At 31.3% G+C, this 72,089-nt stretch overlaps 2 protein-coding genes across 4 annotated transcripts in view; both read left to right on the forward strand.

The window, feature by feature from the left end:
- The first annotated feature begins 9,740 nt into the window (after window positions 1-9,740).
- On the forward strand, window positions 9,741-45,051 carry LOC107451023 (mediator of RNA polymerase II transcription subunit 26). Of its 2 annotated transcripts, XM_071187651.1 has the most exons (5): window positions 9,741-10,358; window positions 11,068-11,105; window positions 20,807-20,881; window positions 34,394-35,965; window positions 44,827-45,051. In XM_071187651.1, exons 3-5 carry the CDS (start codon window positions 20,816-20,818, stop codon window positions 45,007-45,009), a joined length of 1,821 nt encoding a protein of 606 aa, XP_071043752.1. In that variant the 5' UTR covers window positions 9,741-10,358; window positions 11,068-11,105; window positions 20,807-20,815; the 3' UTR covers window positions 45,010-45,051. The 2 variants fall into 2 exon arrangements, with proteins under 2 accessions (XP_071043752.1, XP_015922475.2); XM_016066989.3 differs by lacking the exon at window positions 11,068-11,105 and having other exon boundaries at window positions 9,988-10,358.
- A 12,290-nt stretch (window positions 45,052-57,341) lies between these two features.
- LOC107451020 (AP-3 complex subunit delta-1) overlaps window positions 57,342-72,089 on the forward strand; it is a 72,466-nt gene continuing 57,718 nt past the window's right edge. Inside the window, exons 1-7 of one of the 2 annotated variants that reach the window (XM_016066984.4) lie at window positions 57,342-57,606; window positions 60,837-60,932; window positions 62,130-62,210; window positions 62,940-63,020; window positions 65,104-65,211; window positions 68,643-68,772; window positions 71,447-71,586. In XM_016066984.4, the coding sequence (XP_015922470.1) occupies window positions 57,511-57,606; window positions 60,837-60,932; window positions 62,130-62,210; window positions 62,940-63,020; window positions 65,104-65,211; window positions 68,643-68,772; window positions 71,447-71,586 (732 nt within the window). In that variant the 5' untranslated portion in view covers window positions 57,342-57,510. The remainder of the gene's footprint in view (window positions 57,607-60,836; window positions 60,933-62,129; window positions 62,211-62,939; window positions 63,021-65,103; window positions 65,212-68,642; window positions 68,773-71,446; window positions 71,587-72,089) is intronic. The other variant, XM_071187639.1, reaches the window with a different exon arrangement.

The raw sequence follows: 72,089 nt of genomic DNA on the forward strand, positions 1-72,089 counted from the left end.
GCTTCATCTGCGCTTAGCTTTACACGGTCAATCATCAATATGGGTGATATCATGAATATTAATTCAATTTAAAAATAAATATTATGTTAAATATATAAGAACATAATCTATTAAACAAAAATTACCTTGCAATGAGAGAGCTATCTTCCAACTTTAACAATTCGCACACAATTATTACAAAGAACATTCAATAGCTAAACAACAGATAAGAGATCAGAATTAGCTAGCTATGCTATTTACGTAATTACACAACAATCCAGAAATAAAGATATAACAAAATCAAAGTTGCAAAATTAACAATTTCTTTTTTCTTTGAATATTAGGTAACCCTGACTTTTTTAAAAAAATCCAAATCCAAATTATTCGAAATGATATTGTCTTAATATTTACCGGGATCCACACGCACAATGATGGACCAGATAAATAGTGAATCGTTAAAAATTTTCAATTCATTATCTTATTTACTCTATGTTTCGGTTAAAAAGTAATAATAATTATAATAATAACAAATTTTTAATAATAAGTTACATGTTTTATTTTAATTAAATTCTAAAATTAGAACTTTAGGTAACTGCTGTGAAAGTTAAAGAAAGCAAAAACAAGGAAAGGGTTGCAACTATCTATAGTTAGAATGGGAATAAGGATTTGTGATTTGCTTATTTTTGCTGACAAGGAGGGCGGTGGAGTCCGAAATTGCAAAAAACTTTCGTACGTAATACTTGAATGGCCCCGTAATATTAGCAATTGATTGTTAATAATCAATTATAAGCCTGTTTGAGTGAATTTTGTGCTTTTATAAAGTAATTGAATATTTGAGGGACGAAAAATATATTTTTCTTTCAACTCAGGTATGTAGCAGACTTGGCCAAGTATGTTCGCCAAGGTAGCAGACTACCCCTCAAATTTTCATCAACTCAGTATCATCGTTATATGTAAAGTAAGTTGGTGCAAAACGGTGTACCTAATTTGAAATACGTTTTCAAAATGCTAAATAATTAATTAAATAAACTGCAAATATTTCTGTGATCACATTATACTTTCATATTTTTGAAAATGCAATAATACTTTAAGAAAACAAAAGATCAATATATTTTTCGATTCAAAAAAATAAACAGTATATAATTTTTGCATATTTTTTGTCCAAAAAAAAATAACAATCCACATTACACCGACCTTCCTCAGGTATGTGGCAAAACGGCGTGATAAAGAAAATTAATTATCCTTTCGCTTACGGCTGGTACAACATGTGGACCCCATGTATGGGTATAGCATAGTACACCGAAAGCAGAGGGTTAAATAGAACATATAAACCTAGTGGAAATGCATAAAAGTATGTTTGACTCATATTCATGTAGCGCTTTTAGAGTTTTAACCCCATAGGAGCAAGCTTAAAAAAGTCGTATGTTTGAAATTTGATTTCTCAAGAACTATTCAACCGATTTCACTCAAATTTTGTATTTTGCCATGAAAAATTACATACTTTAAAATGACCTAAAAAAATTAATTTCTTACTATTCAAAATTTTTTCGACTGTTGTTAAATAAAATAATAAAAATAGTAGATATTTATTAAAATTTATTTTTTTCATGAATAAACGAATTTTTAAAATTGTGTACAAAATTTCTTGTGTTCCCTTAAAACGTTCTCGAGATATGGCAAAATACACAAAAAATAAAATTTACATGAAAAGATCCAAACTTTGGCCAAACTATGGGAACCATATGTCTCAGATTGCTTACTACCCCCATATTTTTGTGTCAGAAATTCAAATCCGTTGAAAAAAGGTGTATTTATTCTGAGAAAGTGCGCTTTAGTGTCTGATTTCGTAACTTAAAATATTACCTGCACTAACTAGCATATTTGAGATCACCCCTTCGAACTATTAAGTTTAAGTTCTGGAACGTAAAAATCCGATCATTAGATCAAAAGTTATTTAGGGAGGTCTGTTTTTTCTTCTTTTTTTGCGCACTGTACATACACCGTATCTTGGTAACAAAATCTTTAAAAGTTACAAACCAGGAGTAAATTGTGCATCGAAAAGCACGCGCACCAGCTCACAAGAAATCCTAACTTACATGGCTTCCATGGTCTAGTTCATCTCATTTCAGCTTTCAGCTCCAAAGCAACACCTTGACCCAAAAAAACAAGAAACTTCATTCCACCCTTCAACCCTGATGGTCCCCGCATCCCCCAACAAATAACTATTTTTTTACACTCGTTGAGTCGACAGAAAAAGACAAAAACGAAAAGGGTAAAAACGAATCAATTTTATACTCGGAATTGTTTTGTTTTGTTACTCGGAATTGAATTCTGTAAAGTGCTATGGCAATATTTCAAAGAAATGTCTTAAATTCTTTATAAGAGTTAATGGTAATCATGAGGAATATACTTCATTTGACACCAAAAGAGCACTTTTTCAGAAGAAACATACCTTTTATAAGCAAAATAGAATTTTTCACCACCTTCCAGTGGAAAATATGAAAATTTGGCTTGTAGTTTAACCACTATACCGATTCAATTTTTTTTTCTTTTTTTTTTACTCTAGTGCTAGTTTAAAATGTCTCATTTTTTCCCGTACCTTTTGAAAAAATCGATAAATTGAAATAAATCTTTCGGTGAAAGTTATAAACTCACAGCCCAAAGACAAATTTGTAATAAATTGAAGAATTTAGAATAATTAAGTAATTTTTATTAATTAATTTGTGAATGATGAAAGAATTTTTGAATTGTAAGATATTCAGAATTTTTAAAACTTAAATCTAATTTTTCATGCTTTTTAATTTATAAAAAAATACTTAATTTGAAAAACTAATAATTGGATGGAAATGGATTGGTACTCCATTTTGAGACTCATTATATTGCGAAAGAGAAAATAAGAAACATCTTTGTTTTAGAGAATTTTAAAGCATAGAAATTAGTTGGTATATCCTTTTCTGTATTTGGAATATTTTAGTTTTAAAATATTTTTCCAATCGTCTTTGTTGTTAATATAATCGTAGATTCATTAAATAATTTCTTGTTTTATTTACCCACAATAGTGCTACTGCTCTTAAATTTCACACGATTCCATTTTCCGAACCTAGATTAAGTAAAGCTATTAAAAGGTGGAGCAATTGTATTTTTTACCGTAAAATTCGCAATCGGCAATTTTTTAGTGTTTTGAATTATATGATAGTAAAGTATTGAAGAAAACAATGCAAATTTTATTTATTTATTTACTGGTACAACATACATTTGCAGGCTTTTGTTGTTTAAAAATTAAGGTTAAAAAAGCTATGTTATTTTTTTATATTTAGCTGTACAGACTACAGTCACTCTTTTAACAAAAAAAAAGAAGGAAAAAGAAAATGTGTACTCATAGTAAAAAAAAAAAAAATCATGAATGTTTATGAATGTTTTGTTTATGAATGCTGATTCAAGAGGATTTTAAACTCCAGGATTAAAAAAAATTGAACAAACACTCATATCATACCTGCCACCTTTAGGTTTTTCCAAAAGTGATTTTTCCGAAATGGTAGAATATGTAAATTGAAAAATCAATTATAGACATTTATAAATCTTTTTATATTTCATTATAGCTTAATCACACCAACTTGCGATCATCATGCACTCGTTAATTTATTTATTATGGTAGTTAAAATTCTTAGTTAATTTATAAATCCTCGAAATATAAAAGCAAAAATTTTAATATCAATTTAATTACAAAATTAAAATCTTCAAGAAAATACAAAAGAATTGGAAGCTATAATATAAAAATAATCTAATAATCATGTAGTGATGTTAACAAAAATAAACGAAATTTTCCGATATTAACGAAATTTAGCTGTGCAACTATCCTGAAAAATATCTTCCGCGAGAGCGCAAATGTAGGTATCTATGCATTCTAGATATAAAAAAATACAACCGGATCAAATATGTATAATATTCTTATTTTTATAAATAAATTTAATAATTTAAAACAAATACATTTAATAATTTTATTTCTATGCAAAGTTTTTTTTAAAATTTCAAGGAAAGATAAAATGATTTCTATTGATGAAAAAAAAAAAAAACTCATAGAAAGTACAATATCGTGTGTACTCATGACAAAGTCTTTTTAGCTTTCACATTAGTCATTAGAAATTCATTCATTTTAGGAGTTAGGATGTCTATTAGCCGTCAATCTTTACATCCACCATGTTTCATGTGCTTGTCATATGGACATCCGTTAAACAGCCATGCAAAATCCAGGGATGTTCCACTGGAAATCCAATAGACGATTGAAGGACGACTACCTAATTCTAACCGTAGACAGCTTGTAAACGAAAAAAAATCGCATGCGCATTTTGAATCATCTATGATGTTTGGCTTAAACGAAATTAAATTTAAAAATAAGTTTTTCATTTATTTATTACAAATATCTAAATATCTAAGCCTGCGCTAAGTGTTGGCCTGGAAGCATTTTGAAATAAAAGACCGATATCTAACAATATAGTCAAACAAGTTAAAAAAATTTACGATTCGTAATCAAAGCTCAACCTTTAAAAGAATGAAAAATAATTATGTTTAGACTTTAAAACAACATTAAACAAATACTTAAAACTTAAAAATATTATTTAAACAATACAATGGAAAAACATAACAATCCAATGCAGAATATATAAATATACAGTACCGCTCAAAAGTATCAGTACACCTAGAAACTTATAAAAAAAATGGCAAAATTCAAAGTGTCATAACTTCTTTAAAAATGATCAAAAATGCTTCTGCTTTAGCTCATTTTGAAGCTTAAAATCTCTACTTTTATGTACTTTAATTGTTTTTGATTAATATATTTTGCAACTATGTACAATTACACTCTAAACAATCCTAGAAAATTGTATTAATTTTTTGTGAAGTTTGACGCGATGTACGGGCACAAAGGGGTTAGATATTGTTAATTTTTATTATACCATTGAAAAATTTGGACTTTTAGCTTTCATTTAAAAAAAAANTCTCTCTCTCTCTCTCTCTCTCTCTCTCTCTCTCTCTCTCTCTCTCTCTCTCTCTCTCTCTCTCTCTCTCTCTCTCTCTCTCTCTCTCTCTCTCTCTCTCTCTCTCTCTCTCTCTCTCTCTCTCTCTCTCTCTCTCTCTCTCTCTCTCTCTCTCTCTCTCTCTCTCTCTCTCTCTCTCTCTCTCTCTCTCTCTCTCTCTCTCTCTCTCTCTCTCTCTCTCTCTCTCTCTCTCTCTCTCTCTCTCTCTCTCTCTCTCTCTCTCTCTCTCTCTCTCTCTCTCTCTCTCTCTCTCTCTCTCTCTCTCTCTCTCTCTCTCTCTCTCTCTCTCTCTCTCTCTCTCTCTCTCTCTCTCTCTCTCTCTCTCTCTCTCTCTCTCTCTCTCTCTCTCTCTCTCTCTCTCTCTCTCTCTCTCTCTCTCTCTCTCTCTCTCTCTCTCTCTCTCTCTCTCTCTCTCTCTCTCTCTCTCTCTCTCTCTCTCTCTCTCTCTCTCTCTCTCTCTCTCTCTCTCTCTCTCTCTCTCTCTCTCTCTCTCTCTCTCTCTCTCTCTCTCTCTCTCTCTCTCTCTCTCTCTCTCTCTCTCTCTCTCTCTCTCTCTCTCTCTCTCTCTCTCTCTCTCTCTCTCTCTCTCTCTCTCTCTCTCTCTCTCTCTCTCTCTCTCTCTCTCTCTCTCTCTCTCTCTCTCTCTCTCTCTCTCTCTCTCTCTCTCTCTCTCTCTCTCTCTCTCTCTCTCTCTCTCTCTCTCTCTCTCTCTCTCTCTCTCTCTCTCTCTCTCTCTCTCTCTCTCTCTCTCTCTCTCTCTCTCTCTCTCTCTCTCTCTCTCTCTCTCTCTCTCTCTCTCTCTCTCTCTCTCTCTCTCTCTCTCTCTCTCTCTCTCTCTCTCTCTCTCTCTCTCTCTCTCTCTCTCTCTCTCTCTCTCTCTCTCTCTCTCTCTCTCTCTCTCTCTCTCTCTCTCTCTCTCTCTCTCTCTCTCTCTCTCTCTCTCTCTCTCTCTCTCTCTCTCTCTCTCTCTCTCTCTCTCTCTCTCTCTCTCTCTCTCTCTCTCTCTCTCTCTCTCTCTCTCTCTCTCTCTCTCTCTCTCTCTCTCTCTCTCTCTCTCTCTCTCTCTCTCTCTCTCTCTCTCTCTCTCTCTCTCTCTCTCTCTCTCTCTCTCTCTCTCTCTCTCTCTCTCTCTCTCTCTCTCTCTCTCTCTCTCTCTCTCTCTCTCTCTCTCTCTCTCTCTCTCTCTCTCTCTCTCTCTCTCTCTCTCTCTCTCTCTCTCTCTCTCTCTCTCTCTCTCTCTCTCTCTCTCTCTCTCTCTCTCTCTCTCTCTCTCTCTCTCTCTCTCTCTCTCTCTCTCTCTCTCTCTCTCTCTCTCTCTCTCTCTCTCTCTCTCTCTCTCTCTCTCTCTCTCTCTCTCTCTCTCTCTCTCTCTCTCTCTCTCTCTCTCTCTCTCTCTCTCTCTCTCTCTCTCTCTCTCTCTCTCTCTCTCTCTCTCTCTCTCTCTCTCTCTCTCTCTCTCTCTCTCTCTCTCTCTCTCTCTCTCTCTCTCTCTCTCTCTCTCTCTCTCTCTCTCTCTCTCTCTCTCTCTCTCTCTCTCTCTCTCTCTCTCTCTCTCTCTCTCTCTCTCTCTCTCTCTCTCTCTCTCTCTCTCTCTCTCTCTCTCTCTCTCTCTCTCTCTCTCTCTCTCTCTCTCTCTCTCTCTCTCTCTCTCTCTCTCTCTCTCTCTCTCTCTCTCTCTCTCTCTCTCTCTCTCTCTCTCTCTCTCTCTCTCTCTCTCTCTCTCTCTCTCTCTCTCTCTCTCTCTCTCTCTCTCTCTCTCTCTCTCTCTCTCTCTCTCTCTCTCTCTCTCTCTCTCTCTCTCTCTCTCTCTCTCTCTCTCTCTATCTATCTCTCTCTATATATATATATATATATTGGGACTGATATTTTCACTAGCCACCATTTTCACTAAAAATGAAAACAATTTTAAAAATGTAGACAGGTGTAGCATGAATAACTTTTTGGATACAAAAACCATTAATACTATTAACTTAAAATAAAGTTGCCATGAAGTTTTAATGGTTCTATTATGATTTACATATCATTAATAAAAATCATTAAAAAAAGGAAAACATGAGAAATTTAGAAAAAGCCGAAATTTTTCCATACTTTTAACATTTTGTTTGCTAACTGCTATTTTTCAGTACTGAAACCTCATTTGTCAAATATAGCCCTAAATCCAAATTCGGCTATGGAGGGGATCCATTTATAGAGACTCTGAACAAATCATCTATTGTCTTCGAAATTGAAACGTTTCTGCGTTCTATCGTCATTCTATTGTTACGTATCAAACTACAGCAGTCAAAAGCAAATTCTCTATATTCCGGGGAAAATATGGTTGCTTATGTAAAACACAACATTTTATGTGACAAAACTTATTCGCTAATGGTTAGCTGGCGAGTGGAAATTTTGAACGCTGTGTACAGATATTCGCTATCGCAAGAATCGAATACGCCATCTGGGAGAGAAGACTGGTTCCATGTCTTGACCCTCCTTCTTCCCATTCTTCCTCTGTTCAGTTGCATGGGAATATGGATAGTGTTTTCTACACTAGAAAGCGTTGCAAGCTCTTTACAGCCTATTCTTCCGAGTTACTTTTCCGATATATTTTGAAACCGTATGGCTCACAACGTGATCATTGTGTTTTGATACTCTCTTAAATAGTTTTTTTTTTTCATACTCTTGTATACGTCATTTCAACACGTAGGAATCGTCATTCGATTTTTAAAAATAAAAAAAAAAGGAATCGTTATGGATGGTGTTTTCTACACTAGGGAACGCTGCAAGCTCGGGACTGCCTAAATTTCCGGGTTACTGTTTCAGTTGTATTTTAAAGCCATTTGGTTATTCAAAATCTAGCAGCCATGTCACCTTTTTTAATAATAAATAACAAAATAACTAAAACAAATTTTCACTCCAAACTCCCCAGAATTACATAATAACATTAATATCTTATGAAATACAGCAGATTTGAGATCAGAAATTATCTAATTTATTTCTTTTATTGAAAACAAAATTATCCGTTTGAAAACATCGCCTATCAGAATAACATGTAGTAAGCAGCTGCGAACTTTTTAACCGGAATTAGAGTAGGTCCCGAGCTCGAGATTGTTTACTTTTCTACTGAAAACACCATCCATAAAACACTTCTTTACCCTGTCAACAATATACGAAGTTCTAAATTTAAACCTAAAGGGTAATTTGTAAAATGAACTTAATCTCGCTGCTCGAATAATGCGCAAACACTGACGTATGGTGGTGCACGGCTTGCTACAAAAATGGCAATAAACAAGTAAAAAGAGGCCAAATCAGGACTGCCAAAAAAGAGAGTTCTTTCTTAATCTAGCAACCATGTCACCTTTTTTAACTATACATTTATAAATACCTGAAACAAATTTAATTATTAATATCTTATGAAATACAACAGATTTGATCTTAGAAATTATATTATTTACTTCTTTTACAAAAAACAAAATTATCTGTTTGAAAATCTCGTCTCTCAGAATAAGCTGTAGTAAGCAGCTGTCTACTGTATACTCGGAAGAGCAGGTCAAGAGCTTGAGATTGTTGTTGTTCTTTACATTGATATTGAAAACTGCAATATTTTCCGATTCCATCCATACTGCGATATTTTCTCCTTCCATAATATTTTCCGCATTTAATTGTCAGAAATATTTTTGAAAATTTCCATGACGCTTTTTTAAGAGCTATGTTTAATACCGTTTTGAATTCCATATAGTTTCTTAATTTAAAAATCTTTAATATGTTTGAAAATCAAGACAGAAACTAACTTACTTCCTTCACCTATGACTATCCTCAAGCTAATGGTGAAAGCATGCGAAGTGTCGTCATAAGTAAAGAGTTCTACTCTGCGCCATCACCTTACAAACCATCTTATTAGAAAAAAAAAGCCTTGCCCCCCCCCTCCACATAAATTCCTCTCAGGTTATGCTGATGATTGTAGAAAATTTTATTATTTATATTTAAATTTGCGCTTAATTTTACTATTCATAAGATTTTTTGTATTTTATTAGTTTTAAAAGCTTATGAGCCATAAATTGATTTAAAGAAATTATTATAACAACATAAAAAGGATTATCATATTTTGAATGTCATCTTCTGCTTTTTATGTCTTTGACTAAATGAATTTACATATTGAATAGTAAATAGCACAAATTTTCTTGTGAACAGTAAAAGCACAGTAGCACTATAACTATAGCGTGTTCTTTTTTTTCTTTTCCTTTTTTTTTTTTTTTTTTTTTATTTTTTTTTTTTTTTTTTTNATTAGGTGTAAAAATAAATTGGGAGTAGTGACCCGGCAATCTTATTATAAATTTTACTTACTAGCGCCATCTGTGCTGGGTTTACGATATGATCATATGAAATGTTTAAAGGCCATTCTCGCTGCCTGCGACTTTTTCACATTGAAATGAGAAACAGATTGAGAAAAATTATTTATTACCCACGAAAAACTCGTTAGGTTCTCTTTTGCAAATAATTATTTTCTTTTTGCATAAAATCGCAGAGAGTGAGAATGAACCATTCGCGCATGCACGATCAGTTCATACATTTTTTGCAAGTTTACGCGGTTAGATGTTTTTTTCTCATGAGGCACTTTTCTTGTAATTCAACAAAATTTCTCCCAATTTTGAGAATTTCTTTAACGTTTTTGTGGCTAGTAGCTCTTTACAAAAAAATTAACAGTTTTAGTAACTGTTACTTTCGGTAACAACATTGCTAGTTTTGGACATGAGCTGATCTTTTTTCAAGCCATTAAACTAAATCTAGGATCATTGCTTTCGCTTTGGTTGGAGCTTTGGGTTAATGAAATTTCCCGTTTGTATCAAACCGACATGACCATTAATTTTGAACTCAAACTTATTTTCTGATAGTTAATATCAATTTCATGTTTCAGCGGCAATCACGTGACCAGCCGTTAGCAAAAATCCAGCAAGATTTGGTATTTTAAATAATTTCCTTTTTACTTGCAAACATAAAACACAAAATAAGCTCATTTAATATTGTTACAAGTTTATTTTTATGTGTATTTTATTAAAAGCGATGAAAAAAATCTTTAAATCCTGGAACGTTTTGTGCCACGTGCTGTTGCAACCGTATTCTCATATCGGTTTGTTTCCCTTAACCGCGATTTTTTTGTCGCAGGCATTTACTATATTATATTTCCCGACAGACCATTACCACTCGTGTCCGCCGCCATGTCGTTAGGAGGTTTCGGAGCTCATAGAGAGAAATAGCACAGAGTGGTGTGCATCCAGCTATTGGGGGATTCCGAAAAGCGGGCCCATGCAGCAAACGCCACACGAGATAAAAGAAAAGTTATTACAAGCTCTGGACAACGAATACAATGTAAGTTAAAACTACAGAACACAGAAAGCCGACAATAAATATTAATGAGATTGAGAAGTGAGATATTAAATACTTCCTTGCATCGAAATAGTGTTAGGCATAACGTGTAAAAATTGCCTTGTTTGTGTGTGTGTCACGAATTCACAATCATAAAACGATAATACATATTTACAATGCTAAAATGGTTGTATAGAAACAAAGTTAACGAATTTACCTATGTGTAATATAAGAAATGACTATGCTAAAGGAAAATCACGTATACATTTTATTAAACGTCAAAGCACATGCGCATGTTATACAGGCTATATTTTAGCTAATTATTGTTAATCATGGTCCATGTAATGTAATTTATAAATATAAATATCTTATAAAGTGTTTATATTACATTACTGTAATATATCGCTCTTCCCTAATGCTATATGGTTGACGTTGTATGTTCATATCTTCGTTTGCTTATCTGTTATGGTACATTGCTATCTACAGTATCCTTAATATTTACAAAACCATGTTTAATGAAATTTTTTTTACTGAATTTAAGCACATAGTGTATCCTTCTTTAATGATTTGTGCTCAATATTTGCTTTTAAATGGTGGATTTCCTCCAAATTGTAATATTCCTCATTAGCATGCTTGTCTTTTAAAGGCATTTTATTAGTATCTTTTTATATATATTTGATGTAGTATTGTCCTTTTCATATAATTTTAACAGATAAATTCCCCCGAACTTGATACTTTTTCACACTACATGTAAGTATTTTTCTTCTGTAAACAGATAATAAATGCATTGATCTATTGTCATTTATGGAGAAGCTATATTCATTATTAAAACATCTAATAGATTTGATTTTAGGAGTGTCTCAGTTTTTTGATATAGATTATATTATGCTGATAAAAATAGCTTGAATATTTTGGTTTAAATTTCATTATGATAATATTCGAAAAGTGCTAAAATTAAGAGAATGCTTTAAAGACAAAACATTCTGTAAAATTCGCTATATATTTAAAGTTAAGTGCGAAATCTTAAAAAAAAAGAAATTAAGTTTAAGACATTTATTTTCAAAAGTTTGTTTTTTAGCTCAAAAATGAGATTAATTGCTTAGAAGCTATATATATTAGGGCTCTAAATAAATTATGGTTCTGGGCCACTAAAATTTTACTCAAGCCACCATTAAAAAAATTTGTGGGGCAATTCCATTTTGTTGGTTACAAAAATGGAACATAAATATCATAGAAAAATCCTCAATAATTAAAAATTTTTTTATCAAATACGTAATGCATCATGATTTATCCAAAATAAGATTTTATGTGTAAAACCCGAATTAATCTTAATATAAGTTAAATTGTTAGTGTCTGAACGTAGATCACATAAATGCAAACAAATATTCATTTACAAATTGTCTAAACTCTAAATTTGTAATTTAAATGTGAACTTAATGCAATTTAGAAGCTGACATTGGTATAAAATATTCTGAGCCGTTCTTGCTTAGTAAAATAAAATGCATAGTTAGTTTGTAATTTTTTACTATGGTGTCTGATGTAAGTTCTTCAGGTTGCATGTAAGTTTTAATTGATAACTATAATTATTGAAACCTATCTTAATGAATATGTACAATATATTTTCCATTAAATAGCTTATTTGAATTTATATTTTCTTCTATTTTCGGTTTCAACTTTTCAAGTAAAATCAAACTGGGAAACGAATACCACTGCTTACATTGGGAACTTGGCCTGTCTGAAAATACGTTTAATGACTTCCTCTTAAAATGTTTTGCTATAAGAAGGGGAAAATATAATTTATAAATAAGTGTTTTTGTGTGGTCCGCGAAATCTGATTCACTTTTACTTAACCACGCACAAGCTGTGAACAAAGTTGTTTGCGAATTATTTTAATGAGTCTATTGAATTCCATTTTGATGTAGTAGGATTGCATTTTGAGAGAAATCTAACTGAACTGAATAACTAAATTTTTTTCTGTTTAGTTGATTTTATTGATCAAAGACCCTTGATTGATTTCTATTAACAAATGTGTTAATCAGAAAACATTTTGGTTTCCCAAGTGGACTTCAAACACTTCTTTCACTGAGGATACTATTTGTATTTTGGCTTGTTGCTCAAATTTTTGCCATTGGATATAAGTTATTGATTAATTTTCCACATCACCGTTGGGTTGGAAGTTTAATATATACTTGTTGCAATTTTCATTGTAGAGACATGCAAATTTGTGATGTTAAATCACATACAATTTTATTGATAAAAGTTGAAAATTCATTGGAGAGTTTGGTGTTTTGTTTTAATGCTTAAATCGCATGTTCTCAGAGCAAACACAGAAATTTTGAAATATTTTTTCAAATACCTTAATGTGCTCTGGTATTAATTCAGCAAAATTTGATAAGCCAATTTTTATTTGAAAGTTAACTTCTTTAAACTAAGCAAAAACTTTTCTTATTGACTTCATCAACGTATAACATAGGAGTAATTGTACCACCCGAAAAAACTTTGAATAATTATCCTATTTTGCCAGGTGCCTGCCCAAGAAATGCCATCACTGTGCCAAATTCTTCTATGGTAAATTTGCTCTCTTCCTTTAAACATTGCTTGGATTCTTTTTATATATAATATTGGGTAATTCAAGACCATATTTAATTACTGATTATTTTACAGCTGCATTTCTTTTGTATAGTGACTTAAGAAGATTATTAGTCACTTTATTGACTGTTTTAAATAATTGTTTGGATTTGAATGCTATTTTAATTGAATTTCTTGGATCTAGCTTGTCTACAGAGGATTTACTTATTCGACTTTCTTTTTCTTCTATATATTGACAAAATACATACACTTTCTTTTGCTGTGAATTCCTTTATTTCATTTTCATTCATTAACTGCTTTTAATTTTTCTTTCTTTCCCTCCTCAGATTTGATACTTTTCTCTGCTTTGAGGATCTGCTGCAATCTTTGCACAATGATATGCCTTTTTATTTTTACTTGTTAGAGGCATTTCTAAAAGTACAAAAAACACAGTTCAGATCTTTAAATCCTTATTATCATTTATCGCTATTTGAATGTTAAAAAATATTAGTTATTTAGATAATAATATAAAGATTTAAGTTTTAAACAGAAAACTTGCCAAATAATTCCATTATTACATGATTTGAGACTTGAAAAAGAAATATTTTCTAGTTCTTAATTTTACAAGAAAATCTATGATGAAAAGAAGCGTTAGCTTAAATTTTAAATATTTATACATACCTTTAAACAGAATATTCTAAGCAAAATTATAATTTTGAAATGTTCTAAGTAGAGTTGAATAGCTTCACAAAAAATTTTAATTAAGTAGCTTATCTCAAGAAATCTAAAAATAATTAAATATTTATTTTATGAGTTTAAAGTTGATAATAAAAATAAAATTTTAGTACAGCGTAGTTAAGCATATTTTATTAGGATACTGTGGTTAAATAAATTATTCTGGATTAACAAGTAAAAGCAAAATATAAGATGAAAATAGATGAAAACTGAAGTAATGGAAAGAAAAGCAATGGTGTCAGATGTAAAATATAAAAAAATCATTAATTTACAATAAAAATGTTCATTATTTTCAAAATCAGAATAGATTATACAGATAAGATATAGAATCTTGCTTTAAACAGAAAAAATATATTTAGTGGCACTGTTCAGTTATTAATTTTGGTGTATGTAAAATATCAAAAGTGCATCTAGGGAATTTTTTTATTATATCAGGCTGTGTAATGTTTCTGCATATATATGCAAGATAATCTGTCTTGATAAAGTTTACTTTTAATTATTATTCCATTTTTTATTATTAGTGTGAATTTTTCAGAGAAACTGCATTTGTTAAAGATTCACTTACCATGGTTAAGATTTTGAAATGATGTAGACTTTTGTTTTACAGCCTATAGCTTATTAAAAACTTATATAATTAAGAGTTATTTCTAAATTTTCAGTTCTTTATTTCTAAGATGACACCTAAATTGTTTAAAAATGTTAATTTTAAAATTTTGATCATCTAGTTGACTGGTCTGTGGCTTTGCTCAGTGGTCTTCTGGACCAGCAATTGATAAAAGATAAAATGCTTTTATGGTCTGTGTTTTTATAACAAAATAGTAACATACTTATAATAAAAAAAAACAGGTAGTTTTCAAAGGTTTGGGTATTTGCTAATGAAGAATAGCAAAAACTTTTATATTTAAAATTATCTGTAAATATGCACAAATTGGTTGAAAGTTTTTGCTTTTCTGAACAATATCCAAAGCCTTTGAGAACTACCTGATACATGTAGCTTGAAAACAAATTTTCATGTCAAATTCTTCAGTTTTGATATGAACCCGAGTTGAAAAAATATTTTTTTCCAACTCCATTGAATAAAACTTGTTAAATAAGTCATTGTTATGAAGAAATTCCAAATTTTAAGTACTATAAATTATTGTACTTCTGTTATTAAGTTGTTATAAATAGGAAAAGATATTAGTGTTGGCCAAACATAGATATCAGAAGCTTCCCTTTTAGTGAATTTAAGATTTAGTCTTAAGTAACTAAGAAGGGTAGAAAATATTATTGAGGTTATTAATTTTTCTATCCATTGATTGGGGAAATTTCTAATTTTTATAAATTTAGTTACTAAAGAAATTTAATTTATAATTTTATAAAAATAGTATTTGATTGTAATCTAATTGTATCTACTAAACATTTTTAATCAAATTTTATTGCTGAGCATAAGTTGTGAAACTGCTTCTGGGTGTGCTATAACCTATTTGATTATAAACATAACACTACAATAAAGATAATAGGTTTCCCATTTTTTAAACACATTTACATAATGTACTGATAAAGGATTTTATATTGTATTTTGAAAAAATGCATAACTTGTTGCCCAGGGGCTGAATGTCTCATCTGGTTTATAAGTAATCCTTGCTTCTTAATTAAAATTAAGAAAGTTTTATAAAAGTTAACTTTGTTGACCAAACCTCTAAATTTATAACAAAGAAGTCATAATTTTATTAAAATATTGTAAACTTAAGGATCTTTCTTTGAACATTATATTTTTGAAACAGGTATGATTCTAGAATTTATCTTGGTAACAAAAGATAGTATTTATATTTACTCAAGTATATTAAAATTGTTTTCTAACTGATAAGTGTTTTATTTTATTGAAAGAATGTGTAAAAATTTTAAATATTTCTACCTTAGTGTTTTATAAATCGTGTAAATCAATCTGTCAACAGCATGATGGCATTATGCTCAGAAGAATATGTAATGTTCCTCGGGAAGACGTTATATAATTACAAAAGTTCTGCTGGCTTTTGTCAGAAATTAATATCACGGCATGCAATTTCAATCACTGCAACAATTGCAAGCATACCAAAATTTAAAAAACGTTTAAATGAAACAAGAAATAAGTGAAGTGCTATCACAGGATTCATATCGTGACACATCCGATTGTATTATCAAGGGATTTATTGTACATGAATAAAAAATTTTATGGATTGATTTTAGTCCAAAATATTTTTGAGACTTTATATAGTTCAAGGTTTGGGAAAGAAAAAAAAACAGAATTTTATCAAAAATCCAAGAACCAGTTGTTGTTTTTTTTAAGGGGGGGGTTAAATCTTTTTTTTTTATTTATTTATTTATTTATTTTTTTTTTGTGGTTTTTTTAAACAAAAAATAAAATTTATTACCAATATTAAAATGTAAGCAAAAAGTTTCAGAAAGACTTTATCAGCTATTAAATTATATTTTGAGTAAATAGTGAAAACGACTCCCGATGGCTGAGCGGTAGTGCTGTTGTGCCACAGGTCCCTGGTTCGAACCTCGGGCCGGGCAAGGTTGACTCAGCCTTTCATCCCTTCAGTGGGTCGATAAATGAGTACCAAGCATGCTTGGGAACTAAACACTGGGGGTTTCGCGTTCGGCTGACCACCTAACCGGAACATCTGCACCCCAGAGCCCAAGGTCAAGAAAACTGAGATGGGCACAGTAGGCCTTGGCCCTGTATGGGCTGTCACGCCGCTGAGTTTAGTTTTAGTGAAAAAATTAGCTCTTTTGCTTAACTATGCTAATGTGTCAAAAAAGAATAAATGAAGATTTTGATTGGGTATATATATATATTACTTTACAATTTCACTTAATATGCAATTAAAAATTTAGATATTTGTATTTGTTGTTGTTCTCTTATCCAGTAGTGCGAAGAAAATTAAATTTGTCCAAAAGTATCTAAAACAGCTTTGGCCACATCAAAAAATCCATGGAGTAGAGGAGTTGCTGTGGGGGATCCAGGTGAATCCTGACTAGCTTTGCCAGTATGGCTGGGCAATCAAAGACATGGTAGGGAGAGAGTTCTGTGTCGACGCAGTGAGGACAACTTCTGTAGCTTCGATGGCCATCTGGAGATATTTTCATTCCCCTGAAGTGTTTAGTCCTCGATCTAGCTATGGTTTTGGAAATGACTCGATCACAGTTTAGGGCAGGGATGGAGTGCTTCAGAGAAGTAGTAGAAAGTAATCTGCGACTGGCTATTGCATCAGTTAGGGTCAGGCTGTTGAAAAATTGGGAGTTATCTCTGGCCTCCTTGGCCAGGACATCAGCTTTCTCATTACCATCGATATCAACATGTGCTGGTATCCATTGAAGGATACAAGTTCTTTGGGCCGCATTTTTTTTTGTATTAGTAATGCATGTGAAAGAGTAATTTTCTCTCTGCTTGTCAATGTACGAAAATATCTATTATAACTTAACTATGTGGGTACTATAACTTAACAATATAAGTAACGATAAATAACCGAAATATCAATCTACTTTATAAAATGCACTTTTTTCTTCAATTGAATCAAATCAAAATTGAAGGTGATATATTTTTATAGTTGAAAAATATTTGATGGTTAAAGCTTAATTGAGTGCATACATATATATATATATGTAAGGGTATATTTTAGTTCTAATGATAATGAATTACTTTTCTGATATTTTTAACAATATAAAGCTTCTAGCTTTTCAATATGCTTCTAATGTAGCATTTAATAAAATAATATGTTGATAATATTTTAAAAGAATTTTGAATAGTATTTTTTTTTTTTTTTACATAAACATTGTGTTTAGAAAACACTAGAATCATAAATAACATGCATGTATAGTTAGTCTATAGAAAGAGTTCCCTTTGCCTCATAGTCTAAAGCTGTCTGCTGCTATGGAAACCATGCATTTTAAAGAGGAAAGCTTGTCAACTCACCCAAAAACCTGTCTCAAATGTTGATCTAACAATCCTACTTAAATAGTTAAACCTCGTAACCATAGTCACTGCCTCAGGCGAGTGGCTAGGGGGCTTCTTTCTATAGATAGAAAGCTTGGTTTACATGGCTGAAAGAAGAAAAAAATTAGAAGTAAACTAAAAAATTAAATATAAAATTCATAATAGAACCTCATTGGAACATAAAAATTGATTTGTTTTATTCTAAGTAATTTTTATGATTGAACATTAAATTTGCTCATCTTAATTTATTTTATACACATGCAATGAAACCTCTCTGGAACGACCAGTCTCTGTTCCACAGTGAAATGGTCATTAATGGAGGTTGGTCGTTCTTATAGTTTACCTCCATTGACTACAAAATGTTACAGGTACATGACTTTTCGCAAACAATTTTAATTTTAGTCAGTGTCATTTCCTTGATGTGAAACTGTCGGCTTCGTGAAAACTATGTAGATGAATAAAAAAGCGTCAAAAGAAATGATCCCTACTGATATAAGTATGAGTAAAAACAAATGTATTAATTGTGTATGATAGAACTATTTGAAATAAACAATTGTTTTTTGTTTAAGTTTCCGTTTAATTATCATAAAAATTAGCTTTAAAAAATGAGAGGTTTGTTTGAGATGCTTAGTTTTTTCTAAAAGACAGGGTATCTGCGCACCTGGAAAGGCATGAATTTCAGTTTTGAACAAAATTTGTCATGATTTTAACTATATTTTTTAAAGAAAATCGTGGAAAGTCATGGTTTTAGGTCACCAAAAAATCTAATTTTTAAAATGGAATTTAAAAATACCCTCCCATTTCATAGTTTTCCGAATATCTGAATTTGTAATAAATTGTAATCCACATTAAATCCATTTTATTAAAATGTAAAATGTTTTTATCATGTTTTAAATAAAAGAAAAAGCATCATTTCTAGAGCGAATTATCTTTTAAACTTCTGTGATTTCAAAATTTTTGTTATTTATTTTTGATTTTATCAATTTAAAATTCTAGCTGAAGCAAGCCAGTCATTGGCGAATTTTTTTAAGTTCCGAAACGAGAACAGAAAAGTCAGGAGTATTTCTTTCCTTTCGGACGAACAAGAAAAGTATCTTAAGAATATAATTCTGAGGAAAAACAATTACTTGCTTTTGTATTTTTTTCGGCTATTTTATTGCTTCAACTCTTTCTTTACTCTGTTTTTTTAAATTTAATATCTTTAAATATGACGATGCAGAATATAACAGTTTTGGTTATACCTATCATTTCAATTCGTGTTATTATAATGCTTTTTTAAATTTCTTGTGTTTTTGTCAGAGAAAATAGTAACTTTGTTAAGTCATGAAAAATTCTGAGAATTAGTCATGGAAAATCATGAATTTGAAAATCTAAAATGTAGCAGATACCCTGAAAAGAACTTTTTTTATAATTTAACTTTCAACTCTGTTAACTCTCAACTTTCAACCAGTTCTGCTTCAATAGAACGGATGTTTTCCAGTTTTGGACTAATTCATTCGAAACTTCGTAATAGATTAGGAACAGAAAAATGTTCAAAACTAGTTATGTGCTACCATATGCTGTGAGGAGCAAATGAACTAGACTATTGAATTTTGAATTAAATTTCTACTTCCATCATTTTCATTTTGATTATGTAGTGTGATGCATGTTCTAAGTTTTAAAATTATGTATTTAATTAGGATAATTAAAAAGTGTCCATAATAATTTGTTTAATTATTTCATGGATCAGTGACTGTAATGTTCTTCTGTTTAGTTTGACTTTTGTGATTGGTTGTTAGTTTTTCAGAAAAATCAGTAATTCTGAATTTTAAATCTTCAATTTTTTTAAATTCATAGTTAACATAAGACAATACAAATTTAAGTGCTTTCTGTTAAATACACAGAGTAGTTAGTGTCGATTTACAGTATATTCAGCCTATTCATTTACTATGCTGAAAATTTAGTTTATCCAAATACTTGTGAATTTCATTTTGCTGAATACTATATAGTTTTGTTGAATATCTAAATATTCAGCTGTTGAATAATTACTTCTTGCTTTCAAGATATGCATTATTTGTATTCTTAATACAAGTGGAGAAAAAAAAATTAAGAGATAAAAATTGTTTTAAAATGATAAGTGTAATAATTATAAATAAATATAATAAACAATATGAATTATATTTATCATTATTCATAAATATAACTACTTTTAAATTCAAATTAACATACTGGATAATAAAGATATTCGGTATAACATTAAAAAAAAATTTTTATACACTTGTATCTTATATCAAGTTTGTATTTATACAACATAACTTGTAAGTTCCTTATAAATATTAGTTATATGTTCCTTATGTGTCAAAAATGCATAGTAATAAAATTTTAATTTTCTTAAATATCAAAAAAAAAAAAAAAACTTTTTTCAAAATAGAAATATTTAAACAATTTTTGTGCATAATTTTTCTGCACATGCATTTGAATATAAATTTCTGAGATTTTTAAATCTGTTATTTTACCTTAATTTTTAAAAAATATTTTAAAACCTGCTGATTACCTATAGTATAATTAAATTTCAATATAATGCATGGTAACTGTTGGTAGTTTTGAAGTTTATATATTTTCTTGGCAAACTTCAGTTTTTGACGGTTTAAACCAGTATTATACCCTTGTCATGTCAAAAACCGCTTTTTGACGTCAAAAACCCAACCCTGGTTATTAATATTTAGTCTGTTAGTTTCAAAATTTTTATCAATGTGTAGCATTGTTTTGTCCAAATAAATGTTAACCTTTTTCATCATGTAAATATTGATGGTTTACTTGTGCTCTCAATAATACAGCAACCTCATATTATAATGATCATCTTTTGGAACACCCTGGTTATGCCGAGATTGACTATAATAATAAATATAGACTAATAATATAGATTGACTATAATAAGAGGTGTAAAAACTGTTCTACTACCTGCCATAATAGAGTAATCTACTACAATTACCTCTATGGCATGCTTAGTGGGCAACTGTCTGTTAAGTTATGGCAATAGTGTGTAGCAAATCAAAATATACGCTGCCTATATATTTTATGTGAATAATAATTCTCTTTATTTAATCTACCGGTATTAATACCCATTGATTTCACTATTCATTGTTTCTAACAGATTTTTTTTTATTTGATAATTATTATTAATCATACTGTCTGTCAAATATTGTAGGTTGTGGATATGGCTGCAGTGCTGGAAGTTATTACAGCGCTAGAGAAAGCTATTATAACCAAAGAAGCATTAGAGGTATGGGTTTAATTTTTATAAAATGCTTTTTCTTTAGAACTAAGCTAAAAAACAAAGCCTTTGTCTCTATTTCTGGGTGAATATTCTAATAATGCAAAATAAAATAAATGAGAAGATTTCATATGACGAGGAGTATTTTTAAAAGTGCACATTTATTTTTATTGTTAATTGCCCCTAGAAATATAAAAAAAGTACTGGTTCACTCGCAATTTTTGACCATTGTTATCAACTTGAGGTTTCTTGTTCATGTCTTTTTTTTTTCAATAAAATTTTTTTCATGAAGATATTATATGTACTAAATAATTATCAGATCCAATATTTATGTTTTTAAACTGTATGAAGTTAAGAATATGAATGTTATCTTTGGTAACTATTTTATTTATTTTGTCTAAATTATATTATTTGTAATTTTGTTGGTATTAGTGCACTTAATTGTCCTCATTTGCCCATTTCAATGGTCCTAACAACCAAGAAGGAAAAAACAATTAATGTCCATTTTTCACAAAAATGATTGGTTTGTCATCTGTTGCAGTTTGTGGATTATTTGGTTTTGAGAAATCAATAACTTGAAAAATCGATCCTCCGTGAAAGTTATTACTGGATAGTGGATTATATGCATTAAAAAAGAGCAAAATATGCACTAAAAACTAGAAATATGCATTTAAAATTCAAAGTTCAAACTTATTTAAATACTACTACTACTTAGCTTTCCCTTACAAAACACAGTTGAAACAGATTTTTTGCTAATTGGAATGTAATATTTCTTACCAGAATCTGCATAATTCTGATTTTAAAAAAAGGTTAAAATAACAGTATGATGAGTGAGGAAAAAAAAATCATTGCATTTTCCAGGCAGATTTTACTAAATTGAATAATTTTTGTTACAATGCACAACTAAATGTTCTTCAATTCTCAATAGAATACTGATGTTGTGTGCCATCAAAGATCATTTTAAAAGTAGAAAATGATCTTTCCATGTCAACAGACATTATTGTGCAAAATTTGTAAAATTTTGTACTCATTGATTTCACTTTGTCAGGAAGTTCATTTCCATTGAGAACATCATTTATCTTCACTGCTTCAAAACCTGTATTTTTGTTTCCGTATTTTGTTGAAAAGGAAATGGTGAATGAAACGCCATTTTCCTTTTCAACTGAGTCTGGAAGAGCACTGATGCATTGTTGAATTCTTTCAACTTCAAATGTGGCTTCAGCTAGTTGAATGCCTGTTTCAAGCTTTATTGCTCTACTTAAAAACGAAAAAGTGAGTTTCAATTATTGCCGAGTTCTTTTGCAAAGAGATCCTAGTAATTCATTTGCAGCATAAACCGAAAAAGCACTTAAAAAACATCCACAACTGATTTGATTGTATCAAAATTATTTGCGTAAAAACTTGCAGCCATGTACCCTACCTGGTTATCACGCTAGAGAAGTAAGGCAAATTGGGATATATTTCCTATACAATTTTATGTGTACAAAAGCCTTAAAAACATTTACTGAGGAGAATACTTCTCAAACAGTCTTGGCCACCGTGTGAACAGCGTTTGCTAAATATGTAATGTGCAGTTTTCTGGGATTGAAAATTCACAGTTCTGCTACAGATTTGATCCTATAGGGGAATCATTGAGAAAAGTTAAAATATCTTCAAAACCATCTCTATCAGACCATATTAATCTGATGGAGTCATTAACAAACCTTGCTATGGTTGAATGATTGACTTTTTCAAGAGCTTTGCTAGCTAGAAGATGTGATTAAGTAGAAACATCGTCCATCTTTCCACAAATAAAATTAGCAATGTAGCAACCAAACTTACCTGTCATCTCATAGACTTCATTCCATATAGAGCCATCTCCGTTACCGGTATCTTGTCAAATATCATCTAATATTTCGTTATATATTGGTTACAGGTAGTTCTTTCTTAGTCTTCATCAGGAATGTTCTGCCTGGTACAATATTTTTTTTTTTAAAAAAACTACCTTAAGTTTAGATTATATAACATTTTTAAAGAAATATTGCTGCTTACTAAGGCTTTTCACAAATCACTTTCCTTTTTAGCTGCTTGAATATGAATGATTATAAACTTTGAACAAATCCTTTTGTATTCTGTTTTTTCTTAGCGGAGTGAACATTAGTTTTTATATGTTGATCGATCTGGTGCTTCTTTTTTCACAAGAAATATGTTTTTGACAAATTACACAAAATACAATTTCCTCATTGGTCGTGAGGTTTTTCTTATAAGATAAAAAGATTTAAAGATTGGGCAGCTCTGGCAAGCAAGGCACGTTGACCAGAGGTCTATTGTACCCGAACCCCATGATTAGCATGAAAGCCCTATAGCTGAGATGAAATTCAGCAGACACCTTACAGGAACGTCTTGCAGTTCCCAGGCATTGACACAATGTTGCCCTAAATGCTCAAATCTTTGAGCAGAATAGACCTCACAATCACAGAGTATGTGTCGTGATGTCTCTTCTTCAAGATGACAACCTCGACAAAGAGAATTGCAGGGCATCAAGTGCTGCGCATTTTGCGCCAAACCGGTATATTTGCGCATTACTGCGCAGAAACGACATTTTATGTTAAATTTGCGTCGAATCTGTGCCAAAAAATTTTCGGGGACCAACTAAACATTGCCAAATTTTAATAGCATAAAAAAATTTATCTCTTGTTGATTTCATCGTTATTGAAGTGCCATCGTCTTCGTCAATAGCAAGCTAATGGCCTTCTTGCACTATTCTATTTATAGATTAGTACCATGATCTTTGAATTAACTAGGGGACCATCCACTGAGTACATATTTTCAAGTTGATCCTCAGAACAGTCAAGAATTACAAAGCTTCATAACTTCAAACTTTCCATCTCCCTTTTATTCATTTCATTTAATAAAGATAAGAATTAATTGAGTTTCATAACATAAATTTTTTATCTGAGGGACCTTCCACTAATTGCATATTGTTTTTAAATAATTATTTTACTTTATTTATTGTTTTTACTAATTTTTTTTTTACTTATTGCATTTTATTGTTGTATTATTACCTTCAAAATTTTCAGTGCTCTTATTTTGTTTTAGGAAATAACTTAATAATATTTAGAGGCAAGATTTTAAATAAGTATGAAGAGAGGGGCTTTCAATATTTTAAATGCAGCAAAAAATCTTATGTTTTTCAGATTTGTCATTCAAAAATACTTTAATTCATCTCTTAATGATTTGATTTAAAACAATTGATATAAAAAATTTTAATTATCACAGATTTGTTAAATATTATGAGTGTAGGGACAATATAATAATTTACTTCTGACAAAATTTTTTTAGCTTCAATACTCATTGTATTTGCATTTAAAAATTATTTAATTTTTTTTAATCATTTCATTAATGCAGTACTTTATAAGTAACCAATTTTAATAAAAATTTATTAGGGGCCATTCACTAATTTACATTTGTAATATAAATTTATTAAAGTTTTCTTAATTTGCTTAATTCTTTACATATTTTTATAAATTTGGTATGATCAATATTAATCTTGTTAATGTTGTGTTGAATATACTATTACAAATAACATTTATTTAAATTTTAATAAAATTACACTCGATAACCTTAAATAATAGTTAAATTAATTAGAGTTTTGAATTACCTTTTACAGAATTAAATAAAGTAATTATTAATTTAAAAAATAGTATGAGCCACTCAATATTGAATTTATTTAAATTTCTTTTGCCAAAAGCTCTTTTTTTTTTAAAGAAATATTTCGGCAATATTAAATAAATTTTTAGGTCTTTTCCAAACTGAAACACCATTGATTCACTTGCTGTATGATGAAATGGTGTTCCTAGTTAAAGCATTGTTAGGGCGTTTTTTGAAGAGTTCTGCTTTTCATGTTTCTCGGGAAAGGACTTAAAATCATTGGATGTAGAAAACGCAAAAATTTGGCAAAATTAAAATTTAATAGATGTTGGACTAGATACCACAAAGGCGATGACATCCTTCTGAAAAAAATTATGTATTTACTACTTTTACTTGGCATGCTCAAAAAATTTATTAAAAGTATTGCCTCTTAAAAATAGGTTACTGTACCATCTTAAAGTGTTGAATCCTGTAATGAGAATGGAAGAAACTTCTATTAAGTCAATAAGATATCTGGCAATAGTAACCCCATCCATTATAAAGCCTGGAGAGGCATCTTTGTTACTAGATGAAGGGACAAGGTTACATGGGGAACCAGAAAGTTATTCTTCTGACTCAAATGAATATGCACAGATTGATGTGTTTTGGAAAAACTATTTTGTGAAGAAAGATAATTTTGGGAAATATCGAATATCCTCATATAACATAGCTCTTTTGTGCGTACCACATGGGAGTGCCGATATTGAAAGAGGTTTAAGTGTGAACAAAAAGCTATTTGACAATAAGGCAAGTTTAAACTTGCATAGTGTGAATGGTTTGAGAGAAGTTGTATCATATATCAACAAAATAAGGGTTTAAATAACTTTAAAGTTGACAAAGATATGATTAAAGTTGTTCGTGTAGCATTTAAAAATTATTCTGCTCGATTAGAGGTTGAGAAAAAAGGAAAGAAAAAAGCGAAAAGCTCGAGACTGAGGAAAGCAGATTGAAAGCTGCTGAAATTTATATGTAAAAAAAAGAATTGAAGGCTTCTCGGGATCTCTTAGTCGCAGCTGAAAAAAATATTAAAGATGGGTAAAATAATAAAGACATATCGGTTATAGAAAGCGGACAGATCCTCTTATCTGAGGCTAAGTCGAGGATAGCAGAATATTTAACAGCATTGGAAGGTACCAAAAAGAAACTTAATTTATTAATGCAGGGACCTTCAAAAAAGTGTAAAAAATATGATATGTTATTAGTGAACAAAATTAAAAATTCTTGTTTTAATTCTATTTATTAACTATGCTCCAAATCTTTGTTTTGCTGCTCCAAAATTGCTTTTTTGTTGCTCCAAAGATGCTCCAAAACCATGTTTTGCCACTTGAAGCCCCGGAATTGGATTCTATTCCCATTATGTATAGGTGTCTTCTGAGGATGCAGTGACCAGTAAAAAGACCAATGATCTTCCTTAGACTATTTCTATTAAGCTTTAAAAGCTCTTTTTGATGTGCACTAGGACAGTCGCGATTTAGCTCCTTAGCTTGTCTCTGACCATCAGCAGCCCGCCATTGCTCATGGGCAATTTTGCCATAGAGTTTGAAAATGGACGCCCTAAATGAGGTGGGAGAAATTCCTAGTGCAGGTTCGAGGCCCCAGAAAATTGCATTAGAGCCAGCTCGTGCCTCTTCATCAGCTAGCTCATTTCCACCGATACCCATATGTCCAGGTACCCAATCCAGGGATACCTTGTTATGAGTGGATAAGTCACAGAGGACCGTGAAGCATTCCCACATTATCAAAGAGGTGAATTTACACCTTGACAGTGATAGGAGAGCAGCCTGACTGTCAGAACAGATGCGAATGGTCGTATTTTGATATCCCTTGTCTAAGCATATCTTGCAGCACAAGATAATGGCATAGACCTCTGCCTGAAAAACAGTGGCATAATTTCCCAAAGAAAGTGAAGTTTGGTACCATCATTGGAGCTCTAGATCCCTGCTCCTGATTTAGCACCTATCTTTGAACCATTAGTGTACCATATTAGACATTTGCCTTTAAGCCACCTAGGAGAATTAAACCATTCTTCTCTAGTATGAAAATGGATCTTAAAGGGCTTGTGAAAGGCATATTTTAGTGACCTGTAGTCAGTAGGCATGATGAAAGAGGGTATATCCACCACTTGTGAGACAAGATGTCCCCATGACAAGTGTTTGAAATACTCTTTCCATAGGCCAAGGTGCATAAGACGCTTTATGCCTGTCTGAGCTTCAACTTCAATGCATAGGTTCAATGGAAGAAGCCCAAGTAAGCTCTCTAAAGCATCTGCAGAAGTGGTCCTAAGACAGCCTGACAGGGCTACACAGACCATTCTTTGTAGTCTATTAAGATTAGACCTTGCGGAGCTCAATGTAGTCCTCGGCCACCAGACGATTGCGCCATAAGTGATGATAAGACTGATAATCATTGAGTATATCCAGTAAACTATTTTGGGGGATAATCTCCAGGTTCTACCAATAGCATTTCTGCAAGACCAGAAAATCTTCCTGGCCCTGCTGGTACAGTATTCAAGATGATAACCCCAAATTAGTTTGGAGTCAAAATAAACCCCAAAAAACTAGACTTTCTCCGCGAGTTCCAATTTATGGTCCAGGTAGTACACATTACTAGGCCAAGTTGCCTTTTTCTTGTGAAGACTGCATAGCTTACCTTGGATAGGTTAACTAAATTGGGCCTGATAAGGCCTGAGTCAAAGCACCATCTAGCTACTTCTAGAAGTGCATTATTCATGATATCAGAGATTGTTTTACCATGTTTGCCTCTGACAACAATAACACTGTCATCAGCGTACCCGATAGAGGGAATGCCAAGATCAGTTAACCGAACTAACAAGGAGTCCATTACCATACACTATAGGATAGGGGACAAAACCCCTCTTTTGGGGCACCCTGCGGTTGCATGCACTTTCATGCTTGCGCCGAGTAAAGAGAAACAAACATACCTAGAGAATAGCAAGTTAGCTATCCACCTGGTAATTGCTGAGTTTATGCCTCTGTTCTTAAGTGCATTGATGATAGTCTCAAGAGGGACTTTATCAAATGCACCTTCAATATCAAAGAATACCGTAAGAGCAATCTCCTTATCTGATTGATTTCTCAAGCAGGTAGGAGAGCTCGTATAGTGCGGTGTCCGTTGACTTGTCAGGTTGATAGGCATTCTGTGTGGAGGACAGTGGCCTATCTATGAGTACACTGTCTCTGAAGTATCTGTCAATCAGCTTTTTGATAGCATTCAACAGACAGGAAGTGAGGCTGATTGGTCTGAAAGATTTAGCCTCAAAGTAATTTTCCTTACCTGGTTTTGGTATGAAAACTACCCTGGTATTCCTCCAAGAGTGAAGTATATACCCAAATGCTATGCAGGATCGTAAAGTCCTGCATAGAGTAGGGGCTAGTATATTAACCTCCTGAATAAGCATCATTGGTATGATATCATCCATGCCTGGTGACTTTTAGGGCTTAAACGACTTTATTGCCCATACAACCTTCTCATAGGAAACCTCCATCTTAGCGGCCTCCCAGTCATTCCTACTTCAAGTAGTTGTGGGAATTATATGTAGATGTTCATTCTCTACAGGATGAGATCCAGGGAAGTGTGCTTCGAGTAGTTCTTCAAGAGCCTCTTCACCTGATTAACTGTATCTTCCGTTTGTAAGACGGATGGCATTTAAATTGCAATTAAAATCTTTAGTAAGAATTTTTGCAATCTTTGCGGTGGCAGAAGTAGTGTTAATACCATCGCAGAAAGTCTGCCAAGAGCGACGTTTAGATGCTCTGATAGCCTTATTATAGGCAGTTAGAGCATTTCTATAGGACTGTCATTCTCCAGATTTCTTTGCTCTGTTAAATGACTTCCTACATTTCTTACGTAATTTACTAAGCTCAGAAGACCACCAAGGAACTCGCCTTGGGGAACTAGTAGACGTAATATTACATGAAATATGATATGAATAGAGTATGATCTGTTGCACTTGGTCAACAGTCCACTCATCTGTTGCACTTGGTCAACAGTCCACTCCACATCATTAACATTGTACTTACCAGAGAAGCTCCCTATCCTCCTCTCCAGAGCTGCTCTAAAGGAACCCCAATCAGCTGTTCTGGGGTTCCTCCTTATGACCTTCAGTCCTGAGAGGCCTTTAATAGAAAAAGTAATTAGTTGGTGATTTGAAGCAGTAACTGCCCCAAATACCTTCCTATCAGTAATGTAATCTACTGAAATAGAGATACATAAAGTAAGGTCAATGACTTCCCTTCTGTTACTTGTAACAAAGGTAGGTACATTGCCTTTGTTAAGGACATACAAATTAAAATATAAGATATATTCCATATGTGCATCTCCCGCTGGTTACAATCGCTGATACCCCACACTGTGTGGTGAGCATTTGCATCACAGCCAAGATTAATCTACAGCTTGAACCACAGTGGCCAATTAAAGCCCTAGTAGTTCCTCATAGGGGAGATAGGCTGAAACTATGATGAAGTCAGAAATTATCTCATTGTCATAGAATTTTAGCTTTACAGCAACTAAGTCCCTGTCAAGAAAGTTGACAAAATTAAGGGCATTTAGATTAGACCTAGCCACAATGCAAGCCCTGGGAAGGTCACAACGTGTATCATAAAAAAATATTGAAACCTTTAACGTTGAGGCCCATTATTCTACCCTTGCGGGTCCAAGGCTCTTGTATAAGAGCAATATCTAGTTCTCCATCATTCAATCTTTTGGCCATGAGGCTAGAGGCAGCAATGCTATGATGGAGATTAATTTGACCAACCTTGATTATAGCCATTGGTTAGCAGTATGAGTGAAACCAGAATGGCACCTATCTATTCTGGTTATCTTTAGAAGAGAAATCTTCCTTTAACAGCTCTATTGCTTCATCAATACCAAGCATAGAGGCTGGTGAGTCAGGTTGTAAGGTTACGTCTGACCCCCAAGTCCAACCTAAGCTCTGAAAAATCAAGAGCCCCAATTGAACTTACCTTGGAATCAGGGGAATTAGCCTTCCAAGGTTCATCCTCCTGTTCCATGTCCTCTTGAACATCAGGTTCTACAGAAAGGTCCAATGTTGTTGGAGCCTCTACTGCCTTTTTCTTGTTAGGATTGTGGATAATTTTAAAAACACCACAATCCACTCCAGTGAGTGCACAAAAGTTGGTCCTCACAATATCTACCACGTCTTCAGGCTCCACCTCATAGATTTCAACCCTGGGTTTAGTCTCTGAAGATGCCGCAAAAAGGTACTTAGATCAGAGAATTGCTCTCTAGTCTTGAAGGCCACCTTCACAGGCTTCGGTAGCTCATCAGCACTTAAGACTTTAAGCATGAGCACTCCCAAGGATCTGTTATTAAAGTGGCCTTTAATCCACTCTACAGTGTACGCATTACACTGCAGTACCAACGCTCCTCTGAGAAGGTAGTTACTATAGATCTCAGACATCCTTTCACCACCAGGGATTGTGTCAGTCTGCGCTAAGATCTCTTTCAGTATTTCATCAGAGTCTTACAGAGAAAGCCTGTCCAAAGGAAAGTCCTTCCGGACGATGGCAATCTTGATTGACTTTGCAGCACCTGCAAAAGAAACTCCAGATTGGAGGCTCCCAGTTGGATCCTACTCTCCAGTTCCGCTATCCCCACTAGGGGAACCACTTCCTTGGATTGGGCTTTCCTCCCAGGAACATCATCCTCCCTGGGCTTCTTTCCTGTATGAATTGGCACATTGGGTGAGGGCGTTGCATCAGAAGACCTAGGTCTCTTAGCTCCGCCTCTCGCTTCAATGGCCCTCAATTTTCTAAGCTTTTTCTTCCGGCTTTTGGGACAATCAAGTAGCGTCAGACACACTGTCCCCCGAGTACCTCTGGGGACCAGACTCCTACAGAGGAAGGGCCTGTGCCTTTGGACTCCTCACCGGCTTTCAAAGTAGACTGCAAAGCAGCGGTATTAACACTGGGCTCACCCAAGGGCTTACCATGTACTACTGGAGACTGTAAAGAATTTTTCGAACAGGAACCTCTGCCTAATTCCTGAACGCATCCCTTTTTAACAGGTGCGACAGATGATGCCGTATCATAAGGTTTATTTGTGCTCATCATGTTTGTTTGCCTGTCATTTAGTTACCCAGTCAGGGGTATCCAGGGAGCACCACGTGGAGGCGGCAGGCATTACCCCCCAGGGTTTTCCCATAGTCTGTATCTTCATTAAAGTTGATTTAGCCAACTTAATTTTCAGCACATCATAAAGTTCAGCAGTCAAAAATCATACGTTTGAAGCTTCACTAACTACGCAACTTATTCAATCTTATCTATCAAAGTAACAAGGCCTCAGTGTATTAGGATAGCAGCTATTTCTGAATATCTATTAAATCTACCTATTAACTAATCGGTCAAAGGAAATGTCTTTCTCTCCCTAACAACTTTATTTATTCGTCACAAAGGTGTCAGCTTGTAGAACACCTGGCCATCCCTTTCTGAGGTTCTGAACAGAAGAATGTCTAGTTGAAATGGGCCCTCTGACACACATCTCATTTCTTGGTCTTTTTCGTGTGATTGCAACCAACCCGAGCCAGGCTCGAACAAGTTAACCCTTTCAGGTGATAAGGACGCCAAAATAAAATAGAAAATGTCCTATCCTTATACTAGAATAAATAGAATAGTGATAGGTTTGGTCTTAGGGGGGGAAACATTAAATGCTACAAATATTCATTTATATGCATGAACGGCAGAGAGTGCTAAAATATACAATTGCACATATCCACTGTCTAGTTACTATGCAGTAAAAATGTATTGTACTGTGCAAAAAACTTTTCCTTTCCATGTGCAAAATTGTTTTTTCTCCCAATCAGCTTTTGTGAGCATGTTTTTCACCCATAGTCTTCTTTCTTGTAGTCTGAATTTTTTACAAAATTTTTTAGTGGTCAAGAATCAGCTAACCAACTTAGATTTCAAACATTGCTTCAAACACCAGTTTTTAATTTAATCATATTTGGATTCAATAAATTTGTTTGTAAACTTAGAATTTTATTTATCTATACAGTGGTGGCCAAAAGTGTGGACATTTTTTGAAAGTTTCATGTTTTTCAACTTTGTGTGCTTGTAGAATATAATAATTTTCACTTAAATACAAACGTTTATATATCAAATTGAAGGTAATTTAATGATAAATACAGTAAAGTCATACTTACACAATCAATACTTAGTAGGATAACCCTTATTTTTTAAGACGGCTTCTTTTCATCGAGTGAACGAGTGTTTGGAGTTCATCTTTCGTAATCACATGGTGCCAAGAATCAATTATAGCTTCAATAAGCTGTCTTTTATTGGACGTTTTTTTCATACAAGAATTTTCAAACGTCGCCGCAAATTTTCAATTGGATTGAGATCAGGGCTGCTTCCTGGCCATGGTAATATATCTATGCCTTTATTTTGAAACCATGCTTTGCATACTTTTGCTGTGTGGCATGGAGCTGAATCCTGCTGAAAAATAAATGATGCGTTGTTGGGGAAGAGATCCCTGATGGGAGGTATGCTGGAAGGGAATCGAATTTTCTTTTATCTTTACTTGTCTTTTCAGTTTCCTTTGATTCATACTGCTTTACAAGCTAGTGCTTTAATTTGCCTTTATCGCGTGCACATTCTATCCTAAATATGTCTATGTCCCCTCTACCTACCTTTACATTTGAAAATAATTGCAATGGAAACACGGAATTTAGAAAAGGTACTAAATCTAAACATCGTACATACACTTATGGACTTATTGCATTGAAATGAAATTTATAATAATAATTTAAGAAAATAACTCAATGTCTTACAATGATTATATTTAATTTAAGGGTTAATATTATTTGTAAAGTGAATTAAAATAAATCCCTTTTAAATTTTTTTTTAAAAAAGAATTATTCATTTTTATATTTTCTACAGCATACACCCTCATGCACCGAAAGTTGCGGGGATGCTATTTATGCCTTTAATATTAATGTACTTTTTGTTACACAGGGATTTTTAAAAAATTAATTTTTTCCACAAGATTGTGATGTTTTAAAGAAAAAATAATTCAAAAAATGACTTTCCGCAACACTATCTCCTAATTAACTGTCAAAACCTGTATTAACCTATTAATTATGCATAGAGTAATAACCCATTAATTACATGTTTAATACTTTTTTCACAGAATGGTTGTGGTATAAAAAAAATTTAAAAAATTACCTTCCACTGCCAGAACACTATCACTTAATTATCTGTCAAAACCTGTATTTACCCATGAATTATGTGTATTTCTGACGAAAAATTTCTGTGTATAGCTAAAATTTAGCTTGTAATTATTCAAATTTTCCTGAATCATTTGTGAAAATGTGTTGCAATTCTATTTACAGTAAGAAGGAATCTTGTAGCACTTCCAAAAAATTTGAAATAAAAGTAAAAGCAAAATAGGAAGAATTGTGCAAGTTGTTTGAAGTTTGGAACTTAGCATAAACTGGCAAAGTAGAAGCTCTAAAGGGTTTTTTGTCATGTAAATGCCCTTTTGACTGCTTCTATAGAATAATACTTCTTGCCTACAGCAATTCCTAAGATAAAAATTTTTTATTTGTTTTAAATATCTTTCCCTCTTTTAGTGTTTTATTAATTCAGTATCAAAAGTTATAGAAAATGTTAAATGACATTAATTTTGTTGCTCCTTAAATAAATATTTAAAATTTAAATCAAATTGAGCTTAATTCATGTTGTAAAAAGTACAATTAATATATCCATATAAGTGACCTGTAAGAAAAAGTTTTTTTAATGGAGCAATGATTTTGAATTTTTGAAGTAAAAAAATACCTGAAAAGTGCACAAATGTAATGATCAAAAAAATATAATTTTTGAAAAAAATTTATTAAAATGTGTATTGCTTCTTGTGTATACCTACTTTTTTCTGTTCATAGAATAACTACTGATGGATCTTGGGATCCCTTTTAAAACCTGTTTAGGGCATATTTGTAATTAAAAAATATTTTTAAATTTTTTTTTTCTGTGCTTTGATCTTTTAGTTAAAAAGTATTATCCAAGAAAATTAATTCTAAAATTACCTATTTTCTAGTGCTTTTTTTAGACTGTGCTTGTTCGAAAATTTAATTTTATTCAATAAATCAGACGGACTTTATTATTCTCTAAAAACTAAAATAGCTTGCTGAATTAAAAAATTGTATTCTGTTTTTTCTGCGTCAAAAAGGGATAAAAATATCTGAACTGAAGCTAAAAAGTTTTTGGCAATCTAAGAGGTCAACAGAGAAAAGAGTTATTCGTTATATTTGTCCTGTCTATTGGTTCAGTCTGAAATTTGTTTCTTGAAATTACGATGGATCTCATTTAAGAGTTTTAGCTATAAAATCTTAATTGTATGTTGCATAACATATGACTAATTGAATTTTTAACTGATGTTAAATGGTTATATTTCAATTTAAATATCTTTAATGATGTCTAAAGAAAGTGTGATTAGATTGATTGTTATTTATAAGTGTAATGTATCTAAATTCTTTTAGATTTTTTTTCTATTTAAAGTTCGTGGGTGTACTATATATTAAAAATAACTAACAAAGTTTTATAAAAAAAAAAAGTATAATCAACTTGTGAATTTTTCTTAACTGATATTTAGAAAAATCATTTTTGCACATTAATTTATTTTCAAGATATTAACATTTAGTGCACCACCCTTAAACACCTCTTTATAAAGCATGTGTGAATTGCTTTTTAAAATTTATCTGATATTAGTGTATACTTTCAACTGTCTTTGACTAAGATTTGATTCTGTATCACTTGTGTGTCAAAATTGGACTTATTGGTTTTTTTTTAATATGTTTGCTTTTTTTTATTGTTACAGAGAACCAGGATTGGTAGATACATAAATGAATTGAGAAAAAGGACTAATAACGAACAATTAGCACGGCGAGCAAAAGATCTTGTGAAAAGCTGGAGGAAACTTCTTCCACAAACACAAGAACGAATAAATGGTGAAGATACACATAACAGTATTTCATCTCCTGGAAGCATGACTGTATTAGGACCAGGACCTGGTCCAGGTTTTGGTCCTGGACCTGGACCGGGAAATAGAACTATAAAAATATGTGCATCAGTGCCTGGTACGCCAAGGTATAAAACCTCAAGTCCATCGATCATAATTGAACGTTCTTCTAGTCCCTATTTCTCTAGTGCCTCAAATAGCCCACTATTAAATTCTGCTGTGTTTCAGGGATCAAATTTATCATCTATGCCATCTAACTATGCACCCCTTAAAGTTGGTTGTCAACTAAATATCCGAACAGATTCAAACTCTATTATTAATAAAAACTTACTAATTGTAAGCAATCAAAGTAAAAATATGCAAGTCTTTGCACCTCTTAGTCCATCAGATCTTAAGGAAAGTAGCAATATAACATCTAGTGGAATATGTACTGCTTTACAGAAAAGTTCATCCAATGTTAGTCCTGGGCGTAAGAGTAATTCTAGCTCTATTAGTCCTTCCATCAGTGTATCACAAAATATGTCGCCAATATTGGCTTCTACAAATGCCCATTCCAGCTTGGACATTGCTAAAACTAATGCTGCTAATAAACGCCTACGGAAAGAAAACTCTTATAGCAATTGTTCATCTCCTGAAATAATAGAAGTGATCACTCTTGATGATTCTCCTATTGGAAATGGTATGAGCGAGGTTAATGAAAATGTGTCACCTAGTGAAAGTTCCATTATAATTAATTCTTCTGTTAGCAATTCCAATTGTGTTACAAGTGAAAAATCTCTAACTACAAACTTAAAAACTACAAAGCGAAAAAGGAGCTTTGATAAAAATGAGCTTCATGAAAACAAGTTAGGAGATGTCTTAGCTTCCCTTCCTTCAGGCTCAAAACATCCTAAAGTAAAAACAACTCAGCAATTAATTGCTGACTTGCAAGCAAAAAAAGGTTTAAATACTGTACTCTCTCCTAATAGTCTAACCTCAATTGACTCTCTTAACTGTTCTGAAGCTGAAATGTCACGAACAAAATCTGAGTTGTTAAAAAAGTTTTTGATTCAATCAGCTAGGAATGAAAACAATGTGAGCCCAATAAATGATTCTAGTATATCAAATTTAAGTGACTACAATTCACATCTTGTTTCAGATGTTCCTTCTGTGATAAATACTAACTTGGAAGTTTCCTCACGCATTTCTTTTCCAGATCCAGTTGATGAGGAAATTAAAAGCATACTTTCAGCTTTGCCTCCAATTAATCTAGCTGAAATTGATCTTGAAGAGGCCTATTCTTCACCAAGCCAATCTGTGTCTGTGACAGATGATTTAAATAAGTTGCAAAATTCCTGGGAGTTTGTGAACGGTATTTATGATTGTCATGGTAATTGGAAGTCTTGGGTTGAATGCAGTGAACAAAGATCTTACCTAGGGGAAAGCTTTCAAGTAATGCCTTATGTAAATACTGATTAGATAATGAATTGTTCTATGGTGAAGTCAAGGAATTGATTTCCTTTTTTAATACCATATAAAGGAACCTTTCTGATAAAGAGTATATATTTCATATGGTTTAATGATGTGATATCTAAAATTAATTTTTATATCTATATTTTTTGTTACAGTTGCAGTACAGCACATTTTGCCTTCCTTTTTTTTTCTACAATATCTTTTAACTGGTTTAAGTTAAATGTTTCCTTATCAACATTAAACTATATTTTTCTTCTTAAATGTTATTTTTATGAAGTGAGTTATGCATTGTTATTTGTCATTCCACTTTCGAACTACTATGTCCTTTATGTTTGAAAACATAGATTCTAATTTTTCTATCTTTTTAAGTGGTGATGGCAATTGAAATTAAATGATTTGTTAAACTGTCTGAATTAAAAATATATTTTTTCTCTGACATTCTTATCTGTTTAACTTAATGGATGGTTAACCAAATAAAGCTGAGCAAAAAAAAAATTTGGATTAACATTTCTGGTATCAAGTTTACATCAAAGCCAGAATTCAAATTATTAGGAATTGATTAATTTATGCAGATTTATTGCCTTATGAAGTCTGTTTTAAAATTTCAAACGACAGAGTTAAAAAAATAAATAATAATCCGGAATAAATAGCTTAATTAAGCAATTACATCTGAAACATAGTAACTCGTTTCTTTGATTAATTGTAATTTTTTTTTTTTTTTCAGTTCTGTTTATAATTTAAGACATGATTAAGTTAACCGAACTAATAATATCTTGTAAAATCTGCTCAGAGAAAAACTTATTCTACCGAATGTTTAGAGGATGTTTCACAAAACTTCATTTAGTTTTAAGAATCTTGGTTATTATCTATTAACCATCCATTAGACTTAATCCGGGGTTGGTATAAATTTTTTTTTAATCAAGATTTTTTTTACTTATTTGAATCTAGATTTTTTTATATATATTTGCCTTCTAAGCTCTGGTAAAATGTATTAATATTATACCTAGGACAATTATTAATTCTAACTAAAGTGGTTAAAATTATTATTTAAATCTTGCAAATGAATTGCTCTGAATAAATGCAGTCCATAAGTTTTATTCAAGCTCATCAGCACCCTAATGAATTTGTAAAGACCCAATTTGTCAGTCAGATATTAAAGAATATAGTAGTTTAGATAAAGAAATCAATTATTCTTTACAGAATCTTTCATTTTTTAATAGAAAAAAATGAATATTTAGTGTTTAAAAAGTGCTTTAATTTAAATAAACAAAACTGAAAGATTATAATTGAAATATGTTTATTAAACAGCAATTTAAAGTTAATAAAAATTTATAATTTTAAATTATCACTTTTATCATTAAAAAAAAATTTCCATCAATGAAATCAAACATAGAATTAAAAAATCCACAATTTAACTAATATATTTATAAATTAAGTGGCATAAAAACTATTTTGGACAGAAATGATTTTGAAAGAAAAAAAAATCAGGTTATTTTAATCATGCCAACCCTGTTAATTTCCCTGTTACTTCATTTAGGAATCATCTGTCTTTACTTATAAATTTCCTCTGATCTGAATTTCAGGGAATTTTTTATACATTTATAATCTTAAAAATTACTTTCATTCAAATTTATTTAATTTTTTTCTGGTTAATTTAGAATTATATTTTTCATTTCTTAAACTATGTAAATTTCTGTTGCTTTAAAAGAAAAATTATATTTTAAAATGAATTCTATGGATATATTTATTAGTCAATTGTATTTCAGATGTATTAAATTTTTTAAATTTCTTTTATTCTAGTCACATATAGTTGGGATTTTTTTTTAATTCAATTAACTTTTATTTGAATACCCAGTCCTCACCATTATTAAGCATTAAGTTTTTTTTCTTTCTTTTTTTTAATTAAGTAAGGTCTTAATTTTTGTAAAAACCTTTAGTTGTGCATTGTAGTTTTGCAAGCTATAAAATCAACCTTTTTGCGAAGGAAAATTGGTATTATCACTTACAAAAGTAAATAGTCTGCATTCTTACTTTTCAATTTACATATCTATAAAAAATGTATTTTAAAGAAAAGTCAGACTACTTGATTGTTTACTTTCCTAATTTTCTGGGAGCAAAAAACTTCAATTCATTATGGCTGACTATGCATATTAAAGTGCCATGTATTTGCCTTTATACATGAGTAGGAAATTGAAATATCAGGAAAAGTTCTATTTTGTCATTGATGTTTTGGTACAAATAATTTTAAAATATTTTACGATTACATTCTATTCTTTAAATCTCATATTGTTAAATTGCTTTTGTTCTCTTTATTAATAACTTTGATTTATTGAGACTTCATATAGAAAATCTTAAATTGTGCTTTTTTTTCCATTCATTTAATACTTCCTATTTATAACACACTGTGCCTGTAGTTATTATTAGTTGGCTGTTAGTATTTCAAAAAGATATGTTGGTTTATAGTAGTCAAAATTATCTGAATTAGAGATCTGGTTTTTGGATGTTTAAAACTAGTTTTTAAACTAATTTTTGGCCAGGCATGTTTTACTTTTAAAAAAAAAAAAATTTAAATTTTAAGGATTACTGCACACTATTTGAAACCTTTGAAAAAAGTTTAAGTGTTTGCTGAAAATGATAAGTTTTAATGGTGAGTTTTCGAATTTTTTACAGTATTTTTCCTTTTGCTGATAATGTCCTTAATAGTGCTGCCTGCATATTATTCCTGACATTTATGCTGTTTCAATACTGCTAAATTAAAAAACATCTATATGCCTTCATATTTAAATATTTTTGACAATATTTAATAACCTTCATATAACATCCTGAATGACCAGAATAATTACCTTTTTCAGAACTTGTCTTTTACATTTAGAATTTTCCAATTTTAACAAATTTGTTAGTGCTAGCTTTTTTTTTATTTATTTAAACTATCTATATTTTTAGTTTCATTTTTAATTGATAGTTATACAATTTGTGTTTTTTATTTTACATAAAGCAAACAAATTTATCTTTGTTTATATAGTTACATAAAAAAAATTTACCAATTAATCATATTGCACGTACTGTTATTTTACTCATTTTACAAGTATCTCCAAATGAATTTTATTTAAAATTGCAAGACTTTTGTTCTGTTAAAATTTTTAGCTTATGAACTATAAGTTATTTATGCACACAGCTATAAGTGATGCTGAAAAAAATAACAGAATTACTCCAGGTATCAATAAAAGCCTATTGCAGTGACTTCAAAATGTTCAGTATTATTTCTAGTGTTGTCACAAATGTTATTGTAAAATGATTTATTGCTCTAGAATTTAACCAGTGCTCTGATTCAACTGGTTCAGATATCAGTCTTTAAGATAGGAAAATTTGAAATATATATCCTAAAAATTTGAATCCCAAATAAATTATATAAATCATTTTTAAAAAATTAATGTGCCAGTTTCGAAATGGTTTGAAACCAGTACTACATTCAACTTTGTTTTGGGATGTACTGTATTTTAGCTTTGAACCTTTAAATCACCCAAATCCGACCTACTCTGATAGCTTTTGTATTTAATAGGTAACATATTGCTCTAACAAATACTAGGCAATATTTTAACAGCAACAATGTTTTAAGAAACAAGAAAAAATCCTTAACTTTTATTAAAAGTATGCTGTCTATAAGTGGAGTTTTGAGATACGTTGTTAACCCTATCAATTCATTATAGGATTCTTATATTATCGGGAGCATGTCAAAAGGTAAACTGGCAGCCACATTGTTTAATTTGTTTACTCAGTCTAATTCTATGAAAATCTATCTTTTCTGAATCCCCAGAAAAAAAGTAATTTATTTTTAAACATACTGCCTTATTTTCTTAAGAGTATAACTGCGATTAATTGAATTCCCAATATAAAAAGTGTCTACTCAAGGATTTTGAAATTGTGTACTACAGTATACTTTGTAGGCAGAGCTTCTTAGGAATGTGTGAAGCATTACAAATGGAAGGTTGAGTCAATACAACAAGCTATATTTTCGAATTGCTTTTTGAGTGTTTTGTGGAAATTCTGAAAACTTATTGCCAATCTGAATACAATACTAAAGAATTCTTAGGTGAAAAGTCTCTTTTGTTGGAAAAGTTACCTTCCACTATTTTGCACCAAATCAATAAAATAAATATTATATTTTCTAAGTATTGTTTTATTGTGACTTTACTTATACCCTGATGCAACTAAAACACGCTCCTTTGCTCATATCTTTCGTACTGCTCCAGCAGTCGTAGACTGTTTCTGCAATTCAACTGTAGCATGAGGTCATTTAGGTTAGATAATAGTTGCTTATCTAAGAAACTTCTCTTTTGGCTGGTCATGTGTGCTATTTTCTTTCTTCACTTATGAAGAATTAATAGGCGTTTTTTCAACTATGGGCTAGAGAAGAATTTTTAACTGTCACTTTTGAAGCAACGTCTGCTGCAGAGTTTTGATCTTATAAATATTGGTGTCTATAATCATCTGAAATATTACTGAAAAGCTCTAAATGTTTCGAAGTATTATCAGCAGATTTGTAAAATTCTTTTTTTTTTAAGCTCTTTTGATTATATATTTTAAATTTATATAATATGATACAAATGCATTTTAATGTATGTCTTATATTAGTAATTCCCAAGTTTTTTGCAATTTCAAAATATTTATGTATCGAAAAACATAACTAAGTAGATCATGAAACATAAGTCTATATCAGGAAGATTTGTTTGTAACTTGTAATGAAATAATACAATTGCAATTACTTTCAAAAAATGATAATTAAAGTTTGTCCATTTATTTTGAGAAAAGACAAACAACAAATATGGATGAAGAAAAAAAGGACAACAGATAACTCCATGTGTGCAATTACTTGATAAATGCTGATATGTAATTTGAAACATTTGCATCCCTTAGTTAGAAACTAGGAAACCATTGTTTAATCAGTACATTTACATAAAATTGTCACTGAGTGCTTGAATATGAACACATAATCAGGTTTTTATCTAGCTATCCCCCTAGTATGTCTCCACCACCGCCATTAAACAGAGTATCTACTTTGAGATAATTCAGAAATAGTTCGAAGTCAAACTATCAAGCTGGTCAAGTAACAAAAAATTTTAAAATGTTACAGTTGAATCAGGAAATTTTTTTCAGCAAAGACCAGTAGTTCAATAAAATTTTGTTTCAATTGCATCAGGGTCTTAAAGAATGTTTTGAGCAAGCAACCCAGAGAAAAGGCAATAATAATTTGTGAACTGCTAGTTAACACATTGACAGATCATGCAGCTATTGCCTTGACATCCAAGACTTGAAAATGCAGTAGAACACCTACTTCTGTTATATATTTTCATTTGAAAATAGTAAATGTGTAACACAAGTTTTTAGCATTAGCTCATTATGTTAATTTCTATTTATCAATGCTGTAATATCATTTTGTAAAAAATTTCTGCTCTTTGTACTCTTTAAAAATTTGACATTTTAAGCCTTGTTTAACTAGTGTTATAAAACTTTTTTTATATATATATAAATGGAAACATAAGTATTTTAACTATAATTTGTTTTGATTGAAATAGATAATGAAAAACATTTGTCTGTCTAGTCTGCAATTAAAACAAAAATTGTGTTTGTAAAAATTTAATTACATTAAAACAATAGCAATGCATACTTACTATTTATTGATGTATTTTGCTACAATTGTCAGTTCCATTTATGTTCTTATAACAGTTTTTAAAAATCAGAAAGCAGCAATATTTCTGAACCTGTGATGAATTACTGTACTGCTCCTAGTGTTTAAAATATTTAATTCAAATTCATTTTATATATACCTTTATGTGCTAGTAGTGATCTCTAGTATATTTCCATCAATGGTTTATTAAATGCAATTTTCACAAATTGGCCTGAAAGATTTTATTTGCCTCTTTCTCTGAACCCATTAAGTAAACTGTTTATTTAAAAAAGGGGTTACCTTTTTCGAAAACTTTTAATTTTTTTAATGGCATGTATTAATTTTTTCCTATATTTTGTAGTCGCCTAAGTTAAAGTTCATTTTTCTAAGCAAGTAAATCAAGTGTTATATTTTAACCTTCAGTTGGCTAAGTTTTGTTGTATTTCACTCTTTCTTTTTTTTTCCCCCTTTAAATCTAAAAAGTTGTATTTTGTTACCAATATTGTAACAAAACACCAAAAAAGGGCTTGGGTAAAAAGCCATCTATGCAATTTATTATGAAGTTTCTCTTTTAACTTGTTATAAGTAGAGGTCTTGCATACTATGCCTGGAAAATCGTAGAATTCTTCAAATCTGTCAAGTATTCACAGTTGATTTGGATTGCAAATATTCAATTGAATTCATTATTCATATATTGATTTCATGCTTCATATAATTTTAATGATACAGTTATTTTCAATGGTTACGATTATCAATTTATTTCAAGAATTATATTTAATGGATAAGCTGATTAATTTATAATCATTGACTTTCACAGAAAAATGAGTATTTTTTTTTTCTCTCTTTAATCTGAAGTGTATTGAATGTGATATAAGATTATTTTAGAAAGTTATATCTTCAACAAAGCTTTCCAAATGAATTTTTCTGCTTCAATGTTCTCCAATATTATATATTTCTAAAGATACAAATTTTAATTATTTCTTAGTTGTTAGTTATTTGTCCTATTATAATTTTATTGAACATGTTTTTAGCTTATTTATTGTTGAAACTTATGTTTACTAGCAATTTAATTTTTCCTTATTTATAACTAAGCATTTAATTTAGATTATGTAAATATGTTTCATCTGACAAATAAGGAAATCTGTTGTATAAAAAAAGTGTATAGCAAGTGTTTTGTCACTTTTATTATAATAAATTACTTTTACTGTTATCTGAAGGAAATTGATTGTTCAAACAAATATTTAATGTTCATTTCTATCTGTTGGATCATATTATAATATCACTATTGTATCATTTATTTAAATAACATTTGTATCAAATGTTTTATATGAATTTGTATGTGTGTTCAGTTTTTAAAATGCTTATATTAATTACGTTAGTAATTAAATTTTTTGAATGAATTAAACTGAAAGATTATACTTCATTACTTTATCATTCATTATGTTTTATGACATTTTCTAGACTTGTGATGAATTTTCATTGAATGTTTGTGTGCACAGGACCAAAGGTTACTTACATGAATAAATAAGATTTCTGCTTTGGGCTGCATATTGATATGTTTCCTCAATCTGAAAGCAAAGAATTAAGACTTGTTTGTCCATTGAACTACTGCCAGTGTATACAATGATCATACCTACATATGGCAGGTTGATATATTATTTGTGCTTTTTTCCCCCTCCTAATAGGTTTCTTATATTTTTTAAAAATAAATATAATTCATCTTTAGTGATATTTTATTTATTAGCTTAATCTTAAAGCTTTGTAGTTGTAATAATAGTTTACCTTGCTTCGAAGGTTAATTTATAAATTTCATTTATGTTTAGTTTTTCTGAGTTGCCATTCTTCTGTCCTCGTGATAGATTTTTGTCTAATCAGGAAAATTGATTTTTTTTTTTTTTTAACTTAATATATATTTTAAATTTTTATATTACAGTAAAAATTATTTCACAGCATACTCGGTCACCAGAAAATTATAAAAATAATAATTTAGGATTGTAGAATAACAATTAGGAATTGAACACTCTTGTCATAATTCACTAATCTAGTTTTTCAGCTTAGTGAATGATCTCCCTAATCCTGGCTGATATGTTCAGGCATATGATTCTTCAACTAATTCGCGGAATTCTGACAAAATTTTCCCGAGATTCCCCAAAATTTTAATTTCGTTACTTCGCCAAAGAATTAATGAACTACTTAGTCAAACACAAAACTATACAATTGATAATCTAAAAAGTAATTCCGGAATGACTAACATTTAAGAGATCGTTCGCTTGAAAAAGTACTAAAAAACTACACATTGGGGGGGGGGGNGGGGGGGGGGGAATTTCTGATAATTTCTTCCAACAATCACTTGTTGTATATTGGACTGAGCTTATCGTGAGAATGTCTGGTTTATTAATGACAGAATAACGTTAATTTGAAACTACAAAAAGCACAAAAAATATTACCTAATTGATGTTTTAAAATTCCCTTTTTTTTATCTCTAAGTCTTAATCCTAGCTTTCTAAATAAAATGCAAGCCTTTAAATAAGGGAACCTGACTAATAAATAATTTGATACATTAGCAGTCTTATTCACCAATTCTTTTCTTTTTTTTTTGTCTTAATTATGTTCTACTTTTATCGCTTTAGTATATTGCTAATACTCCTGTAGCTACTACTGAGTGATATTTAAAGGTCCTTCTTAAAAAAAAATTGTCCGTTCTTATGATTTTTGAAGTGGCCCTCATCATTTAATAGATAATTAAATTTTTTTTTGTGTTCATGATTGCAGAAATAACTAAAATGTATGGCTAGTTTTATATTGATTGATGATTATTGATATTGAGTTTGATAAGAATCTGCTGGGCGACAGACAAACGACCCTTGTGCACTTCCTTTTTTACTACTCTTGAGACTGCTTGAAACAACAACAAAAAAATCAAGTTCAATTAAATGACTTGTGGTTTGTCCTTATTACTTTTGATTTATACTATGTTGGTTAACCATTTCTTTTTGCAACATATTTCCTTAAATGTTTCATAAGAAATATTCAAGGAATCAAATATATTTTTTTAGAAAAAATTTTTTTATACTTTTAAACAGTTTTTTACCGTCAGCCATAGTTTTATATGCTATTTTTAATGACAGAAAATAGTGCTGAAATGTTGACTTGCTCCTTTTTTCCACTGCTATAGTTGATCAAAGACCCAGTTGCAGAAACCCTCAGGCGGGCGCTACAGACTATCACAGCACCTGCAGATTATTTCCCACCTCAGTTTTTTTGGAGAAAAAAAATGGTGAAAAAAATTGCTATCAGAAAAAGAGAACGGGTAAAAATTGTAGACAAGATGAAAAATTTTTTTTGTTTTATTCATTAAAAAATTTTCTATTAAAATAAATCCATACTGAAAAAAACCATATTAATTTTTCTGGTTATTGTCTTATTTGTCTGCAAATTATCTGAGATTGTATTGTAATGAAATTCATTTGATGAACTTATAAACAGGCGCAAATCGGAACACCAGAAGTTAAAATTCTGTTAATTTCTTCCTTGATAAAAAGTTTTTAACACTGCCGACCGAACGAATTGCGCCTTATTTAACAGCTTCAACTATTTGCCAAGCGGGGACATCCCAATTTGTCGGCAAATGGTTATTATCATTTGCAAATTAAACATTTTATAGGGCCTATTATAAGCAGCATTTTTTTTTGGGGGGGGGGAATCCTGAGTATGATATAGACTCATTATTTGTGAAAATTGCAACACCATGAAGGACTTATGCGAGTGAGCTGAAATTTTCAGGAAATGCAAAGTAGAGCATAATATGCAAATGATTAGACGGCTGTAGCGAGGCGTGTATGGTTATCTGCTTGTGGTAAACGTTAGCTCAGACGTTACTTATGCCTCTTCGACGAAAGAGACTGCGTAGGGACCGAGGGTGTGCGGTATTGGTCCTCGTTAAACTGTGCTACCGAAGCGGGGGTGCCATCCCCTCCGCAGAGGATCAAAATTGTGATGGCATGTCTTCGGATCATCCTCCGGGATGTTTCCCAGACCGTCGCCAATAGCCCATTGTGCAGCTCTAGTGCGACGTAAATTAACAACAACTAATCGACGAAAGAGAGCGAGATTTCAACAACTTACGGAGTTAGAAATGGGGAGAATCATCAGCCTTCGTGAAGCTGGATTGAGCATCGTGCAGTAGCCGCTGCACAGGGATGCGTCTTTGGAAGCAGTGGACCCCGAAATGTCACGTTAGCTCGCGATGATAGGCCGTACGGCTCCCTCTAAACAACTGGCAGCACAGTGGTCAATAGCTACAGGTGTTTCCTTGTGTGCTTCATTAATTCGTAGACGTCAAATGCAGCGTGGACTGCGTGCAAGGACTCCTTTATACAAGATCACCATCACGCTAAACCATTGCCGCCTGCGGCTACAATGGGCCAATCAGCATGTCGTGTTTTCTGACGAATCCCGCTTTAATTTGTGGTACCATGATGGCCGCATTCGTGTCAGACGCTATGCCTGTGAACGCCACCTTCCGGAGTGCATTATCGAACGCCACAGTGGACGAACACCCGGAGTTATGGACTGGGGTGCCATAGCATATCATGGACGATCTCAATTGCTACGAATTGTGGGTAATCTGAACAACAACCGGTACATCAATGAAGTTTTACAGCGCCAAGCTGTTCTTTTCCTTCAAGCCTTGCCAGGCGCTGTATTTCAACAAGACAATGCCGCCCTCATATTGCTAGGACTGTTCAATCCTTCCTTGCATTGCGGCAGGTACAATTTCTTCCTTGGCCTGCGCATTCCCCAGATACGTCACCGATTGAACATGTGTGTCATTTCGTTGGTCGGTGCCTCGCTCGTGATCCTCGTCCTGTTGCTTCTACAGACGAACTTTGGGTACGCATAGAAACTATATGGAATGCTCTTCCTCAGACAGACATTCAAAATTTGCCACGTCGTGTAGCAGCACTTATTGCGGTGCGTGGTGGCTACACAAAATACTGATTTCGATCTCTTGTTATTGTTTGTTTGCTTTGAAAGTTTAATCATTTATTTGGACCACTACCACTCAACTGTGTAGTAAATTTCATTCAATTATGACGATTCCTTCATGGTGTTGCAATTTTCACAATATTTAATGTTTAATATTTAATGCTAGCTAATATTTAATGCTAGCTTCATAATATTTAATGTTTTCAAATTTTGTTCAATATATATTAGATTTACCTTTTTTTCCTACAATAAGCACTCCATAATTGCGTTGAAGTCGCAAACAAGTTGGAGAATTTTTGAAGATAGTGCTTCTGAATTAACTCTGTTAATGAAGAACTTAGGAACAATTCTCACCGGATGCGAATAAAAACGTATTGTACATACGCTCGAAAAAAACTGCTAATAAAGTTCTCGTTCGTATGCAGAAATAGCATCTAGTGAAAATGTCCCCTAAATAGCTGCAAAGATGTAAGAGTAAATATTAAAAATTGCTCTTTATCAAAAAGAAAAATTCCTACAAATTGTATTATTAATCATGCATGGGAGCTCTGGGTTCGTGGGCCGCTTCGCTCTTCTCAGCTGTCTTGCTTCCTTAGAGTAAAACCTTACCCATAATTGATTTGAAGGAAGTCATGGACTGATTCAAGATGCTCAAATCCACTATTTCGTAAATTAAAATTTGCAAATATCTTTGAGGAGTTGAGTAAAAAGAAGAAAAAAAATTTTTTTTTTTACTTCTCTAAATGATAATGCACAGTAATTTTCTAGCAACGAAGATTTCAAACGTTTTTCTTTTTTATCATTAGTAGACCCTCTTATTATAAAGAAATACTCTTTCTAACAGAAGATTTTTTCTTACATGTAACAATTTCTTAACTGGAAACAAAGACTAAGGTATGCATCACAAATTAAAATTAGCTTCAGATCTACACTTACAAATTTTTTTAAAATTTTGACCTATTCGTTTTGTTTTAGTCTCAGAATTTATATTGAAGCTTTGTGGATTATTCGTTTGAAATTTCATTTTTCCTGACTTATATTTAAATTCTGCGGCTTTTTTTATTATTTTATTTGGCGTTCTTAATTAAAAGGGTAAACATTATTAAATACATTTATTATTCATATTTTATATAAATAACGTAAGTTGTGTGTTACATTTTATTAACCTATACATTTTGACTTTGAATGTAAACAATCACTTTTACTCTATGTCCCTGAAGGTTACTACTTCCGATTGATTTTTACCCCTAAACTTGAAAAAACTCGCCATCCAATATTATATTTACTTATTATGTTACTTATACAGTAGAACAAGATTTTTCGATTTAAATTGCAACGGAATACGCAAATGAATTTGGAAGACACCGCAAGCATGCTTTGTCCTACCAGATGCTTCCCAAAAAACTAAACGAACAGTGATATTTTTTACAAATATAGCTGAATAAGGAATAGCACTCAAAACATGGCAAACCTTACACTTTATTTATGTTGTGATATTAATTTTCTTAAATTTGTTTTATGCTCACCACCTGTAAGAAGTTATAAATTACATGAAACTCTTGAATAGTAAATTTGAACACAAATCACGATCGTAAAACATCCTAGAATGTTAAGTCTGTTCACACATCGCCTCGTAAGCATAACATAAGCGGAGGGGTACACCGGAAGTTTTCTAAATTTCCTCCGATATTAGGAAACTTGTTATTGTTTACATTCAGTCAACCATCCATTAAAAAAGCATTTAAACTAACTGAACAAAAAATAAGAAAATTATGTTTAAATATTTTCCTTAACTTTATAGCAGAAGAACCAAACAAATATTTTGTATGGACAGTTTTTTAATTTTGTGTTTTATGGATGGTGTTTTCTACACTAGGGAACGCTGCAAGCTCGGTACCGCCTAAATTTCCAGGTTACTGTTTCCGTTGTATTTTAAAGCCATTTGGCATCGTTGTGAGTAGTTACTTTTTGCCGTTTCTGCGCCGACGGTGCCGAAGGTGCCGTCGAGTTGAGTTGAGTTGTTTCCCTCCTGCTGCAGAGTTGAGTTGAGTTGTTTCCCTCCTGCTGCTGAGTTGAGTTGTTTCCCTCCTGCTGCTGAGTTGAGTTGAGTTGTTTCCCTCCTGATTTAGTTTTGGTTTCGGTTTCCAAAGTTTCTTACTTCCGGTGGCAACACTTAATTTAGTTTCGGTTNGGCAGATTTGAGCTCAGAAATTATCTAATTTATTTCTTTTATTGAAAACAAAATTATCCGTTTGAAAACATCGCCTATCAGAATAACATGTAGTAAGCAGCTGCAAACTTTTTAACCGGAACTAGAGTAGGTGCCGAGATTGTTATTGTTTACATTTCTACTGAAAACACCATCCATACTTTTTTTATAGATCCATCCATACTTTTATTATGCCCCCCTCCTGCTAACGTAGTTCTTTTCAAATCGCATCGCGATCTGAACTTGCCACAAACGTTCTTTCCCGTAGCCTCTGATAGCTTACGCGTATATTGCAGCATTTTTTATTTAAAATTGCATCATAAAATTTTTCAATTTGTATAACTATTGATAATTACAGAGATGATTGTGCTCCGGAAGTTTCAAGAAATCATCGATCACATTTCTGAACAAAAATTCTTGTACATTTTATTTAAGAATATATACTTGGGATCTCTTTCATTTGTTAATATTTTTTCTGGTAGAATAATAAATGTGATTAGAGACATAAGTAAACTTATAAATAATTATTAATTTAAATTATACTGCATATTATTTATTTAGAATTTCATGTTTAGACAGATGCTCTTAATTTGTGGGAATGTTTTTCTTCTTCCTCTTTTTGTCCCTTTCCGAAGACTGAGCAAGGATAAGAAAGATTTCTCATACATTTTGTATCGAAATTTTTAAGTTGTTTTGTTTCACATGATTTTGTCCCTAGTGTTTTGTAATTATTTTCATTAATGAAGGAAATTGCTTATATCTTTTGAATATTAAATTTGCAGATGATATAAAAGATCATTAACTGGAAAGTAAACTCGAAATATAATATAATTATTCTTTATGTTTTTTAAACTTTTATTATTAACTCTCATGCATGTTAATGCATGAGAGTTAGTCCCCCCACAACAAATTTTTCTTTCACTTCAGTATGTCCCAAATAGTCATCATAGAGAAAGAAAAAAAAAACCGTTGTTCATTTCATTTAAAAAAATAATTTCACATTTCACGAACTCTCTTTCTATTGAAAACATTTGATATTGTGCGTACTACATTTATTTATTTAGGTATTCTTTTTTATTAATTTTTATATACTTTCTAACTGAAATTCGACAAGCCGTTGAAAAAACTTCGTGAAATAGTCAGTAGTGATTTTATTACTATAATTTCATTTTTGCTTTTTACTATTATAGTATTGCAAACTAAAAATAAAATCAGAATCGGGAACTTTGAATACATTTATTTTAAACTCTTAAGAGTACTATGTATGACTTCTTTGTAACTATGACAGCTTTTGTACTTCAAGCTGTTAAAAATAAAATTGATATCATAACGCCTTAATTTTTTTTCTCGATAAAAATCAATTGTATACATATTATTGAAATTTATTTTGATCTCGCATGAAATATGGATTGTTCAGAAATGCTTGCTGTTTCCCAAATCCCTCATCGAGAGAGAAATCATTAACTCTTTGGCGCAGATGAAAGCTTTTCTCTTTTGTGTGCCCCTTTTATATATTTTTATGTGATAGGTCTAATTCAAAGTAAAAACATAGTTTTGTATTTTTTAAATACAAAAATAATATAATTGTTATTAAAAATATCTGTTAGATTATCGGAATTATATTTGTACCAAAAAAGTAGTTCGAAATTTTTTTATATTCATATTCAAAATGTTAACGACAAACGATTTTGTAAATTAAAGAAATTTCATAAATGGGTGACTGTTTCTCTTAGAATTTAATTAGAGAATTTAAATAATGATTGTTAAAATAGCGAGAAAATGTTCGTATATGGTGGGAATCGTCTTTTTTCATAAGAACATTTTCCTTTCCCCCTTAGCGAATCTGAATCATGTCTATCAAATAGCGAGGAAAACTTTCATGATGCAGGAAATTGTTTCAGCCTCTTGTATAAAAAATATTATTTAAAATAAGAAAATAACTTCTTCCATGATGAAAAAAAAAAAAAAAAACATTTTAAGTAAACCCCTGTTAAAAAAGAATGCTCGGTCTCATCTTATCCTTCCTCAAAGGTTGGGGAAGGGAAGCTTCATTTAAAAGAAGAAAAAAAAAGTTCAGGAGGATTGTCGTGGTGCCATCTATGAAAGTGTTATTGAAATATAAGAAATTTTAAAATGTTAAGTAGTACTTCCTTCATGTAAATTTGTAACTGAATGTATTGAATTAGGGAAAAGAATGCAAAAAGGATATGCTTAAAATAATTCAAATTATGTTAGTTAATTTCAAGCTGAAAATGCCTCCTTTAGTTGATGATTTTAATGAAGTCTTTTTCGCATTAAAGTTAAAATATATAGGCCTAAAATTTTTTAAATTCTCCACTTTGTCATGAGCTCATACCTCCCTCAAATATGACGGAAAATTTACCTACACCCAATAAATAGTGCCTCAACTCTTGCATTATTGTTTAACTACCTAACTGGGTTACATGGTTTATATTGGTCACACACAAATATTTCTTATGTATTTTTCATTAAGTAGTCATGTGCATGCTTTATTCAGTTACTGAAAAATGAGTGAACAAAAGAGGAAAGCGATATTAATATTGTGAGTAGTAAATGTATTTTATTTAATATATTAATTGCTGACTTTTCTCTATATTGTATTGAATGAACGTTAAATACTAAGGATTATATAAATATATTTACATTTAAAAACTATATTCAATTTATTCGTATTTCTGCTCGCAATTGTTCTAAGTTAACATCTTAATCACCAGTCATTTCACATTTAAGCATCAAATAATTACATATACGTTAAAGAATTAAGCATAGATTCTTGCAAAACTTTTTATTCATTCAAAGTTCATCAATTAATTTAGAGAATTGATCATTCACCTATTAAGGAAATACAAATTTCTAGTGAAAAAGCAGAAAATCAATATTCTTAATAAAATATAATTATGTACTCTTTTAGTAATCTTTTATTATCTCTTGATAAGTTTTAATTAGTTACGTTATTAAAGTGAGCATGCCGTTTTGTATCGTGTAATCATCTGCCATAAAGGACATGGAGAAAGTGTTATTAATTTATCAATAGTATACTGCTCATGCTTGAAAACATGCCTTGCATGGGCATTCTGTTTCCAATGGCAAATGTTTAGGTCATGCAATTTCTCATACTTATCAATAACGCTTAAAGCTTTCAATGGTTTGATGGACCGACAATAAATTACGAACAAAAAAAAAAGTGTTTTTGAACACCCTTTATTAGAAAATATTGTAATAAACTTGTAACTTGTATCAATTACTTTGGTTATAGTATGAAATAATTCCATAAAACTTTTAAAACCCAACTTGAATAGTTATGGTAATGCGGACATTTTCGTAAAAAATAGTTTTTTTGTCTTACGTTTATTTTTTGTTTATCTATTCTTTTTTTCTCTTTTTTTGCTATAACTAAAAATATTCAATAAAATAAAATAAAATTTTAGCAGCAATTTTTAATTAATGGAAAATTTTCTTTCTAAAATTTGAAAAAAAGTCGTTAAAAATTGCATAACATATGAGCATTCCGATTTAAATATTGATTGTAAAATGACCTTAAAACCTCTCCAGCAATAAAATAATCCTCTTTGACGTTTTTGTGCCTTATTTTATAATTTAAAATATCGCCTCCACTAATTAATTAGCATATTTGAGGTCTATCCCTTTAACCCTGGGGTCGCCAAACTTTTTTGATTATCGACCCCTATATAATTTTTCGAAATCTCCATCGACCCCCATAAAAGTAATTTTCTGATAATTAAAATAAAACTCTATTAGATACTGTGTTTGTGCATTTATTTTATGATTTTAAACATTTATTAAAGTAATAGTGCATTGTGTAACAATAGTTTTATGAAAAATATATTAATGATGAAATTTAAATACCATAATATTTATTAAATACTAATAAGTAATTATGAATAGTTAGAAGTAATAAGTAAAGAAACTACAGATTTATTGCTTCTTAATCAATGAGATGGGTGTGCCTGGTGTTTTTTTTGCAAGGTTCGCTGTATTAGGTTCAAAATTGGTCAATTTTAATTTTCTTCAAAATTAGTCAATTTTGTAATTTTAGTAAAAAAATACAAAGTGTGGTATAGTTTTGTCGCGGGCTGTACTAATCCATATTATTAATACTTACCTTCTTTTTTTACATGCATTGATAATTAAAATTGATATCTAAACTAAACGAATGGTTTTATCGAAACAATAACTAATTATCCAAAACTATAAAAGTTTTTATAATGACACTGCAAATATTCAACACTGTTCATAGTTTGCAAAGATAGCTGAAACTGCGTATTGTAGTCTTGGTTTATTTGTATTTCTACCAATTCACATAAATAATGAAAGACTAGAAAATATCTAACTCTAAATATACAAAACACATCAAAATAAAAACAAGGATAAAAAAAAAATACAAGAATTTTGAAGAGGGGGTTTTGGGCTCGAATTAAACGTCCGTACTTAACGGCGGTTCCTGGCAGACTGTCTTAGTTCACCGCCAGAGGCGCTGTAGTGGGGGAAAGAGGAACGCTTGTCACAGTATGATATTTGCGTTTGTGACGTCAATGCTCGTCACACGTGACATTTGTACAAGCGCACACATGCATATGACTTATAAACTGTGCTGAGTTCGTGCCATGTACGTAAATACTTGTTTCACCCAAATAAATACGTTTATTAGTTTATGTTTTATAAAGAAACTGATATTAAGTCAATTATAAAAAAAATCACAAATTTTACATACTTAATTAGGCATGTGTGATTTGCGTATTAAGAACTGTTTTTTCTTCGACCCCCTGGCTCAGATCGACCTCCGCTTTTGTTAAATCGACCCTTGAGGGTCTATATAGACCACTTTGACGACCTCTGCTTTAACCATTAAGATTATGTCCTAGAACGTGTAGACGCGATCATTAGGTCAAAAGTTATTCAGAGTGGTCAGTTTTTATTTATTTTTTTTTTTTTTGTGCAAAGAAAAGAAGAAAAAAAGTGTGTGTTTTCAGTGAGCGGAAAAAAAATTTTTAAATAGAAAACTGACCACCCAGAATAACTTATAATCAAATGATCGGATCTTTACGTTCTGGGACTCAATTTTAATGGTTGGAGGGGGTGACCTCGAATATTCTAATTAAATATCGCAGACGAGATTAAGTTACTAAATCAGACGCAAAAACGTACTTCCTTTGTGTAAACATAACTTTTTTTCAACGGATTCAGATTTCTGACCCCAAAAATATAAGAGGTACTCGCAATCTGAGAAATATGATCCTAATAGTTTGGACAGGAGAGGGGTCCAAATTTTGAACCCCCTTAAAGTTAATTTGATTTTTTTCGTATTTTGCTACATGTCGAGAACTTTTTAAGGGAATGGAAATATTTTCGCACACAATTTTGAAATTCGTTTGTCTGAAGATAATTCCATGCACAAAACAAATTTTTGTAAATATTCATTATTTTTTTATTATTTTATTTAATAATAATCGATGGAAAAAACTGAAGTGCAAGGTTGTGATTTGTTGCATCATATTAATGTAATTTTACATAGCAAAATACGAAATTTGAGTGAAATCGGTTGAATAGTTCCTGATAAATCGAATTTTAAAAATGTTGTATATTTGAAGTTCGATTTCTCAGGAGCTATTCGACCGATTTCACTCGAATTACATTTTGCCACATGAAATTTTGTATTTTAAATTGATGCAATAAATTCCACACCTTACTTTTTTGATTATTATTAAATAAAATAATAAATATATACTAAAATTTATTTTTTTGCATGGAATTATCTTTGGACAAACGAATTTTATTATTGGGTGGAAAAGTTTTTCAATTGGATTAAAAAGCTCCCGAGATATAGCAAAATACGGAAAAAATTAAATTAACATTAATAGGTACAAACTTTGGACTCATATTTCCCAGATTGCAGCTACCCTCCATATTTAAAAAATCCGAATCCGTTGAGAAAAAGGTCTGTTTATTTAGAGAAAGTACGGTTTTGTGTCTGATTTTGTAACTGAAAGTATCGTTTGCACTAATTTATTAGACTATTTGAGATCACCCTCTCGAACCACTAAGATTGAGTCATAGAATGTGAAGATCCGATCATTAGATTAAAAGTTATTCAGGGTTAAAAAATTATTATTCATTTTTTTTTTTTTTGCTCGCTGTTCATAAGTGCAATGAACGCATGTCCAATATGTGTATGTAAAAATATACAATTATATCTATGTTCAATGCATGCATGCGCAATGCTCCAAAAAAAGAAAAAAGGAAAGAAGTGGATCACCCTAAATAACTTTTGATCTAAATATCGGATCTTTACGTTCTAGGACTTAATCTTAATGGGTCGAGGGGTTGATCTCAAATATGCTAGTTAATTAGTGCAAACGATATTTTAAATCATAAAATCAGTTACAGAAATGTACTTTCTCTGAATGAAAATTTTTTTTTTTTTAATATAAAACAAGGATTCAGATTTCCGAACTCCAAAATATAAGGGGTAGCCGCAATTTGGGAAATATGCTCTCCATAGTTTGGACCCCTTACTGTTAATTTTATTTTTTGCTTTTTTTACCATATCTCAAGAACGTTTTAAGAGAATTGAAATATTTTTGAACACAATTATGAAATTCTTTATTCAAAGATATTTCATGTAAAAAATAAATTTTAGTAAATGCTTATTATTTTTTACTATTTTATTTAGTAATAGTCGAAAAATTTGATTTGAAAGGTATATTGCAGAATACAAAATTTGAGCAAGGCTCCCGTGAAATTGAATTTCAAAAATGTCGGATATTTGAAATTCGGTTTCTCAGAAATTATTCGACCACCGATTTTGCTCAAATTTTGTATTTTACCATATAAAATTATGTTCTTTAAAATGATGCAAAAAATTGTATACCCTACAATTCAAATTTTTGACAATTATTAAATAAAATAATAAAAAAATAATTAATGCTCTTCAAAGTTATTTTTCACATGGAATTATTTTTGGATAAACGAATTTTATAATTGTGTGCAAAAATTTTTCAATCCGCTTAGAAAGTTCTAGAGATATGGCGAAATACGCTAAACGTAAAATTAACTTTAAGGGGTTTAAACTTTGGAACGCTCTCCTGACCATATTTCCCAGATTACGGCTACCTCCTATATTTTGGAGGTCATAAATTTGAATCTGTTGAAAAAAAGGTATGTTTATTCAGAGAAAGTACGCTTCTGAGTCTGATTTCGTAACCTGAAATATCGTCTGCACTAATTAATTAGCATATTTGAGGTCACTTCCTCGGACCATTAAGATTGAGCTCTAGATCGTGAGGATACAATCATTAGATAAAAAGCTATTCAGGACGGTCCGTTTGTTAAATCACACTGTACATGCACGTCCCGCAGTGGACTGATCGTTAAGATGTGGGTCCCAGCAGAACACCGAAGTTAAGCATCACTCGCTGCGGTCAGTGTGTGGGTGGGTGACCTCTTGGATCAGTCTGGGTAGGGACCGAGGGTGTGCGGTATTGGTCCTCCTTAAACTGTTCTACGTTAAGTGCTCGACTTCGCGCAACACATCCTAGAAGTAGAAAGGCCTCAGCACGGATCAATTTAGTTGTCCGATGTGACGTAGTTAACTGCTTAGTAGACGAAAAATAAGGAAGATGTCATTACGTTAGGGGTACTAAGCTGCGCTGTAGTTAAAAATATAAAATATGTCATTACGTTTGGACTACTAAGGGATATTCATGGTAACCCGTGCTGAGGCCTGTTCTTTCTAGGAGGTGTTGCTTCGCGTGCAGGTCGTTGGGCTACCGAAGCGGGGGTGCCATTCCCTCAGCAGAGGATCAAAATTGTGATGGCATGTCTTCGGATCGTTCTCAGGGATGTTTCCCTAACAGTCGCTAATATCCCATTGCGCAGCTCCAGTGCAACGTAAATAAACTACAACTGTACATGCACAGTACGCCAAAAAGAAAAAAAAATCACCTCAATAACTTTAGATCTTATGTTTGAATTTTCAAGTTCCAGGACTCATTTTTAATTCTTTGAGGGGGTGACCTCAAATGTGTTAATTAATCAGTGCAGACGATAAGTTACGAAATCAGATACAAAAACAATTTTTTTCTCCTATGGATTCGTGTTCATTAATTTTACTTTTTGCGTATTTCGTCGTATCTCGAGAATAATAATTTAATTAATTAATTTAATAATAATTTATTATTTTGTATTATTTGTTTTAATGATGTTCGAAAAAAATTTGACCACTAAGGTTTTCAAATTTTTATATTATTTTAAAGAATGTAATTTTTTGTGTCAAAATACAAAATTTGAATAAAATTGGTCAAATTAAAGTTTTAAAGATACGATTTTTTCTTGTATGCGACTTTCTTGTATACAATGAGAACAGCGCTGAAATTTTTTTCCGCAGATCCGCATACTCGCTTGCAAATGATATGTTACTCTTCCATCACACCTAGCGCTCAATTCTGCCCTATATAAATAAATAATCAACTCATATGACAAGTTGTCGGCAAATCAGCTGAACTGTAATGAAGTGATTGTTAGTTTTGTATTTGATGATGGTTCATCGCTCTGAAATAGTTGAAATGTTTGGATGTGGCGAACTAATTTTGATTTAAATAGTAAATAGGAAGAAAAAAAATCATGGCTTTACGAAAAGTCAAAGGAAATTTAGAGCGGATATTTGATAAAAATTTAACAGATTTAGTTCGTGGTATTCGAAATAATAAAGATAATGAAGTAAGATTGATTGTTATTAAACATTCCAAGAACTGATTGTAAACAAAATGAAAACTTTTGGTGTTTTTTTTTTACAAAAATGTTGCTGATTATTATAAAAATGTAGAATTGTTTATGACTTATTTGTTATTAATCGAGCTCAATAGTAATTTGTCATTTACCTAGGTTGTCAAAGTTATTGAGTGTTATTTGGAATTATTCTCATTTTCCATTTCTGTTATTGCGTATCATATTTTTATTATCAATTCAGAATATATTTGTTGATTGATAAAATACCTTACCCTGATTTATTTGCATATTTCAATATATTTATCAAATTGTCCTGATGTCCACTAAAGTTTCTAGGTTAATAATATTGTTCCTATCATTAGCTTACTAATGAAGAATATTTTTTTTTTTCATTATTACAGTCACTCTTGTAACAGTGATAAAAAGTCCTTAATATTTATTCATTTTATTTTTATGCCAACCAGAAGGGAGCTTAGTGACTTATTTATGCATGGGAAAGATTTCTGCATTAGTACATGTATCTCTGCAACTTCTGGGCAGCGGCCCACGAGAGACTTGAAAAAAATAAAATCCCAGAAGGGGACTAACTCTAATGGTATAACTCGCAGCAACCCCTGAGCAAACTTCTACACATTTTTGTAAAAACAATTTATAAGTTTAAAATCTATTTGGTGCGTTAATGAATGTAGTTGACATGATTGATTGCAATGCAAAAATATCCCCTTGGTGACTACTGCAATTTAAACAAAATGATTACAGAGGGGTACCAACTCGAAGGGCATAATCTGTAGCTACCCGTGGACAAACCACTATACATATTTTTTTTTACATAAAAATCCTTTGGTGTCTTGGTAATGTTATATGGTGGGAACAGGTAACAGTATTGAAATATCCCCTACGTTTTACTCCTTAGCATTAGATTAATACGAAGTAAATAATTAGTAATTTATTAAAGGGCAGATTAGTTATTTATTAAAACTGATATTTTTTTCTCTGATGTGTTTAGTTCAAATTATTTTAATATCTTTTACTCCAAATGATCTGTTTCATGTGCTTATACTAATGTGGCTGATAGTAGTTAGTAATAATAAGTATAAACGTTTTGAACTTTTGGTTATCTTGATAGGTTTTATCGCATTAGAAAATGTTATTATTACCCGTCTATTTTTTGTCAAAACTATGATTTAGACAAACTTAAGGGAAGATTTTCAAATAGGTAAGAAAATAATTGCGTTAAGTTTTTTCAACAACATTGCAGTGGCATGTGAGAAACTAAAAAATAAATAATCACAGAATAATTTAGAATACTCAATGATATATTTATGAATTTCAAATTTTAGTAAAAAAATCCAAGGCTAAATGTTACAGTTTTAATTTCACTATCCTATCATAAAATATTATTTAAAAATCTCTTTTCTCAGGAGGAAGGCCTTTAACCCTTTCAATACGGCGAAAAATCAGACTGAGTACGCCTCATTGACGGGATCAGTTATTTCTCCCCCAAGCGATTATTAGATTAAATATCTTTTATGCCTAAAAGGTTAAAGGTCTTGGAGACACATAAACGTCTCCATAACAGCACACCATCAATAACAATTATTTCAGAAGCTTCATTGATGGGACAGCATATGTACCGCCGTAAGCCCAAAGCATCTAAATCTCGGGACAGGGTGTGTCCCGGCAGGAATTCTAGAGTTAATAACTCATTTTTATTGACATTTTACTTAACATTTTGATGATTATTTTAGGTAACGTTTTATTTATTAACATATTTATTTACAAACACTTTTCGAAATTAACAGTTATAAAATAAGTAAGGTAAAAAATTGAAAAATTTGAAAGTCGTGGAGGAACAACATTATCTAAAGTCTGGGTTTCTTGAGGGTAGGGCTGGAAACAGCTCTTGCACAGTGCTACTACGTTGCAAGAGGTGCACACTATTTTCGAGCGTGCCTCTTTATTCATTTTTACGCACCATGCGCATCTTCTGCACGTTTTTCCTTCAATTGGGAAATGGTTTCCAACATTGGAAAGTCTAGTTGTTGATGATGATGATATAGTTTTGGAGGAAGAGGGCCTTTGTTTATTGACTTCCTTGCTCGCATTTCCAAGTGTTCTTTCTTTCCATTCTGTACTTTCGTTCATACATTGGGCAATGTAAATGAATAAGTTTTTGGGAAAGATCTTGAAGTAAGAATGCACTTCGGTGGCTTCGTTTCCTATTGAGAAACTTGTTTGGCCCTTGATGTAACTAACTAGTGGCATTCGTGGTGCCAAGTTAGTTGGATAGGACCCTGAAAATGCTGGTGGATTCTAGTTCAGGAGCTCAACTTCATTGTTAAACAAATCATTATGATTGGGTGAAACGACTTCATTGCCAGGCTCCTCTGCAGTGTTTTTAGTTTCAGAAGGCTCACTAATATAAGCGAGCTGTCTCAACTTGTTTTCAGGGTAAATTCTCTTTTGACTCATTTCGACCCTTTATCAGAGGAAGGAGCCTTCAAATTGTTTAGAAATAATGGTGGTTGAAAACCTAATAAATTGAATTTATTAACACAAAAATCACAGTTAATAAACTACCACTTGAAAATATTTATTTGCTGTCCGGAGCAAGTTGTCGCTTGCTTGATTAGATCTGGAACGATTGATGTGAGAAATTTATGGACTCAGAACGATGAGACGGCCTTAAAATCAGTTTGAAGACGAAAGTGGGCGTTATTTTCTGTCCTAGTTATTTTTCAGTTACTGGGACATCTGTTGTCCCAGCTGTAATATCAAAAATTAACCAGACTGGGACAGCACATGTCCCATCCGGTACGAAAGGGTTAAAAGCTGTAAGCTATTTTTGAATTGAGAAATACAAACTATTAGCTTTACTAATTTTTGTAATGCGAAGAGATTGCTTAGAGAAATTCATGAGGCCTTCACTTTTATTTAGATTGGTGCCATAGCCTAGAAAAACAATTTCAAATTTATGCCACTTTTTACAAAATTTGCAGTTGGAAGCTAAAAACGCTTTTATTGAATACATAAGGGCTAGTAATAAATTGACTTGTTTCCTTTATTAGTTGTTCCTTCATCTGTTGGTTCCCTTGTTTCTTAGTTATGCCTTTTACTTGCATGTAAAGTAATCTTGTAACTTGTATTATGAATTAACTGAATTAATTATTTGTAATGTAACTTGTATTGATATCTTGTAACTATTTTGTCTTAAATTACAGACTAAATACATTGCCCAGTGTATCGAAGAAATAAAAGAAGAATTAAGACAAGAAAATATATCTGTAAAAGCTAATGCTGTGGCAAAATTAACATATGTAAGTTTTATTTTATTTTCCTTAATAGAACAAAATACGTAAGTCTGGTCCATTTTAAGATTTTTTCTTTTTAAACATGTTTGTGGAGATTTTCCAAAGATGCAAATGATAAAAAAAAATTATGATAATATAGATTTTAAAATTTAAACTTAAAAAACATAAATTATATGCATTTTTCAAAAGGATCTTGCATTTAAATCTGTAGAATTAACTAAATCTGCAGATTAAGTCAGAAAATACTTATGTTTTTATTGTACGTGTAATTTGAATAGAACAAAAAATTTGCCTAGCAAACTTTTGATACTGTGCTGCGCATATCATTTTATTGTGGATACCATAAAATACTGATTACTAGTAAAGGTCTATTATTTTTTTTATGAAGAGAAAGAGTAGGCTTAGGGTGGGTGGGATAAGAGCGATTGAAGGGAAGTGCTATTCTGGTTTGCATCTATGAGCAGCTAAAATGATGATCCACCCAGTAAATGCATCTGGTAAAGGTTAGATCCATGGTCTGAAGTGAGACTTAATGTGATGTGTTTATTGCAAATTTAAAAAAAGATTTAATCAGAATCTTCATAACTATAAAAAGAAAATTCATAATCATTATCAAAAATATCTTGAAACTTATCATTGAGAGCATCAGTTTCCTGATTTGCTTCGTTTCTATCACTAACCAGAAACAAAGCAAGCTATCTTCGCTTTCCTTAAAACGAGAACAAAACTATGCATCCTCATGCTTAACTAGTTATTTCTCATCGCTTTGAATGACTCTTAGAAGCTAAGCTCATTTCTTTACTTTATTCGCATTCATCCATTTTTTCTCTCTTCATGTCTTTATTATGTCACTAACTGGGAATGAAAGAAGCCATCTTTGTTTTTCTGAAAAAGAAAACAAAGCTACCCACTCTCATGCTAAATCAATTTTTAATCGTCTTCTTGATCATTCTAAGAACGCAAAGCCTTTTCTCTCTTTTCTGCTACCATTCATTCACTCACTCTCTTTCACCCTTTAAATTTATTTTACTTTATTAAACAGATATGTTTATAAATGCTTTAAAAAGTTAGTTAAAAAGTGATTTTTTTTGTGTACAGAGAGGCCAATGAGTATTGATAAAATAAAAGCAATTACTGTAGAAAGAGTATATTTTTACTTGAAAATTTCATACTCCGTAATGAATTTTGATTGTATTATTTTAGCTTCAAATGCTTGGATATGATATCAGCTGGGCAGCTTTTAATGTTATCGAAGTTATGAGCTCTACTAAATTTACGTTTAAGGTAAGTATTTTGTTGTATATTATTTCATTATGTTTGAATTTGTATTATTAGATTTTTTTCTTAAAAAAGTTCCGATATTTTACTTTAATATTAAGTTTATTTTTGACTGTTTATTTTTTCTTGAGAGAATAAAAAACATTTCAGTAGAGATTATTTTCATTTTTGAAAATTTTCTTTAATAAAATGTTATTTTATTGTATTAACTAGTTTAGAGGTTGAAGTACTTTGCAAATCAGTAATATATATTTGCAATTTGATTAATTAGTCTAGCCATAAATATGTTTAATTATAACAAGTTAACATACTTATAATTTAGTTAATTGCAGACATTAAATTTGTCTTAGATTTATTGTTATCATTCTAAGTATGGTGTCTGCTATATAAATCAAATTATTAAAAAAAGCAATTTAAATCACAATTTTATGATTTGATTTTTTAATGTAGAAATATACTGTAAATAAAAATTATAATTATAGTAGTGTACAATTAGAAGAAAAGAAAATTGTTGTAATGATAAAACATTTATAATTTTTTTTTTTTAAATGTCAATAGACATGTCAAAAATATCAAGGTCTTTAGCCAGTTCATTAATCATGTAGTAAAATTTGTATCAAGAAAATTATTTTTTACACAATTATATATACATAATGAGCTTACAAATAGTTTTTCATTTTGTACATTTTAACTTTTAATAGAAAACTGAATCATATTTATACATTTATTTTTCAGAGAATTGGTTATTTAGCAGCTTCACAAAGTTTTCATGAAGAAACTGAAGTTCTTATGTTAACCACAAATATGATAAGAAAGGTAAAGTTTGAAAAAACTACTGTTTTTAACAGGTTTTAGTATAGTAACTCTTCATTATACCACATTTGTTTGGAGGCAATATGAAAACATGATGTATCAAGAATAATTGCAAATAAATAAAATTGCTCACAAATTATCTATTTAAATTTAACTTTTACCAGTAATTTCTTTCTATTTAAATGCTGAGAGGGCAACTTTCTTCATTTTGTGAAAAATTTCTTCTGGTGTTAGCAAAATTCATGTTTTAAAATGTATGAATGATTCTTTGTTTATTAAATTAGATTTAAAGCTATTTTTCACATCACTTTGTGTGAATAATTCAAAAGTTCATATAAAAAGCCACTTTGTTTAAGTTCTTTTGGGGTGAGGCTTTCAAAATCTTGGCAAAGTAACCAAAACTTTTGAAAGCTTCAGTTTTTGCTTATTTGCCACTGTATAAAATAGTTAACAAAAAGCATAGTAAATGGCAATCCTGTAAATAAAGCATTCTACTTGAATATTTCCAATTAATAAATGCGTAACTCATATGATTATATGAAATGGAGAAATTCATTTCATTATCTTTTTCATAAATTATTTTTAAACCTTTCCTTACATTTTTGTTGATCATATGTCATGACTTTTTGAATTGAATAAGAGTAATTAAATAATTAATTTTGAAAAGTGTGTAAATTCAAGTAATTGTATGTCTTTAAATATTATGTATGCCTTTAAATATCTCATTTATAATTTCAAAATTACTTCAAATATACTTGCAATTCAGTCAATCAAATTATTGAGTTTACATTAAACAATATTTTTAATAGCTGTAACATTTCTAAGGCACACTCATTTTTTATAAATCATTTTTATAAATTTTGAAATTTTCTTTTTAAATTTTGCAATTCTCATTTGTAAAAAGAAATTTTCTTTCCAGTTTACTTGAAAGAGAGTTAAATTCGTATGAGTAAAAATCTGTAGATATAAAAAAAATTAAACTTAATTCGTTTTTTTTTTAATTAAGTCTTTATTAAATTTAAATGGAATTTCTTTAAAATTAGCAATAAAATTTTAACTATTTAATCCAACTAACCAAGAATGCCATAATTACACCCTAGTATAATAAATATATAACTTAATTATAGTGTAAGAACCCTACATTCTACACTCTACTTATTAACAGTTTAATATATACTTCAATAATAGTGTAATAAATATACTCTTCACCTATGTATATTTCAAAAATAGTGTAATAAATATACTCTACACCTAAACCTTTTAGTGTAATTCTTTTACCTACTACTGCATGCTTAACAGCAGCAAAATGTGTGGGAACAATTTATCTGCTGGTGCATCAATTCTTGGACCAGTATTAATTGATTTCAACGATCATGCTCTTATTTTATGATGGATAATTTATTGTTCATGAAAACAATTTGCTTACAATTCTTTTACAAGTTGGTTCGACAAAGTTATGTCATCTTTGCATATGTGTGTTCTTATTTCTTTTTATACTGTGCTGGAATTTATGAACACTTATAAGATTTGAGACAAATTTTTTAATTTGCGATAGCTCATTCTGACTTGTTAATAATGCTGAATTCTTGCATCAGGTTCTTCATTGAGACTAATATTTCTTTCCTAGAATATTTATGGATGATCATATCTTTTCTTAAAATAATTTCTGGATGATAATTTTTTTTTACTCTTTACTTTGAGAGAAGTACTCTTTACTTCGTAATATTAGTACCTTTTCTGCATAGTAATTTACATTACCAAACTCTTTGAACAGCCTGATCTCCTTAAAAAGAAAAAGTATATTTTGACAAAATCCAAATAATTTCAATTCCTTCTCAGTTTTTGTAGAGTAAGGTTATATTATAATTAAATTCTGCAAATGAAATATTCTTTTACCATCAGCTAAAGGACTAAAGTCTACACCTCCAAGCCAAGTACTAAACTTGCTCACATATTAAGCAATAATTTTACTGTAAAAAATGTTTAAGATCTAGCACTCAACAAACATGATGGATTAAATTAATTTTAGATTACTAATTTGACAGATTTTTATATCAGAGATGATAATTTTAAATTTTATTTCTAGGATTTAAATAGTCAAAACATGTATGATGCTGGCACAGCGATGAGTGGCTTTTCTTGTTTTGTTACTCCTGATCTTGCTCGTGATCTTGCCAATGATGTTATGACATTGGTAAGTTGATAATATTTTTTGCTGAATATTTATTGTACATTAATTTTCTATATTTTCTCTTAATTATAATTTTTCTTTTAAAGTTTTATGTAAAAATTGTAATTGAAGTTAAACACTGCTGAATTTTTTTTATTAACTATTATTTTTGTTTATGAAATTTTGTTATTTTTTTACTGAAGTAAATGTTATTTTTTTTTATAAGCATTCAGGAATTTATTTTTAAATTCTCCCGATATTTTACTTTATAATTTTACTTAGCTGGGAAACTATTTCCATGTAAGTATTTCTTACAGTATTTTGTATAGCTTAAAAATGATCCATACATAATTTATAAATATTAATATTTTAAATTTATCTTTTATTGAGTTCTTTTAGTTGGATGGCACTTTTTATATTTCATGGATGTAAAGTTCAGTAATATGTTATTTTAACTGTTAATAATTACTTAATTGTTTTTCTGTATTTATATGATAAATAAAAATAAATCATGAAAAATTATATTAAAAATTTGAGAATACCAGATGATGATGAATTTTTTTAAAAATCTGAAAACTCTCAAGCTCAAAGCCATATTTATGATGACGAACATTAAAATATGAATCATATTTTTTCATGAACCAGAATTTTCTTTCATGTTGCAGCATATTATACCTTTTGTCTTACAGTACAGTGTGACCTTGAAAATCCAGACTTCTGAAATATGAAAATGTCCAATATCTGGATAATCTTTTTTAATTCTTAACAGGAAAAAAATTAGCTGAATGAATTTTAATTTATAATCAAGATGCAGAAATTAGTGAATCGCAATAATTTTGATTTATAAAAGAAAAAAAAAATCGAATTTAAAAACTACATAGAAACCTGTAGCTATTGCTGTTAAAAAACAAAAAAAAAAATCCCAAGAGGGTTATTTACAACGATATCGTTATGAATAGAATGTGTCCTAATGCTATTATACTACACTGGTGTGCAAAACCTAAGCAACAAGTGGTTTTTCGGCCACAGCTCCCCAACAAAGTATAAGATAGCCATGAAATTGCAGTATAATATGCACATAATTCAGTAGAAAGATTATTTGTATGCAAATTTTAGAAATAAAACGTCGTAGGTGATGTAAGTGTACGTAAACCTTGTGGGTCGGCGCGCGCAGGTCAAAGCTGTGATAAAAGGATGAAGAGCACCGTAGTTAAAGACATTCGCTGCAAGTGCAAGTGATTTGTTTTGTGAAACATGTCTTCAAGAAATCATTTAGACGACTTTACTCGAGGAAGAATGATTGGGAAGCTTGAGGAGGGGCGTAGTGTGACCAGTGTCGCCGAAGAGTTCGGGATCAACAAAAGTGTTGTTTCTCGTGCTTGGAATGCCTTTAAAACTACTGGTACAGCTGTTCGGAAGGTTGGTGGTGGCCGTCCAAGGAAAACAACACCAAGAGATGACCGTTACATTGTCCTCCAGGCGAAAAGAAACCGTTTTCAGTCAGCGAGCGCCATATCTCAGCAACTGTGCACAGCCACAGGACGACAAGTATCAAGATTTACAGTGGCCAGACGCCTCCACAAAGGTGGCTTATTTGCTAGACGTCCTGAACGCTGCATACCTTTAAAAGTTAGCCATCGGCGGCACCGTTTAGAGTGGTGCAGAGAACACGAAACCTGGACACCTCATCAATGGAGTCGCGTCCTCTTCACAGATGAGAGTCGTTTTAGTGCTACAAGCGATTCTCAACGTCAGTTGATCTGGAGAGAGGTTGGAGCTCGATTTCATCCCAATAACATCGCGGAAAGAGATCGTTACGGTGGTCCTGGAGTTGTCGTCTGGGGTGGCATTATGTTGAACGGGCGGACTGAGCTTCAGATCTTCGACCGAGGTTCTGTAACTGGAGACCGCTACTGCAATGAGGTAATCCTACCCCATGTGCGTCTGTTCCGAGGGGCCATTGGACCAGACTTCATTTTTATGGATGACAATGCCCGGCCACACCGTACTGCTAATGTTCAAGAGCTACTGGAAAGTGAAGATATCACACGAATGGATTGGCCAGCTTACTCTCCAGATCTAAATCCCATAGAGCATGTGTGGGATGCATTAGGGAGACGTCTTGCGACACGACAGTATCCTCCTGGTAACACCCATCAGCTGAAAGATGCGTTAAAGGAGGAATGGAGACGTTTACCCCAAGAACTCCTGGATAATCTGGTGCTTAGCATGGAGAGACGATGCCAAGCAACAATTACAGTAAGGGGAGGGCATATCCCATACTAGGGAACATCTGCCAGTTGTACTTACGCTTCTTCAGGCAATCATGTGTAACGCCACTATATGTCAAATAAAGCCTTTTTTTGTTCCATACCCTACTTTAAGCTTTATATTCATTTCTGCGCCATTATTCTTTTACCATCGTTTAAGTACAAAATAATGTACATCATATTCAAATTTCATGTCAATCGGATGATTTCTTGTAGAGTTATGACAAAAAACGCACTTGTTGCTTAAGTTTTGCACACCAGTGTAATAAAAACAAGACATGAAGAGGTAATTGAGCTAGTCAAAAAGTGGTTATTTAAGTGTGTGATTTTAATTTCACATGTTGTAATATTCTATTAAAAATGTCAAGATTTTAAAAACAATGTAGAAAAAATGAAATAACTTTTAGAAATTCAAACCATAAGACTACCCTAATTTCTGATTTAATTTTCCCCTATTTAAAGCACGAAAAACTATGACTCAATTGCTCATCTCAATATTCACGTGCCGTAATATCCAACTTATAAAAACTTCTTCGAAATTCAAAGAATTACTGCAGAAATAATGAATGAAAAACCACATTGATTTATGGAATCTTACATATGTTTTTATAATAATGTAGGCCTATAACTTTAAAATCTCTATTGATTTAAAATCTCTATTGATTTAAAAGTAGTGTATCAAAAATCTAGATTTTTCAATTTCCCCGAGCAGTTGGAATTTATGAGGTTATACTGTATCACTTAATTTATTTGTTCAGGAAGAAAATTATTAAAGGTGTATTTTGATCACTGTATTAATTTTTTGAACAAAATGAAATAAATATGCCTTTTTCTAAATTAAATTTTGAACATTCTTTAATCTTTTTACACAAATGGTTTTCATATTGGAGGTTTTGTCATTGCTCATTTGCTCTCAAGCATGAGGGCAAAAATATGAAAAAATTCTTTGTAAAAAGAGGTTAAAAGTGCAATAAATTTTAAAAAATTAAAAAACAATAACTTACTTGTTCTTATGGGAAAGAAACCAGTTTAAAGTTGGATCTGTTATCCAAATCTATTTTTCAGAATCTTGAATATTAAAATTTAAATTTTTTTATCATCTATTAATGAGGAATTCATCTGTATCTTGAATAATGTTTTGTATGATTGTTATATCATTTGGCTTATAGCTTTATTTTATAACAGCTTTCCTCTACAAAACCCTATTTAAGAAAAAAGGCTATTTTGCTTATGTATAAGATATTTTTGAAGTTTCCTGAAGCTTTACGTCCTGCTTTCCCTCGTTTAAAAGAGAAGCTTGAAGATCCTGATCCTGGTAAATATTACTATATTTCTGCTGATTTCAATCTTGCTTTGCTTATAAACCTCATAAGTACTAATTTTGATTATGTTTTCCATCATATATTTCAAATGAAGTGAAATAAATTTTCTATATGAAAAAATTGATAGGAAAGCTTTTCGATATAAAGTTTAACTTAAAGAAGGATCACAAGTTTTTCAACTGGGTAAATTAGGAAAAATTTCTTATTTAATTATAATATATTATCAAACTTCTTAATTGTAATTAAAGATCTAAGCAATAAATATTTTAAATTTTCCAAGAAATAACTGCATAAAATTTTTTAAGATGTGTTTCTTAATGTTTTGAAAAGATGTCAAATGAATACAATGTTGTTGATTTTTAGTTACAGTTTAATGTTCTGGCATATCTTTTCTTTAAAAAGAAAATAAACAAGAAAATATTTTTTGTATATTTCTGTTGAGAGGAATATTGAAAATTTATAATTTATAGACTTGTCAATGTATAAACCAGGGGTGGCCAAGATCCTTGATAGTCGAACCATTTTTCTAAATTTGAAAATATGTATTAAAATATGTACGAGGGTTGTTTTTTTTTCAACCTCCGATTGCACAGTATGATGGCCAGGAATGCAGCAGGTGATTGGTGTGCGCAGTAGGCGACTGCGCATCTTCCCCGCACAAACGCTCTGTAATGCCGATTCCAACAGGTCATTTCCAGTTGAGTTGCAGTCACATAAACATGGCTGTCGCTATTGATTCTCTCGCCAACTGTGAATTGCGAGCTGTTATCCGTTTCTTGCAGGCAGAAGGGAACAGTGCAGCGGAAATTCATCGAAGAATGAGTCGAGTGTATGGAGACACCTTTATGAGTGATGGCGTTGTTCGTGAATGGTGCCGAAAATTTAAAGATGGCCGAACTGATATTCATGACGAAGGCGGTCAAGGACGCAAGTCTGTCGCCACAGACGACATTGTTCAGCGCGTTGACAAAGCGGTGAGGGAAACTCGAAGGTTCACCATAAGTGAATTATCGATGAAATTTCCAGGTGTTTCAAGATCTGCCCTGTACTCTATCGTTACTGAACGGTTGCACTACAGAAAAGTTTGCGCTCGCTGGGTCCCAAGGATGTTGACTGACAACCACAAAACTCGCCGAATGGGTGCAGCTTTGGATTTTCTTGACCGTTACAATACTGATGGAGAAGATTTTTTGAAATCCATTGTGACAGGTGATGAGACATGGGTTCAATTTGACACGCCCGAAACGAAACGACAATCACAACAATGGATGCACACAAACTCTCCAACGAGACCCACAAAATTCAAACGAACCTTCAACAGCCATAAGATTATGGCAACTGTTTTTTGGGACCAAAAAGGTGTGTTGCTTGTGGAGTTTATGCAGCCTGGAACAACAATTAATGCAGATTTATATTGTGAAACTTTGCGACGCTTACGGAGAGCTATTCAAAACAAACGAAGAGGCAATCTGACTTCTGGAATTGTTCTGATACAGGACAATGCCCGTCCCCACAGCGCTCGTGTAACCCAACGACTCCTTCAGCAATTTCAATGGGACATTTTCGATCACCCACCATACAGTCCCGACCTAGCACCGAGTGATTATCATCTTTTCCCTGAACTGAAGCAGTGGCTTGGAGGGCAGCGCTTCCAAACTGACGTGGAGCTCAAAGAAACCGTCACAACTCACTTTCAATCATTGGCGGCTACATTTTATGAAGAGGGTATTGCAAAGCTTGTTCACAGATATGACAAATGCTTAAATCGTCAAGGTGATTATGTAGAGAAATAAGTTGTATTGTACATAAGTTTTGGTGATAAAATCTTTTTTTTATATTGACCGGTCTTTTCTTTACAGCCCATCGGAGGTTGAAAAAAAAAACAACCCTCGTATTAAATATGTATTTAAAAGGTATTAAACATTTTTTTTTTACGGAAATTATATTTGTTGAAAACATATAAGTAAAAGTACAAAATATGTGTATTAAATTTAAATATTAAAAATTAAACGCATTTTTCTTGATAATTCTTTAAAATTTGGTGAATAATTGGTGACAGCACTTCTCAGTATTTCTTTGAGATGCTAGTTAGTTAATATTGATCAGTGTTTGGATTTCACGAATTTTAACGTGGAATAAAATGATTAATTTAAGTACGTTTTTCCGAATATTGAAATCTATTGCATTGGTCGATTACACTACTGTTTATGTTCGTTCGCGCAGCTTTCGACGAGTCATATCATTCTTAACTTGGACGGAAATGCGATTTGTTACAACATTGCACTTAGTCTTTTTGTTGTCAGTAATTTAAAAGACATTTTGAAACACATCCGGAACGATAATAATTTTTAAAAATATAATAGCACAAAAAGGAAAGGGTGACTCAGGTTAATTTATCAAGAGCCACAAATAATCTACCAAAGAGCCGCAGGTTGGCCCCCCCTGGTATAAACCATAAGCACATTAACCGTGAAACATGATTTTCGAATGAGTGATCAAGATTTTATTAAACTGCGTTAAAAAATTGCCCTAAGTTTCATTTAATTATTGTCATGAAAGTTTATTACTTCCACACATCATATCTGGTAGAGTACAAAATTAGGTTTAATACCTTTTTGTTTTACTAATAGCATTTTCTTAATTCATCATTATAAAAATTTTTTCTAGGTGTTCAGTCTGCAGCTGTTAATGTTATATGTGAACTGGCTCGAAAAAATCCTAAAAACTATCTTTCATTAGCTCCTGTATTTTTTAAGTTAATGACAAGTTCTTCAAACAACTGGATGCTTATCAAAATTATAAAGTTGGTGAGTTGGTTTAAGTTACAGGTTGCCGAGTTTCTCTCTATGTTTTTGTTTTTATTTATATTATTTTACTGTGCAGAGTTTGATTTAGTTAGTATATTTATGCGAGTTTTTTTGGAAGAATATAAAATAATTTTTAAAGTGTTCTGCCTTAAAAATAATACAGTAAAATGTTTTAGTGTATTATTTAAGTAAACTTTCCCCTCCCCCCCATATATCTTGTATGAAAAAAATTCTCATTAAAACTTGTAAAGAAAGATAAGTTATTTTAACTATTTAATTTTTCACAGATGCTTTTAATGTTATAATTTAAATAAATGTTTTTCATTACTATGACTTTTTTCAGAAAACTTACTTAAACTGTAGTAATATAATTGTGAAACCATAAATTTAGTTCTGACTTTTTTCATGCGTACCTTATAAAATCAAATCTTCACACGCTTGCTTTGAGCAATCTGAATATTTATATAAACATTCCTACAGTACAATAAATTATTTTTAGTATG

Source organism: Parasteatoda tepidariorum, chromosome X1 (genome assembly GCF_043381705.1).
Source record: "Parasteatoda tepidariorum isolate YZ-2023 chromosome X1, CAS_Ptep_4.0, whole genome shotgun sequence".
NCBI lineage: Eukaryota > Metazoa > Arthropoda > Arachnida > Araneae > Theridiidae > Parasteatoda > Parasteatoda tepidariorum.

Bases quoted from the DNA above. Each gene is read 5' to 3' on its own strand.
- LOC107451023 (XM_016066989.3), top strand. From the start codon at position 10,296: ATGCAGCAAACGCCACACGAGATAAAAGAAAAGTTATTACAAGCTCTG. The intron at 10,359-20,806 runs GTAAGTTAAAAC...CAAATATTGTAG, and splicing joins CTCTGGACAACGAATACAAT to GTTGTGGATATGGCTGCAGT. The intron at 20,882-34,393 runs GTATGGGTTTAA...TTATTGTTACAG, and splicing joins TAACCAAAGAAGCATTAGAG to AGAACCAGGATTGGTAGATA.